This window comes from Miscanthus floridulus, chromosome 1 (genome assembly GCF_019320115.1).
Source record: "Miscanthus floridulus cultivar M001 chromosome 1, ASM1932011v1, whole genome shotgun sequence".
In the NCBI taxonomy this organism is placed as follows: domain Eukaryota; kingdom Viridiplantae; phylum Streptophyta; class Magnoliopsida; order Poales; family Poaceae; genus Miscanthus; species Miscanthus floridulus.
Window position 1 is genome coordinate 188,050,837 of NC_089580.1, and position 70,467 is coordinate 188,121,303.

Genomic DNA, 70,467 nt, shown 5'->3' on the forward strand with positions numbered 1-70,467 from the left:
TTTTTGTAGCAGCGTAAAGGACATCCAAATGCCTCTGCGGTGGACTGCACGGATAGTCACCTTGTCGAGCTGCACGTAAGGGAGGTCAAGCTCATCATCCTCATGAGCGCCAGTCGATGGCGCGAGACACACTGCTGCTGCTCGCCTGATCGCGCTGCCCAATTTGCCCCATTCTCTGACTAACATCTCCCTGCGGGTGCGGGTGCGGGTGCGGGAGCGGAGGAACGCTCAGCGCGTCCTCTGGCTCGGGGAAGCTTCAGCTTCAGCCGCCTTGTTCTCAGACCTCAGGCGCCTCCTTTTCGAGTTCCCTTCTACAGCAGGTATCTGCTGAACGCCTCCAGCATCGTACAGCCGTTGTTGCTTTGCTTCGCCGTCAGTGCACTGACATAGGAAGAATATTAACCCCATGAGAAATCGCTGCAACTTTGAATCGCTGTTTGTTTGAAATCGAAACAGCTCGTCACCTGGCGGCAACAGAGATGCTGAGCATAGGTATCCCCGTGACAATCGCAGTTCCTCTCCATCATCTGCAAGACTGCAACCATCAGAAGGTCCTCGCCGACCAGCGCTCAACCAAGCTGCAGGAAAACAGCATGGAGAATGTAAGCCACGATCCAAACAAGAAAACAAAGGACAAGAAAGCAAGCAGTTATTTGCCATCGCGATATGAGAGTCATGACTCGCGAGGTACTCCGTACGTACGACAAGGCATCAGCGGCCTTACCTGAAACAAGCGGCGGATGAGCACAGTGCTCGCAGCAGGCGGCAGAGGTTGAAGGCAACATAGCAGGCAGCGCCGGAGCAAACGATGGCCGAACCGTCGGAGCCGTTGCGTTTTCAGGAATTCGGCAGACCGTTGGGCATTTAAGGACGGTGGTTGAAGGCCTGCAGGCTGCAGCAGGAGAGGAGAGGCTACCTCCTGCGCTCTACTCCTAGCTTGTTTCTGAAGTTTTACCGGCCATGATTTGTGGCGTGTAACACGGGCGGGCTTGTTCTTGAACTTGTCAGCTGACTTATAGTATTTTCTCTCGTAATAATAATAAACCAGCTTGAGCCGACTTATCAGCCGACTTTAATACCAGCTGAACAGGCATGTGGGAAAGCACGGGTGTTGAGCCTTTGGCTCCGTTCGCTTGTCTTAAAGTTTGGCTTGTTCGGCTTGTTTTTTCAGCCGGAACAGTGTTTTTCTCTCACAACAATTCAGCCGGAACAGTGTTTTTCAGCCAGTTTCAGCCAAAGTTCAGACCAGCGAACGGTTATGTTTACACCGTACCTGTGCATCGATTAAGAGGTCTGCTGCGTGCTCTGCGCTTTGTTTACCTTTACAAAAACCTCTGATTGCCCTGCTGATTTTTACTCCGAGTCTGACCGGAACTTTCAGTTTCTTTTCGTGTGTAGACCATGTGTCTGCTGCATGTGCTTACTGAAGACGTCGCTGTCACGATACCCGCGGTCCTAGGATAACTGATATGGTTCCGTTCGTGTCTTCGGGGGTGATGGCAGCCAGACACATGTAAGAGTCAGCAGATTTTCAAGGTGCCGTGAGTTTTTTTCCCCTTGTTCATGACTTCATGTATGTAATCTTGGAGGGTGAAAGTGACAAATATAATTCTCTGATCGCATCAAAGTTCGAATTTCAAAGTTACCGGAAGAATTTTTAATATCTGTTTGATAAAGAGTTGGATTTTGATAAGGTTTTATGGTACCAAACTGTTACCAAAATCCAACCAAATTCTTTACCTACTATTATCTCAGTGTTTATTCAGATTTTATGATGCTATAAGCAATATGGCATCTAGAAAGAGTAAATTATAGTTCTGCTCTAAGTCAAATCGTCCGAAGTTTAATCAATTTATAAAAAATATCAATATTTATGATACCAAACAAGTATCATTAATATAATTTCATAGTTTACTTATCTGTTGCTATTAATCTTAATACTTTTCTATAAAATTGGTGCGGCTTAATAAGAGAATTATGACAAAACTATATTTTTTTTAAGTCTGGGATAGTACCAAAAAAAAAAAAAGAAGAACATGTTTAGTTGCAAGATCGCATCCTCAATATCTTGCCAGGGAGAATAGCGTTGCAGCCCTTTGCGGAGGCCCAAGCACCAAGCGAGTTACCTAGCGTGAAAAGTAGTCCCTTTTGCCTAAGTATTGTGATTTCTCTTCTCGAACTTTAAAACCGCTTTATTATTTCACTACTGACTTAGAAATGGTTTTCAAGGCGGTTTCATCTTTTATAGTTAAAAAAATAATAAATTCATACTATGGTTTTTAAACCATGAAAAGTGTCTTTAAACTTTACAAATTTTCGAGAAAAAATATAGAGATACTTTGGGACACAAAATCCCCTAATAAAATATTTAGATCTCAAGAAAACGTCTCTAGAAACTTACAAATTTATATTTGTCTCTAAGAAATTGAAAAAAAACCAAAATTATAGAATATTATCAAAATGTTGTAATTGATGTATAAATCATAAATGAATGCTACAAAGATGCAACCATCATGAATGCAGTGCCACTTGTCTGGGCTCCGAGCTTTGCCCCCCCCCCCCCCCCCCCCCCCCCCCCAACCCCCCACACACACACACACAAAAAACTTGCTCGGTAGTGCTAGACTTGCTGATCACCACGCAGTGGTGCTCTATTTTTGCGGGATCAGAACACTAGCCTTTGGGAAACAATTCTTGAAAAAAATTTAGAAAGAGATCCTTGAGCTCCCAAACAATTCTCGTTCATGTAACTTAGTTGCTCATAGTTTGACTAGTTTAGAGTCTAGTCTTGGTCCAGACTTGGTCATGGTTAGGGATGATGTCCCTGCTTGTATTCAAGTTTTGGTCACCAAAGGATTTGGCACCAGTTGATGAGTAATGGAGATCACTTCCATGTTAAAAAAAAGAACACTAGCCTTTGCCATGCTTGGCGATGAGCACTGGGTGTCGCCCAAATTTGTTAAATTGCCCATTCCCACATTTTCATTTGTAGGCCATTTGTATGGCGTCACTATCATGCTGGTGGAGACTAGAGAAAGCCTACTGTGACGGCTGGTGGTGGCCCCTAAGCTGGCTAAGCCGCTAAGGCCTCCTTTGGGACCGCGATTTCCCACCGCGCGGTGCAGTACACGAGTGGCAGTGAGTGAGCCGCGATATGTAAAGTCGGGTTCACAGTTCATTTTCAAGGTGGTTGAGTAGGACGTGGTGAGAAAATCGAGCGTGTCGCACAGGGTTTGGTGAGATTGTGGCTTTCTTCGACTGCCACCGCGACATACGTGGTCCCAAATAGGGTGGCCTAAGCCGTTTTTCAAGATGATGGACACAGTGCGCACCTAGTGGGGAATGTTGGGGAAAGATATCCAAATGATGGTTGCAATGACCAATGGGGGTTTCCAAGCGACCCATCCTATGCAGAAGCCGACTCCATACATATAGAACATATGGTCCTTTAAATTAAATAAACACAAAATTTTCCCTCCCATCTCTCTCTCTCTCCCCCCGTACTCAATGTGTAGCGTGCTGGACCCATCACTCCTTGGTCATGGTGGGGAGGCAGAAGGTGGCCAAGGTTGGCCCCAAGCACGCAGTGCAGTGAGTTCGCCCCAGGTGCAAGACTTGCCCGAGATCAACCCCTAGGTGTAGAGGAGAGGGGAGGAGCCATAGGGGCACTGGCCAACGGGGCGTTGGAGGAGTTGTGGGGCGCCGGTGGGGAGAAAGGGGTGTGGCCTAGGCGATCTCGCCTCTGGACGCGCGAGTCAGGTGATCCCGACCCCCGGCGCGGAGGAGCTTTAGGGCGCAAGAGTGGAGGAGCTAAAAGCTGGAATGACTTATAATTTAGAATGAAGGGAGTAATTAATAAATATAGTTAGTGTTTTGTTTGTTTATTCTCCCTCCGCATTTATCTCAACGACATCTATTTTATTTAGGATTATTCTTCCTTTTATCTTCTTGTCTCATCCAAGAATTAGATTGGCCAGGTGGCGGTTAGAAACCAAGCTGTAATTAAATTTTGTTCACATTTTGTTTGTAATATTTAGTAGCTTGGTTTTTACCCTTCTTTTGTATTGTAAAATAAATGTTTATTTAGTTCTTATCTATGCTCTCAGTTGTATATATATTTGTGTTATGATTGTAATTAGCTTCAACAGCCCCACTATGCTCAAATCCTAGCTCTGCCTCTACTCGTCCGAGCCGACTTGAACCGATCTCGCCCCTTCTTTCTTGCATCCCGGGCTAGCCGCAACCGTTGTTGGAGCTTGTGGACGCACAAGGCAGGCTGAGTGGAGCAGGTGAGGCGGGAAGTAGGCGGCGACGACGTGGTCGCCAACGTGGCACCTAGGCGGCTTCCCCTCCCCCAAGCCGGCCATCATCAACTCTCAGCAGCAACAACCCAGAAGCAGGAGCCCAATCTGCATTCTTCTCCCTCGTTCCCGCCCTCGCCTTCTTAGGCCCTCGCCAGTCGCCACGAGTCCGCCCCGCACTTGGCCTAGCTCCCTCCGGCCGGCTGACCAGGAGCAGGTGTGGCCTCACCCCTGATTGAAATCTTTTTAAATGAGTTTGAGTAGGAATTACCACCGATAAGATTCATGTCTATTTTTTTTATTTTTATAAATCTATCTAATTTTGTTACTACAACTTTTGTTGCCCGCAGCAACATACTGACTTGGACAAATTTCATAGGGAGTACAAATTTGACGTGTCCGTACGTAACGACGCATGGGCCAGGCCAATACACAGCAATACCTGGTCCATAAATTTGGATCCAGCGGCTAAAGTTCAGTAGATGTCACCTCAGGTATTTAGATACTAATTTGAAAGACTTAACATGAGTCTAATTAGACTTAATAGATTCGTCTCGTAAATTAGTCTCAATCTGTGCAATTAGTTTTATAATTAGTCTATTTTTAATATTCTATGTGTCCAAACATGACATGGACTAATTTTTAGTAGGTGAAACCAAACACCCTAGGCATAGCGATTCTCTTCTCCGGTTAGCTCCGTCACCACAATCACAATGGCACACGATATTTCTTGTATAACTAACAAGAAGATGATAATATATGCTACAACACCCACACTTGAAGCGCTGCGTTTCGTGAGAAAGTGATGTATGTTGACTCTGTACTACCGTTGTTATTATTGTAATCACTACTAGAAACGCGTACTTTGCCGAGGGCCTGAGGCTTTGTCGAGGGCCAAATATTGGGCATTCGGCAAAGAGACTCTTTGCCGAGGGCCAGACACAGGAGCCCTCGGCAAAGAACGGCCCTCGGCAAAGAGGCCTTTGCCGAGGGTACGGCCCTCGGCAAAGACAGGCCCACGGCAAATCAAATCCTTGCCGAGGGCCTCGGCCCTCGGCAAAGATGTCCTCGGCAAAGTAGGTCCGTTGGGTCACGGCGGCCATTTCCCGTCAAACTTTGCCGAGGGCCACCCGTTAGGCCCTCGGCAAAGGTTCGGCAAAATTTTTTTTAAGTCTTTGTCGAGGGCCCCAGACCAGGCCCTCGGCAAAGATTTTTTAAAAACCAGTTGTCGGCCAAATTTTTTTTTATAAATCGGCTTTGCCGAGGGCCCGAGGCTAGGCCCTCGGCAAAGAAGACCTTTGCCGAGGGCCAGGATAGGCCCTCGGCAAAGATTTTTTATTTTTATTTTTAAAATTCTTTGCCGAGGGCCACAAGGTCAGGCCCTCGGCAAAGAGCCCTCGGCAATTTTTTTTTTGGTTTTTTTAGCCCAGTTTTTTTGTGGTGCCACAATACATTGTTTTGAACTCAATTTTAAAATTCAGGCCAATTTTGATTTTGTTTTGTATATTTCCTTAATTTATTTCGATTCTTTGTTTTTTTTAATATGTCAAATTTGAACTGCAGGTGCATGGAATATTGCAATGTAGTGTTTCGAAAAATGTTATTCATGTTAATTGGTGCATGTTGAGTCCCTATCCACGAGCTCGCATCAAATTTTCACGCATCTTGTTCGCGTAACATGGCGACCGACTTGCCGGGAAAGTGTTTTAAAATTATATAAAATCCATACGAAGTCCGAAAATCACGAAACTTGGCGCACATGTGGAGATGTCTGGGTTTCAGGCATCCGACGTCGTAACTCGCTCGAAGCCTTCATAATTTTTTACCACAGCCTACACATGCGATAACATGACATCTCGCCAAGTTTCGTGATTTTCGGACTTCGTATGGATTTTATATAATTTTAAAACACTTTCCCGGCAAGTCGGTCGCCATGTTACGCGAACAAGATGCGTGAAAATTTGATGCGAGCTCGTGGATAGGGACTCAACATGCACCAATTAACATGAATAACATTTTTCGAAACACTACATTGCAATATTCCATGCACCTGCAGTTCAAATTTGACATATTCAAAAAAAATCAAAGAATCGAAATAAATTAAGGAAATATACAAAACAAAATCAAAATTGGCCTAAATTTTAAAATTGAGTTCAAAACAATGTATTGTAGCACCACAAAAAAACTGGGCTAAAAAAACCAAAAAAAAATTGCCGAGGGCTCTTTGCCGAGGGCCTGACCCGTGGCCCTCGGCAAAGAATTTTAAAAATAAAAATAAAAAATCTTTGCCGAGGGCCGTGGATCTGGGCCCTCGGCAAAGGACCGAACCCTAAAAAAAATTGCTGAGGGCTCTTTGCCGAGGGCCTTCCCCGTGGCCCTCGGCAAAGAATTTTAAAAATAAAAAATAAAAAATCTTTGCCGAGGGCCGTGCATCTGGGCCCTTGGCAAAGGACCGAACCCTAAATCGGGACGCAGCCCAAATTCCCGATCGGAAATTTAAAAAAAACGTCGACCGTCTCCCTCCCCACGCGCCCGCTCGCGGCCGGCCCCCGCGCGTCCACCACCGCCGCCGCGCGCCCGCTGCTGCGCGCGCCGGCTGCCCCGAGCCTGGCCGCCCCACGCGCGCACCCGGGCTGCCCCACGCCTCCACCACCGCCGCCGCTAGCCCCACCGCCGCGCGGCCGCCGCTGCGCGCCCGGCCGCCCCGAGCCCGGCAGCCCCGCGCGCCCCACCGCCACGCGTGCACGCGGGTCGCCCCGCGCCTCCACCACCGCGCCGCGCGCCCGCCGCCCCGCCCTCGGCCGCCCAGCGCGCCCCGCCGCCCCACCACGCCCAGTGGCGGCCGAGGTTGCGCCCTGCCTCCATTCCCCGTCTCCGTCGAGCAAGGGGAGGTCGACCGCCCCAGCCGGCCCTCCGGTGGCTCCCCCTCACCGGCCTTCCCGCCCCGACCCCAGCCCCCAGGCCACCCCCGTCGCCGGCTGCTGTTGGAGGGGAGGAGGCAGAGGGTGAAGTTGGAGGAAGAAGAGAAGGAGAAGAGGAGAAGGAGGAAGGGGAAGAAAAGGAGAAGAAGAGGAGAAGGAGGAAGGGGAAGAGAAGGAGAAGAAGGGGAAAAGGAGAGAAGAAAGGGAAGAGGGGGAGAGGAGTACTCCAACGCCGCTCGACCTCACCGGAGAAGAAAGTGACCTCCGCACCGCGACGCCCGACTCCACCGCAACCCTAGGTAAAACTCTCGTTGTCGGCCTTCGTGCCGTATGTGGTTGTGTGGGCCTTCGTGCCGTAAGTTGTTATGAGGGCCTTCGTGCTGTTGTGGTTGTCGGCCTTCGTGCTGTTTTGGTTGTGTGGGCCTTTGTGCCGTAAGTTGATATGAGGGCCTTCGTGCCGTTGTGGTTGTCAGCCTTCGTGCCGTTGTGAATGTCGGCCATCGTGTCGTTTTTTTGCAGGTTTTGGAAATCTCCCCGTGCAGGGGAGGTGCTACCGAAATTTTGAACAAAAAATAACCTATTGCCTTTTTATGCAGGAGAAGAGTACGTCGGAGGGGACCCGGAGGACCCCGATCGTCTTCGTCGACGTCGCGGTTCTGCCGTCACTGCGTCGCCTCGCCACTGCGTCGATTCACCACTTCCCCGCTAGCCTTACTTCACCGACACCCTAGGTATAAATAACCTCTTTTTGCGCATGTCTGTCGTAGCCCGCGCGTAACCCAGTTAGGCGTCTCCCGTCCGAAAGAGATACGGTCGTAGGTATGCGGATCTTTGCGTATCTGCGACCGTATCTGTTTCGGATTGTCCACGTTTTTTGGATAGCCCGTGGATGCGTTGATGGGTTAGTTTCCATAGTCCGCTCCGGTCCGGAAAGAAGTTTCGGCAACACCTCCCTGTTGTTCTCCGGATACACACTCTCCCTTGCAGGACGTGTATCGGGAGAACAGCGGGGAGGTGCTGCCGAAATTCTGTCTCGGAGAGGAGCGGAGCATGGAAACTGACCTCATCTACGCATCCGCGGGTGGGATTAGGACCTATCCTCACCTATTAGACAGTAGGAACACCGCGTAGATGCAATTGATGGTCACGATACTCTATGCTGTAAATGTTAAAGGATGGAGGACCGTTAGTGGATGTACACGGGCTGGAGAAGCGGGAGTGACTACGACTATGAATGGGTGAAGGGGACAGATGGTTTCTTGAAACATGCATTTGGCCCAGGAGCAGGAGGACATTCTCTAGTTTGGTGTCCCTGTAGCAAATGTGACAACAGGAGAAAAGTAGACGAGAAGACCATGGGTAGACATCTTGTGTTCAATGGTTATATGCCTAGCTACCAGCAGTGGATCTACCATGGTGAAGCAGATCGTATAAGAGTGGAGGTGGTGAGAGCATGCCTCGAGGCTTTTGATGATGATGCCGGGGTAGCAGACATGCTAGATGACGCCCACCAAGCTCACTTCGCTGAACGACGTGAGAAGGAGGAGATGGAGGAATCCGCAAAGGACTTTTACAAAATGTTGGACTCCGCACAGAAACCCCTTCACGAGCGTACAATGATTTCTCAGCTAGATGCGATTGGACGCGTAATGGGGTTGAAGGCCGAGTTAAACCTGAGTCGAGAAGGCTTCGATAAGATGTTGGCCATGTTTGGCACCATGCTACCGGAGAAGCACACTTTGCCAACGAACTTGTACGAGGCAAAGAAACTCCTTCGTATGCTTAAGATGCCGTATGACAAGATACATGTTTGTCCGAAGGGGTGCGTCCTATTTAGGAAAGAACATAAGGATGCAAATTACTGTCCGAAGTGTAAATCCTCTAGGTACCTAGAGGTAGACTCTGGTGATGGTCAGAAGAAGCAGCTTTCGATCCCCGCGAGAGTGCTACGTCACCTTCCTTTTCTACCGAGGATCCAACGGCTATTCATGACTGAGGAATCCGCGAAACAGATGACATGGCACAAAGATGGCAAACGGTACAATCCTAGGAAGATGGTACATCCGTCTGATGCTGAAGCATGGACGTATTTCAATGACAAACATCGTGACAAAGCAGCTGAGGCTCGTAATGTACGTGTCGCGCTGGCAACAGATGGGTTCAATCCTTATAGAATGATGGCTACCCCATACACATGCTGGCCCATTTTTGTTATCCCCCTCAATCTCCCTCCCGGCATCTCCTTTCAACGGCATAACGTATTCTTGTCGTTGATAATTCCTGGACACCCGGGGAGTAATATGGGTGTGTTCATGGAGCCTGTGATTGATGAATTGATCCACGCTTGGGAGAAGGGGGTATGGACATACGATCGAGCTACAAAGACAAGCTTCAAAATGCATGTTTGGTACCACTACTCCCTGCATGACTTCCTGGCGTATGGGTTATTCGCCGCCTGGTGTGTTCACGGGAAGTTCCCATGCCCAGTATGCAAGGAAGTCGTGAGGTTCATTTGGTTGAAGAAGGGTGGCAAGTATTCATCGTTCGACCAGCATCGTCAGTTCCTCCCTCTAAACCATGAATTTAGAGAAGACATCAACAGCTTTACGAAAGGTGTCAAAGTGACAGACCCTAAACCGCACTTGACGACTGGTGCCAAGGTTCGTATTCAGATAGATGCTCTCGTGCCCAATGAAGAAGGTGGTTTTGTGGGATATGGTGAGGAACATATGTGGACTCATAAATCCGGCTTGACGAGGCTCCCCTATTTCGATGACCTTCTTCTACCACATAACATTGATGTAATGCACACTAAAAAGAATATCGCCGAGGCACTTTGGGGAACTCTCATGGACACTGACAAGTCTAAGGACAACGTTAAGGCTAGAGTGGACCTAGCGACGTTGTGCGATAGACCGAATCAAGCGATGCGGCCTCCTAGTGGCCAAAATAAGAACTGGAAAAGGCCTAAGGTCAATTTTGTCTTATAGATTGATCAAAGGAGGGGGGTACTAAAATGGATGCAGATGTTAATGTTTCCAGATGGATATGCAGCGAATATTAGCAGGGGAGTGAACTTAGGCACTCTGCGAGTCAACGGGATGAAGAGTCATGACTACCACATATGGATTGAGCGGCTTCTTCCGGCGATGGTCCGAGGCTATGTCCCTGAGCATGTCTGGCAAGTGCTGGCAGAGTTGAGCTTTTTCTTCCGCCAGCTTTGTGCCAAGGAGATATCTCGGACCATCGCTCAGGACTTAGAAAAAGCGGCACCTGTGTTGCTCTGTAAGCTGGAGAAGATCTTTCCACCCAGCTTCTTCTTGCCGATGCAACATTTGATTGTGCACCTCCCGTCCGAGGCATGTTTGGGGGGGCCTGTGCAGGCCCGTTGGTGCTATCCGATCGAGAGATGTCTAAAGACTCTTCGCAAAAAATGTACAAATAAAGCTAGAATTGAGGCTTCCATTGCAGAGGCATGCCTTCGGGAGGAGGTGGCAAACTTCACAACGCTATACTACAAGCCGAACCTTCCTAGCAATCATAATCCACCCTCTCGTTACAATACTGGCAAAAATGAATCGACCCTGAGCCTTTTCCAAGGCCAACTCGGCAGCGCAAGTGGATCAACCCCAAAGCTATTGGGAAATGAAGAGTGGCGTAGTATCATGCTATATGTGTTGAATAACCTTACCGAGGTGCAGCAGTTCATCAAGTAAGTTCTCAACGAACTTATTTCAATATGCCATCACTATTCTGCATCCAACCCCATTGATTCTCGTTCGGACAGGGAATTTGTTCGTGAATTCTGGCATCAATCAAGGGATCCTACCTCGCATGAACAAGACACCCTTGTTTCGCGGGGTGTGGGAGCGGAGAGGCCTGATTTCATTTCTTGGTTCAAACAAAAGGTAATGTCCAATTTAGCTCGTACGTTCGATCGTCCAAGGTGATCGTACGTTTGATTAATATAATGATCTATCATGATTCACCTTGCAGGCCCAGACCGATTCGTCCATGAGCGACGAGTTGAAACAGGTTGCAAACAGCTGTGATGTTAGGGTGAAGTCATTTACCGGCTATGATGTGAACGGATATCGCTTCCACACAACAAGTTACGAGCAGATTCGGCCCAAACAAAAAACCACAAATAGCGGAGTTTGTACGTCCGGCACTGATGGCCTCGACTATCATGGTAGAGTTGAGGAAATCTATGAACTCTCATTTTATGGAGACGAACCTCTTAAACCTGTCATGTTCAAATGCCACTGGTTTAATCCTCGATCAACGAGACGAACCCCTCATCTTGGGCTAGTGGAGATTCGAGAAGATTCCATCTATCCTGGAAAAGATGTCTACATTGTGGCTCAACAGGCCGTGGATGTTATCACAACTACTTCATAAGATATGTTGGAAATCTTAAGAGAAACTGATAAATTTTCTTAATCACTTGTGCAGGGCCTGGTTGGTTTTGTCGGGTACTCCAGCACGCACCCCCACGAGCATCCTTGGTGTTTTGTGCAGGAAATGGTACCCCGGCATTGTGCAACTGTCCGAAGAGCCGGTGGTGCGGGAGCCGGCCTCCAACTGGGACAGGTACGCGCTGGTCATGGATGACACTTACCGCAACAAGCAGGAGCGAGTATTGGTGGAGTTTTGGGTAAGTCTCTCTCGCACAACATTGCTTAATACATCGTATTCATTGGTTAAATCTTTTATTGAAATAATGAATGGATACATTGGTTTTGTATGCAGAAATATTTCAAGGCCGAAGAAGGACTTGAGGCCCAGGCAGATCGGGCGGCTGCCGCAGCTTGTAGGAAGTACGTCACCGAGATGCACCACCATGGGCGCGTCCAGGCCCACATAGACTACTACAGGTCGGTACTTAGGCAGTTCCTCCCCAAGCCTCAAGCAAGACGGATTACGCTGACCCGGGACCAGTACCTTGAGGTAGGCGAATAACATTCATAATGATTCGTTCTGATATTAAGTAGGTTCAATTTCTTCTTATATGTCAAATACTCGATGACTTGTAGGTGATTCCCTGGTGGTGCCGATCGTATCCTGAGTGCTGGGCCATGATCGTGGACAAATGGTTATCACAGGACTTTGTTGACACGTACGAGAGGCAGCGGGAACAGCGTCTGATGAGGCAAGGTCCAACTCACCATCAAGGCAGTCGTAGCCTCCCCGGATACAAACAAGCATATGTAAGTGATTTCTTTCATTTATTTTGACGCTCAATTCTATTTGATTTCTCACCATCTTCCCGTCTTTCTCGTAGGAGGCTGCGCACCCGGGCGAAGAGATCTCAGAGTTCTCTGCGTGGGCTATGTCTCACATGGGCAGGGCGTCGTCCTCTGTCTCCTTCGACCCGGCTGCCCCGCCCCAGGTGTACTCCGACCCGAACGTGTACACTAAAGTCTAAGAGTACACGTCAACGGTAAGGGGGATCTATGGGGAAGATTACAATGTGTGCACTGAGCCCATTGATGCAGAGGCGATCATGAGGCTCGGAGGAGGCAAGAAGCACGGGCGGCTGTGGATTGCAGACGGCGCCATCGACTCCACCACTGTTCCCTCCCTCGACGCTATCCGAGCACGGAGCACGAGCTCCAGCCAGCCCATACGTCCACGGCCGTCTCCAGCACTGCAGCAGTTCCAAGCACTCCAGGTAATTCCTGTTTTACTCATCGTACGTACATATTTAAACACCTAAATTAGATTTGCATTACTGATACATTGGAGTGAAATATTGTAGGCCGAGCTGCAAGAAACAAAAAGGCAAAGTCAAGAGCAGAACGCGGAGCTGACCGCACAGCTGCAGGCCCAGAAGGTCGCGTTCGAGGCCGCGCAGAAGCAGATGGCGGAGATGATGGTGATCATGCAAAGTCTTGGGCAAGCATCGGGTGTACCTGTGCAGTTTTCAGCTCCTCCACCTCCTACTCCTGCAGCTACTCCTGTAAGTATGAAAGTTCACTTTTCGCTTGTGCTTTGCATGTATGTCGGCCTTCGTGCCGTTGTGGATGTCGGCGTTCGTGCCGTTGTGGATGTCGGCGTTCGTGCCGTTGTGGATGTCGGCGTTCGTGCCGTCGTTTCTTGCAGGTTTTGGAAACCTCCCCGTGCAGGGGAGGTGCTGCCGAAATTTTCAATTGAGTCTAATCTTTTTGTATTCCTACAATACTAGATGCAATCTCTAAGTTTCAAAACTGTTTTCCCGGATTACTCACACATGCAATCTCTGCTCCTTTGTGCAGCTTCAGTCCGCGGGTTCCAATCAACCCGCTAGTGCGTCACCGGGTGATCCTGCTTTTCCTTCACCATCGTCTCATAGGCTAGCTTGATGAGGACTCGTGCTAGGTGATGTGGTTGGACTTTAGCGTGATTTGTGATTTATGGTTGTGACTTGTGCTTGGATTTTATTAACTTGTCGTAATAAACATGTGAATGATGATGAACATGTGACTTGTCGTTGTAATATATTGTGATTTGTGGTTCACAATTATGGTTGTGATATATTGTGAGAAAATGGGTTCTGTGTGATATATATATGTATATATATGAAATGCTTGTGTCGATGGAATGCAAAAAACAAAAAAAAATTTAAATTTCTGCCTCTTTGCCGAGGGCAATGACCAAGGCCCTCGGCAAAGAAGTGTCATTTGCCGAGGGCCCAAGCAATAGCCCTCGGCAAAGATTTTTTGGAAAAAATCCTGCCAATTTCTTTGCCGAGGGCCAGGGAGTAGGCCCTCGGCAAAGGGTTAAAAAAATTCAAAAAAACCATTTCTTTGCCGAGGGCCGGCCCTCGGCAAAGAATTTTTAAAAAATCCTGCCAATTTCTTTGCCGAGAGCCAGAGAGTAGGCCCTCGGCAAAGGGTTAAAAAAATTCAAAAAAACCATTTCTTTGCCGAGGGCCGGCCCTCGGCAAAGAATTTTTTAAAAATCCTGAAATTTTCTTTGCCGAGGGTCATAGAGGAGGCCCTCGGCAAAGATTTAAAAAAAATAAAAACTTTTATTTGCCGAGGGTCGGCCCTCGGCAAACAAATTCAAAAAAAAAACCATTTCTTTGCCGAGGGTCAGCCCTCGGCAAAGAAACCGCCAACGGCGCCGGCATCGGACGGCGTCTTTTCTTTGCCGAGTGCCCAATAAAGGGCCCTCGGCAAAGACCCCTTCGCCGTCTAAAAATTCCCCGAGGGGTCTTTGCCGAGGGCAGCCCTCGGCAAAGCCTTTGCCGAGGGTTTCTAGTCCTTTGCCAAGGCCCTCGGCAAAACATGCGCCTCCAGTAGTGAATGGACAGGACGTTTTGTCATCTAGATCGGTGAAGACAACACCCACACTTGTCATCACTATGATGTGTTTGTTACCTTCCATTGTTATCATGTACCAGTACATACGGAGTATGCGTGGCACCAAGAAGACCATGAGTAATAATGGGAATAATTAGTGAACCGGATCCCTTCCTAGTGCTGAGCAACAACACCGAAGTACTATTTGTGAATTTATTTTTGTTCTCGTTTGAAGATTGACAAAACCGATCGAGTTGATTGGTGGTGCACGATCGAGCTAGAGGCCCGCACGGGCGAATCCACCTCGTCGTCGCCAACGTGTCTCGGAAAAAGGAATAAGGCGTCGCTTGCAAACACTGCACGCGTGCTGCACGAAGAGCTAGCTGCTGCTGCGATGCGGCCGATGTTCATAGGAGGCCGCGCGGCCGCCATGGAGAGAGCCATCGAGGACGAGGACGAGGACGAGGACGAGGAGCATCGCATCGGATGCACGTCTGCAGGCGCAGGCCCCTTGCGCGCCTCCCATTATCCCATGCAGATATGTGTTGCCGCCTTTCTCGTTGCGTCCATACCAAACGCACGCGTTCTCCCTCGGCGGTAGGCCAACCCAACTCTAAATTATCCTCCCTAGCTACTACTAGGCCAGTAGGCCGATCCAACTCTAACGCGCGCCTCACATGGCGTATACAGCTCAGGCTCTCAGTAGAAATTAAGCACACTTGGGCCGTTTCGCTCAGTCGATCGACAGCAACCGCTCCATAATTCAAATAGGAGTATAATCCACGCTCCCCTCAAAAAAAAAAAAAAACCACGCTTTCCCGTGTGGCTGCGATTGTTAGCGTGCGTGGCATTGACGCTGACAAAGTTATCGCAATTCGCAATCGAAAATCCGTATATATATATGTGGCGCCCACACGGACAACAGCACCACAAATACTGCGGGCCAGGCCGGGCCCCAGCCCAATCGCGTGATAAATCGCACGCTGTGAAATTCAGAACAACATGCCCGCGCCATCCATGTGTGGCATGTGCGGGATTCCTTGCAACAAAACAAACATTTCTTTCTCGGTCAGGACGGGAGCCTTTTCGCGGCCCCGGCCAACTAAAGTAAACTGTGTCCACAAGAACTAATAAAACGTGTATGCCCACAGTACAATTGATGCGCTATATATGAGCGCAGCGCACCCCCGGCAGAAGCTCAAGCACCTCACGAGTGGACATTGCTTGCCTTCGTTTCCTCTTGCAATATCTTCTCTATCTCAGTCGCTCCTAGTACAAGCACAGAGAGTCAGAGACCGCTAAAAGCAAGAGAGAGATATTTGCATCTCGCATAGAATGATCCCAAGAGCGCCAAGTCTCTTCCACCTCGAGGAGGGAGTGGGTGCCTCGACCTCGATGCCAGCAGCAATGGCGGCCTCCGGCGGCGAGCTGCTCGTCGGGCTCCGGCTCATCATCCAGCCGTCGCCGAGGAAGCAGCTGCCCACAGTCCTGAGGAAGTCCGCGGTGAGGATTCCGCCGGCGTCGACGTCGACGAGCGCAGCCAAGTGCCACGACAACGGCGGCCGGGTGTTTGCGGGACTCGAGTTCTTGAAGCGCTGCTCCTGCTGCCACAAGGACCTGGACACCACCATGGACGTCTTCGTGTACAAGTAAGTAAGATCGATATATAGAACTCCTCTCTTAAACCGGCTTCTTCACTACTGCCGCGTGCTGCAATCTGCCGGCAATCAGTTACTCATGTGGGTTTCATTCTGTCTGCAGAGGAGAGCAAGGCTTTTGCAGCGCCGAATGCCGGTGCCGCCACATAGCCAAAGAGGAGCGGCGGGAGATGGAGATGCTAGTCAGGAAGCGCCGCGATGCGTTCCACAGACGGCACGCAGCGGCGCCCAAGATGCAGGGATCAAATCGGCACATCACACTGCTGCAAACCGCTGCACAATAATAGTACGGTGTAATTTTTGTTGCCTCTTCGCTTATACACCACATATTAGGAGGGCCTCGATCTGTGAACTGAAGAAGACTGGCAGCCTGTCACTGACTCCCTGTGTGCAACGCGTAGCTCATGGATATTTGATATTTCAAGTAGTACATGACCAACCAAATGATGCAATCAGCCATGAGAGCAGTATTAGCGACGACCAGAACATGAATTCACAAGTGAAAGCTCGTCAATCTGTTGGCGCAAACGTGATCACACACTAAAACACTAGAACACCAATCCATCCTGAAAGCAAAAACAAAACATTGAACAATTCTACTTAAACAGAACCATAACCCCTAAACCTAAAACTGCATAAACCAGTTCAATGCAATCGAACAAAAAACCTAACACCAAGTAATCCTCAATCCCCAGGGTTACACCAAATAACACCTCTAGAACAGCTAAAATCGCAACTTCATTTATTGTCGCCCCTAATGAACAAGAACAGAAAACCCCAATTGCCCCCTAAAGTCAGCCCAATCAAATCTGTCATCGCGTAAATCAAACCAACAGAGCCAACGGCTAAGGAAGACACACCTGATCGGACTGTAGGAAGCCATCACCAGAAGATTCGGCCGATCATCCGCCCATCCTCCGCGACGTGCGAGCGAGAGAAGGGTTGCGGAGAGAGCGAGGTTGAGGAGTGGGAGCGATTTGGTCGAGGGGCTGCACGGAACAGATGGTTCTGTTCCTTCTCTTATGCGCCATAGGTACCCGACGAGCGGGCCCAAGGGCCACCGTGTCCAACTGAGCCACGTTGGCTGTCCATGTAAGCCAAACCACCCTGTAAAACCACCACAAGGTGTATTTTAACCGGTTTGCAAAACTTTAATGTGTCCAACAGATGGTTTTGTAGTTCAGTGAATTAACATGACACCCTGTTAGAGGTAAAGGGGTTATCTAGACTTTTTCCGATTGCAGAACAAAACCTTGTAGTGTAGTCAGTCAAAACTAGGTGATATGGTTTCTGAAACCAGATAGGGTGGTTTTCTAGGGTTGTTCCCAAGAAGGGGTAAATCTCACCGTTTTCATTGTGGTGGATAGCTAAGTTTATGAACAAACCAACAAAGGTAACTATCTCGCTTAGGGTGTGTTTGGTTCTAGAACAAGAGGGATGGGATGAATCCATTCCCATTTGCTGTGATGGAATAGTTCCATCTCTATGATTGGTAGGGGGATGGGGATGGGGACGTCCTTGTTCTTTATTTGGTTGGAGGAATGAGGATGAAACAGGATATGTCGCCGTTGGTGATATGTTCGACATCCATTTAGGTGGGGCCTATGTTTCATCCTCTCTAGCTCACCATCTTCCTCCTTCCACCACCCTGACCGCGCCATGGAGTCCGTCCCAAGCTTCGCATCTCCCTCAACCGTCGATCGCCTCTCCCGCCCCCGCCCTGAGCTCTACCCCTCCTAGCCCTAGCCACAACGTGGACTTCGCGCTCGTGCGGATCTCACCCGGCGCTCGTGGATCTCGCTCACCGCTCACACGACCCCGCCTCGAGCGGGCGCTGTCGGAGCTCCACCGGCGGTGATCGAGTGGCGAAGGGGGCAGGCGGCCTGGTGGCGTGGCCAACCAACGGCGTGCGAGCGGGTTCGAAGAAGAAAAGTAGAGATGTCATGAGTTTGAAGAGACGGAGAAGAAACAATAGCTGAAGAGGAACGCCCGGTACCTCAATTTTTGAGGGACAACAGGGGACAACTTCTTAGAGGTAGATTCCCTCCTAGGGACAGACCGTTCCCCTATGTCCTAGATCCAAACACCATGATAAGGTATGATATCCCTCCTTGTCCTTGTCCTGTCCCAGAACCAAACACATCCTTACTTTACGAGCAACGACTAGTTTACAAGCAAACTAGTAAAGGTCATCGAGGCTCCCACCCGAGAGGGATCCATCAGGGTGTTAGGTCACCTAGCAATAATCCTATAGCGCCATTTATGGTCATGGAGATCAATAAATCAACACATCATGAGGTTAGAATAGATTATGCCAAAAGTACGTAAGATAGGTGAAGTAGATTGATTTTGATTCGATTGGGTGTGCTTATACCATCCATGACCATTATATTTATGGAGTGTGGAGGTCTTACCCTCGTGGGTTATACAAGATCATGCCCAAAATGGAGTAAAATCCATGGTGACATTTAGTCTATGCAGCTTTGCATGAACTTTACAATGGCATAGTGGAAGATTAGCAACACGACGCAATAACAGTCTTATCCTCTTATAATATTTTTACTGGGTTTGCTGGAGTGGACACCCCTCATAATAGGGGAATACCCAATTTTGTGTGTGCAAGGGTGGGTGGGGTTGAAACATGTCCTATCTTGCGCTGAGCAACTGCTGTTACGATAGCTATACCCTTTATTTTTCATTTCACACTTCTCCAAGGATACAAAAAAACAACACAAACATTAGTTAACGAGTGAGATTAAACAAAATATTGTACACTACTCCACTGTTGCAGTTTAAGGAGATATCACATTATGAAAATTAAAATCCATCCTATAATAAAGTTGTGCTAAATCAGAAACTTCCACTGAAGAGCTAAATAGATATGTTTTTTACCATAATTGTAGCATTTCAACTTAGGCTAAATCACAACAGATCCAAACTCAAGCCACAAATAGGTACTATCTCCGACGTTTTAGATACAAATAATGACACGCTTCTAGATCATTTTAAATGTTTGAAACGATAGCTTCTTTTGCTGATTGGATATAGTACCGACAATATGGGGTGGGATGGAAGATAACCACATACCCTTTTTCTCGCTATGAGTATCAGTACTGTTCTTCTTCACATTACAATTACTTGCAAAACTCTCTAATTCGATATGCAATTGGGAAACAAGCCTCCCAGAACGGCGTAGGCTTCCAACCACCAAGCTTAATCCCAATCGTAATTGTTTTATCCACTTAGTTGTCGTTTGCAACATATTCTTAGTGCAATAAAAAGCATATCACTAGTATTAGATGGGTAGAGGATTTCACACAACTCTACTATGCTAACATGTTAAAAACTTTGATCTTTAAAATGTGTTTTACAACATCAAAGAGAAAAAATAATATGTCAAAGTTACATTATGTTTAAGACTCAACTAGAGCAGTATGTATTCCTCCCAAGTGGGAAAGACCTATCATTTTCAAAAGCTCTCCTATCTATATAAAGGCATTTGTTGATAGGAGGTGTCGGTGTTTTGTAAACTGGACTAGTAAATTTATACGATTGCCGCGTTGATCTAGGAAGACGATGGTAGCATCCAAAAGACATGAGGATTTATACTGGTTCAGGCTGGAGCCCTACGTCCAGTCTCGGAGAAGATCAAGTGCATGTTCCTCATTTGAATGCTCTGAAGTTCTTACAACGAGGGATGCAAGAATGGTGGAAGAGGTAGAAGAACATAAGCTAGGTGGTGGGCTGCCCGAAGGGAAGCTCCAGGAGCCCTACTACTATGGGGAATGAATGAAATGGTAGAGGATGAATCCCTAGAAAGGGTGCCCTAGCTGCCCTTATATAGAGTTCGGGGCCAGGACGCATACAAAGCAATAGGTTCTCCCGACCGAAGGGTCGTGAGCTTGAGGAAGGTCCTAGCTATGTTGGCTTGCAAGCTACGCCATCTTGCGGTGCGCGTCCGTGCGTGGCTGTTGTCATGGTCTTGTGTCCATGTCGCGGCATGGTGTGGCGTGGTGCCACTGTGCCGGCGGTGGTGGCACTGTAGACACGATGGTGGTTTGCCAACCGTCCTGTGCGATGTGGTCTCCGCCGCGGTCTTCGTCATCATCTCCTGGTTTCCTAGGGCGTCGTACAGGAGTTGGTGGTCGCCCTAGATCGTGGATTGCCTTGTTGTCTTGAAGAGCAAGGGGCCACGATCCCTATCGTTGGGATCGTGGTTCCCGCCAGCCTGGATGGCCTCTGAGTCAAGGACCTCGTCGTGGATCCCATCCTATAGTGGACAGGATTGTACTCTTGTTTTGTCGGGCCGTATCTGGCTAATGGTCATCGTACCTGTTGTCACCGCTTTGGGTGGTATTGTCTTGTCTGTGCGGCGTGGCACAGGGATGGCGTCTGACCGGACCAAGATGACTGTTGTCCCCTTGGTCCTTGCAGGGTCAGTGCGGCGTGCTTGTTCTTGTTAGAGGAGGCACGCTTGCTGGCGCTCGACCTCTCCCCGTTCCTTCCAGGGGTAGTGATGGGGGAGAGGTGCGCCTTTCTAGCGCCATGCGGCTAAGGCAGGAAAGAGGGGGTCATGGCTGGCTGTGGCCTTATCGTTCGGCCTGGCTTGCTTGGCTTAGTTGGGCCTCGGTCGTTTGGGCTTCCGCTAACTGGTGTATTGCGGGCCACATGACCTGCTAACTAATCGGTGCCTTGAGACACCCCGGGGTTACGACCCCGACAGGAGGGTGAAGATATTTTCTAAAGAAGACAAAGTTTCTACATAGATGTGTTTGGAGTGCAACTAATCTACACTCATACCAACTACTACAACTACAACACTTACTGGAGGCTTGTAATAGACACACTTACTGGGCTTCTTGTACCGAGCAACTATTGGTACTCTCTTTTATATCCACAATTGCTATACCCTATATTTTCTGTTTTACATTTTGAACCCTAACTGAACCAACAGCAACCCTTCCAATAGTTTATGCCTATTCTAATGTTTAACTAGACACGTGTTGCCTCTCATTCTTAGTTACAAAATTTGCTTTTAAAGAAGCAGTCAAATACATTGTTATCACTAGACCAATGAGTGGTTCACACAGTTCTGCTACTGCTAATAAAACACTTTTTATTTTCAAAATGTAATTTACAAGAACAAAGAAAGGGGATTAATGATGACAAAGTTCGATATGATCTGAGCTTATGCCTTAAAACGTACCAAACCTTGTGTTTTTCACCTCAGCGGTAAAGACCTTGGTTTCCACACAAGAGTTACACTCTTTGCCCTCTCTATAAAAGCCTCCTCTAAGGAAAAACAACACAACATTAGTTAAGGAGTGAGATCGAAGAAAGAATTATATGCTACTCTATCATTGCAGTTAAAAATATCACATTATTAAAATACATCATATCATAATTTATAGCAACCTTTGCTAGGATGTATGATGAACTTTCACTGAAGAATCAAATAGATATCTTTCGACCATGATTGTGGCATTCAAATTCTTATCCTTCTCAAGCTAAATCACATCATATCAACAATCAAGTCATAAATATGTACAACCTGCGATCAATTAAGATCAACACTCAAGCCATAAATAGGTTGTTTCCACTCAAAATTGGTCAAAGGAGGATCATGTTGAATATTATTGGAAAAACTGGCTAAGCCAGGTTTGCAACCTGGCTGGCTATCTCGAGTGCGTAGCTTGTGGAGTAGCTAAGGACTGTTTCTCTATGATAGTGAGTTAGAGTAACCCCATACAGATCACATGTCATGTATGGGTATGGCAAGCTGAGTACTTAGTGGTGCCAGATCACATGGATTAAGCTCGAGGTGTGGCGTGGGGTAGCTAAAAGAGAAAGTACCTCGGCTCAATCGTCGCACCGTTCATAGGTTAGTTGGCCACACTGGAGAAAGGTTGGAGACTTGAGGCAACCCTTATCTAGGCACTAATATGGAGGTTCATTCTTGCGTGGTCTCCATGTGGGTACAATTGTACACCTCTGCAAAGTTTCTTCTGAAAGCATAAAAGTTCTTAGACGATAACGTGGCTGCTCTTACTACTAATTTCAGAGTAGTGAGAGTAAGTGGTAACTTATATCCAAGTTGCTCATATGTTACTTGTTCCACTCAATTGAATAGCAACTTGAGCATAGCATTTGATATGTTAATCAACACCATACTTTTTCGCAACCTTACAAATGCCTATTAATTACTTGTTCTATCCACCAAATATCTTATGTTGGAATAAGTCCTCTGAGTATAATTATACTCACGGTACTGCCGTTAAGTTGTTATAGGTGTCAAAGACTTGGTGATTGCTCAAGCCAAGCTCGAGTGAAGTCAATGGCCCCCCGAAGGTGTAGTTACTCTGATGAAATGATTATACGAGAGTATGCCTTAGAAATCAGGATAATAGATGAAATTTTTAACTCATTAACTTGTAAAGTTTTTCTGAATTATAGTTGGGTATGATGTTTGTGCTAAATGTCTCTTGATGACTAGAACGTGGTGTGTACCTCTACAATTTAACTTGATCCTGCGGTTAGCTGAGCTAAGGGAGATCGTGGATGGCGACTTTGGGGAGCCTTCCTATGTCCCTCTAGTTAGTGCTACGTCAGTCGAGAGGACAACACATGGCACTAGCTAGACAGCCAGTGTGGAGTCCCCACACATAATCTGATGATTTAAGGGTTGTGAGTTTGACCAACGGCAAAAAGTTAGTTTCCACCTACACGTGAGATTCTATGCACAATTGTTACTTGTAAACCTACAAGACAAGCTTCCGCCTCATCGTGTACTGGTGGTGATTACCAGCTCCTGCAATGAGGCCAGTTCCTTCATTATTCCGAATTATTACAAAACCCCGACGACCACACTTGTTCTAGCTTCAAAAGCACCATCAAACATTCATTTTCAAACTTCCATGCTGGGGAGGGATCCAATATTATTTTATTAAAGCTTGGAACCTTCACTGTAATGTGCAGGTACCAAAGCCTCAATTTCAATAGTCATATGCTTCATCCTGTAAATTACTTGGCCACAAGTACTTAAACCATCTCAGCGGCATTATTTATCTTTATTTCTCGCATCCCACTAGCCCCTAAAAGTAAGACAATTAGCAGTTTGGTTTTATTTTCCATTGACATAATGGACATGATCAAATCCTTGGGACAATTAGACTAAGGGCCCGTTTGGATCGTTGGAATTGAATTCATTCTGACTGTTGCAATTTAGACATAGATTAATTAAGCTAATATAGTTATATATGGAATATATTTGTATATTTGTTGTTAGGTATACAAGGGACATACTTATATGTTGCATTTCTATTGTATGGAAGTGAGTTGAAGAGTGTGTTATAAGTTGGAGAGTAGAATTATAGCATAATAGTGATCTATAGAATCCATTTTTATCTCGCACCCTATGAATTTAAGATAGACTTATTTGTGAGCTTGGGAAAGATATGAAATGTCAAATTTCTAAGCCAAATATCCTAATCTATTAAGTAGATTTCAATTCCTCAAAAACGAAGAGATCCAAACGGCCCTAAAGGAGTTTTGTATACACCTCTTCCATATTCATAGCCCTTCAACAATGTTTCACAATTTTGCATTTTAGAAAGCAAATGAGTCCCATCTTCGTACAGTTGCAAACAAACTTTCATAGCCCTTCAACGATGTTTCACAAATTTGCATTTTAGGAAGCAAAATAGCAAATGAGCCCCATCTCCGTACAGCTGCGAACAAACTGGACATCTTTGTAGTCCTGTAATCTGTCCTGACTCCTGCTGTCGTGGCCCATAAACGCGTTTCACCAAACTCAGTCCAGTTGGCTTAGGATAGAGAAAAAGGCTTGACAGACCCATGGAAGAGCCCAACAATTACACAGAAAAATGATGAAAATGTCAAGTCGTCATCAATAGTAATACAACTAGATAATTCCCCGCACGTTGCCGCGAGAATTGTGGTGTGGTTTACGATGATTGGTAATCAAAGATCTGTAGTTGGTAGGAGCTAAAAGATTCGAGTAGCATTCATTATTCATTCTTGAATGACTGCAAACAACATGTTGGAGTTGGAATAAAAAAATTCAGGAGGAGTTGAATAACTCCTCTATTGACTTTAGAAGATAGATAATATGAAAAATGTCAAAGGAAAACATAATGTTACTTATATGAGCTGAATAGACGATCTTGAGATCTAGAAAAACATGCAGCCATTTAGTAGAATAAAATGATGACTCACTGACGTGCATCTGGACTGCAGCTATTGGAGATAAGAATAAGAAACAAATAAAATCTAATCAATGCTGCAAACCAAGTTCTAGAAACAGAAGTAATGTATATGAGAAATAATAATGTGTACAGAAACACTGCAGGTGCCAAGAAGCATGACACTATCCCTGCTAGCTTCGGCGACTCTGTTCGGCTGATACATAAACCGGCTGATAAGCCGGTTGAAACTGTTTTGTTATGAGAGAAAAATATTGTAGATTGTAGCTGATAAGCCGGCTGATAAGTTTAAGCGAACAGAGATACCTCATGGAGTCATAGGCAAGAAGGAAGAAGCACCCTGGTTCAGGATTTGCAGATCGAGATAGTTACGGCAATGATCATTGTGATTAAGAAGCTTCCATGGATGAGGATTCACTCGTGAGGAGGGAGGGTTGTTCAAGGTAGCTGCTGATGGCCTGTCATGTTATGGACTATGGAGGGAGGCTCATCCTTTATTGTCACGATACAACGGCATGTTCGCTTGGTCGTAAACGATCGTGGATTATAAGCCAGAACAGTGCTTTTTCTTATACCAAACCAGCCAGCAGTAATAATCCATGATCGTTTCAGCCGAAACGAACAGGCTGCAGGAAATGGGTGGAGCAGGGAGAGGAATCGGAAGAGGAGTGGTGTCGTTGGCATTAGAAAAAAAAGCTGCTGATGGCCTAGTGATTGCCCATTATTATTATTTTTCATTTGTAGCAATGATGATCAGTTACCTTTTATCAATGGCTTGGAAGCTAAAGGGGAGGCTCAAACAATCAACAGTGAGGATAGAGTTGACTACTTAAGATCTGACGGCTGGACCAATGTTGATGATGTGGCACAACGTGGAAGCAGAGAAATAGGTTAATGGAGTTTTGCTTTATAAGAGTTTAAGATTCCTAGGCCTGTCATGTTTCTAAAAAAAAAAATCGTAGGCCTGTCATGTTATGGAGAACATCTCCTGTTTTCTCGCGGTGTCGACGCGCAGGCGTAGAGAGGGGGGAAAAGATCTTGGAATTTTTTGCGTTCAATTTTCTAGCTCTAGTGTTGACAAGCTTGGAGTTTGCGTGGAGCTCTCGAGCTTGCCGATCGTTGAGCTTGGCGAGACCTTAGCTAAGCGCAGCAACGACTGTCCATGTCCTGCACTCCCAATTACTAAACGATCTCACCGGCATTAGCTTTTCTCGCGTCCCACCAACCCCATAAAAGTAAGACAATTAGCAGTTTGGTTTAATTCTACATTGACATAATTGACACGATCATATCCTTAGGGCAATCAAACCGAATGAGTTCTGTACGTACCTCTTCCATACCCCATCCTCATCGAGTCTGCAAACAAATTGGACATCTTGTAGTCCTGTGCTGACTCCTGTGGTCGTGGACTCGTGGCCCATAAACGCATTTCATCAAAACTCAGTCCAGTTGGCTTTAGAACAGAGAAAAAGGCTTCAAAGGCCCATGGAACGGCCCAACAATACATACAGAAAAAATGATGAAGATGTCAGGTCGTCATAATAAAAAAGGGATTTGCTCAAATTGAGGTACTTGAATTTGAGTTTTCTTTCAGACGACAGTTATTACATATATTTTTATAATAAAATTGTAGATTTTGTTTGTTGCTATTTCTGTAAACGCAATCTACAACTTTGGAACCGAGAATAAAAACCCGTTACACAAAACCATAAACCTGATAAAATCTGATTTGTGTTGGCACAAAGATAATTAACAATTCATAATTATTTTCTATAGGAAGACAAAGACAAAATTGATATGTTATGACACAAAAACATAACAAATCACAAAAGTAACAATTTACTTGTACTAGTTAGAGGTATAAGAGTGTTGGCTGAAATCATCTTAATATTCAGACACCTAAAATATAGGAAAAGTTAATAAAAAAATAATAAATTCATAGACCCCTCGTGTTATCGAGAACATCTCCCGTTTTCTCGCCGTGTCAACGCGCAGAGAGGGGAAAATATCTTGTTGCAAGTGGAGTTTTTCCGTTCAATTTTGTATAGCTCCAGTGTTGATAAGCTTGGAGTTTGTCAGTTTGCGTGGAGCTCTCGACCTTGCCGATCGTTGAGCTTGGCGAGACCTCAGCTAAGCGCAGCAAGCACGTGAGCTCTGTCCATGTCCAGCCCTCCCACTACTACCATTACCTATACCACTTTGCGAGAAACTTGGGCGAGCCTCCTGGTTTTGGGTCTCAGATCATTAGAGCACATGACCGAAGACGATGTATCGAAACACCGCTCGCCGCGATTTGTCTACTTCTAGACTATTTGTGTAGCCCGAAAAAAGGACTGCGTTACGCTATTGGTGTTTCGTCGTCTCTTATGTGGGGGCCACTTGGAAAAGGCCCGAAGCCTCTCCCTCCACTTGCTAAAACTTTGTCAAATCATCATTAGCGCTAACCCTTCGGTCTTATCACACCACACTTGCTTTACTGGTGGAGTGGAGCAGCTAACGACACTTGCTTAGAAGAAATCCCCAGTTTTTTTAGACTGGACTCCGAACGTACAAGTTGTAGTATCTGTACTCTACACAACACACTCACATCACCACACACACCTCTAAAAGCTACAACCTATACACTTCAAACGTACTTCTGGAGATCACTGAAACCACACGAGCCTCATAGACAACAGACACATCGTAGTTCCAATGTAGCGTCACGTAAATATCCAGAACCTGCACGAAAACAAATACGGAGAAAAACCCCTACGACACCAGTTCGTCGAATCAAACCTGGGCGGGCACGCTCCATCACCGGAGTCGTAGCCACCGCGCTACGAGCGCGTTCGCGAAGAAATCCCCAGTTGCGCCACTTGCCAATACAGCCTTCCCACAAACTGGGGGACGGGAGGAGGTTTTTGGTTTGGCGGACAGCCGGACACCGTCGCGCGCGACGCTGGCAACCATCTCTGCGGCAGACCCTGTGGCCGCCTCGCGACGCGCTCCAAGGGCTCCAGCGCGTGGCGGGCACGCGCTCTCGGCGTCGGGTCTCCACTCCCCTCGGTGCGTTCAGCGGCAACAACGATGGCCGCAGAGTAGGACCGCTGCCCCGGATCGGCGAAAAGCTCAAAAACCGCGGACCAGCCCGGCCGCCCGGGTCTACACGGGTGTTGCCGTCGCTGTCTGTCCTCCGTCCTCACCGAGCGTGGCCGGGACGCCAGACGCAACTGGCTGGGCGGGGGGCAGATGCATTGCACCACCCGACCTCTCCCGGGGTCCAACCGCCGAATAGCGACGAGGTGGCCCGTGCTGGCGTGTCCGCGGCGGCCTTATCCCCTCACACGCTGTCATGAAGCTGCCTTCCCGCGAATTTTGGAGCCCCCACGCCACCACCACCACACCCACTTGTCTGTTGTCACCGCCGCCTTCGCTAGCGCCTTCTCCTCCTCTTCTTCTCCTTCCCTATTTAAGAGCGCCTCGTCGGCCCGAGACCTCAATTCATTCCCAAGCAAGCACAAAAAGGCTAGCTAGCGAACGACTCGCTTCCAGAGCCAACCAAACCAACCAGGAAGTAGAGAGACAGGCAGAGCAAAGATGTGTGGTGGTGCGATCCTCGCCGAGCTCATCCCGAGCACGCCGGCGCGCCGCGGCGGCGGCGGCGGCGCGGCGTGGCCCGCCGGCAAGGGCAAGCAGCGGAAGGCCGACGACTTCGAGGCAGCGTTCCGGGAGTTCGACGAGGACTCCGAGGAGGACGAGGAGATGATGGAGGCGGGGGAGGAGGTGGAGGTGGAGAGCAAGCCCGCCTTCGTCTTCCGCGCCTCGTCGTCCCCGGCGACGCCGACGAAGCCCAGGGCGCGCCAGGAGCAGCCGAGCCGGCGCCGGAAGCCCGCGCAGCAGTACAGGGGCGTCCGGCGCCGCCCGTGGGGCAAGTGGGCCGCCGAGATCCGCGACCCCGTCAAGGGCGTCCGCGTCTGGCTCGGCACCTTCCCCTCCGCCGAGGCCGCCGCGCTCGCCTACGACCACGCCGCGCGCGACGTCCGCGGGCCCAGGGCCAAGCTCAACTTCCCCTCCGCCGCCGCCGCCGGGGCTCCAGCTAGCCGCAAGCGCGCCCGCGCCGCTGACGCCGCCATCATCGACCTCGTCGACCAAGAGGAGGAAGAGCAGCGTGCGGCGGCGGCGTTCTTCAAGCACGAGGCCGCCGAAGAAGCAGCCGGCGCGCTCCCGGACTTCCCGTGGCGGGGCGTGTTCTCGGCGTACGACGAGGCTCCAGCCCTCGACGTCGAGGCCGGCCAGAGCGGCGACAAGAAGCGGCCGAGGACCGAGCCGGAGAGCACCGAAGACGAGGCGTCGCCCCGGGCCTCCTCCGGCTCCGAGCCGGACGAGCTGTTCGACGCGCTCCTCTTCGGCGACCAGTTCGCCTTCTTCGACGCCGGAGCGTACGAGTCACTGGACAGCCTGTTCAGCGCGGACGCCGTGCAGAGCAACGCCATGCCGCTGTGGAGCTTCGACGACGGCTGCCTCGTCGAGGACAACCTGTCGTTTTGAAGAGTTTCGACTGTTGCTGTGTCAGTTTTGTAAATTAGGACCGTTTTGTGGAGTTTCTGCTGTAGCAGTACTTGGCAGCCTGTATATGAGGAGTTGAATGAAATCATCGTTCTCAGAAGAAAAAAAAATCTGTCTATCCATGAACACACTAATTTCGTAACTGGCCAACATAAACAGATTAACCCGACTAGAAGATTCATCTTTTATACCATGTTGATTCGGCCCCGTTCGGCCACAACAGTGTTTGGATCAGCTAGTTTTAGCCAAAATTTAGCCGGCCGAACAGAGCCTCGTCTGCTCAATGGAGGCACGTGTGTCCATGTATGGGTTGATGATGTACCAATTTTACAAACTCAGGATAATTCAGTGTTGACAAATCCGGTTTGGTATATACAACTACAAAAACAGAAACAATTCAGCGGTGACAAATCAGGATTGATTCAGTAGGAGATAAGTAGTCAGGGACCAGGATCTTGCCGCTTTCCCTTTGGATGCGAGATCTGACTGTAGTTAGACACAAAATGGTATCACACATACTCCTATTCGTCTTGTCAACTGGTTTAATCAGAGTTTGTCCATGGTAAGAATTGGTTGGGTCGAACTAAGACCAGCAGGGAAGGCCGATGAGCCTACCGTGTTGCGACGATGACGGACGATGCGGTGAAAGAGTTCAGGAAAATAAGACGGTGAACTGGGATGTCTGTCCCAGTCTCCCTGGGGCAAATACAATTGAAACACACAAATATGTTGTCTTTTTGGTTCATTTTTAGAGGGTAAAATTTGTTTTTTATCCTCTAACTCGCGCGGCAGTGTGTTTTCAGCTGTTTGGTAGAGTTCCACTTCTTGATTTTTAGCTTCAGCTCCTTAATTCTTTGATAAAGTATTTCTAGTTGATTGTTAAAGGGAGTGGAGTTGTGTGGGGAGCAAATGAGAATTCGTTCTAACTCATTCTGGCAGGTTTTGAATACAGAGCAATAAGAAACATGTTTTTTTTAGCTCCCACCTCACGGTGTAATTTGTGCAAGATTTTACTGTTTGGGTGACGAGGAGTGATTCTCGTGGAGAATCTGCTCCAAGGAGCTTTATCCAATGGTCTCAAGATAATGAACTATGAAACCGGTTACTCAATGCTCTCCAACGTTTAAAACAAGACAAATTTATCCATTCAAGTGGTTTCAAATGTGGTAAATGTAGTTTGATCTCTAAAAGTCCCTGTTCAAAATGGCGGGACATGACATTTCACGCTAATTTGCTCAAACCGCTATGAAAGCTATAGCGGCCGCTAAACTATTTGGCGTTTCAAGAAAATAAATTAATTTATAGGCTAGATAACTAATATTTTTAGAAAAAATAGTACTTTAATCTTATGATTTATTTAAAATAAATTAGTTATGGGTTTTTAGAGATTAAACTATAGTTTTTATTATTTTTAGAAAATAGAAAATCATCTTTGAAATGAGCTAAAGGACTGAATTTGTCCGGTTTAGGCAATTGAACGGTGTCCGATACTTTGTTTCAAAATTTAGGATTGAAAATTAGACTATTGTCTAACTTGGAGAATGAAAAAAAAAATTTGCCACTTTGTTTTCCGATCACCGTTGCACGGTTCATTAGAAACTTATTAAGGCCTCGTTTGGTTATATTGAATTGATTTCCGGCCTCAGCGTTTCTTTGTTAATTTCTACTAGGCCGAAACCGTTCCTGGCCAGGAACGACCGGGAATGCCGTAACCGAACCGCCCCTAAGGCAGACATCGCCGTAGCCTTACCCAACCTTCGTCGCTCCATCATGCGGGACTCGAGACCACACCGATAACGTGGAGTGGAGGTCGAGGCCACACGGCCACACCGTGCTACTGAGGCATATGCTGCACCACACCACTGTGCTACAGAAGTGACGCAGTGGGCAAAGTTTGACATCTTGTATTTTGCTAAGTCAGGGATTCATTCGATGATGACAAGGGCTATTGTTGAAAAATCATGAACCCTATTTGCTTGAGCTTATTAGCTAAATTCAGCACTATTTTCAGTTATGTAATAGTATTTTCTTCTCACAATAAATCAATAGTAGCTGAAAATCAGCCAGCCGAACAGCACCATGACTCAGGAAGAGAAGAGAGAGAGAGAGAAAAAGAGAGTGATAAGATAAACTTTGCCAGCTGCAAGTATGAGCCCCAAACGATAGGGAGGACTTTTTTATTCTCTTATTATTAATCAGTGATATTGTTTTGTTGGCAACCCCTAGAGAAGGAGAGACACTGAACTTGGCTTTCCTTGCTCCCAAGGAGTTGCTCAAATAGTCAAATTGCAAATTATCAATCCGGCTACCAGTCGCATTCTCACCATCGTCAGAGCCAGCCCAGCTCAAAAAAGGTGTCGACATCCGGGTTCCATTCCATAGTCTACAGTCTACACGCACAGCAACTCCATGATCTCTTAATAAACAAACAAATCAAGATGTTGCCATCTTCACCTCTATCACCAGGGATCCAGGGCACGCCTGGTTCGCTATGTGTACGTGTACATTTATAGAACTATTTTGATATACAGAAAAATACTTATCCGGCCATGCTCCAGTTTTTGTCATGCATGATGCCTAATGGAGTAGGATTCTGAAATTGACGGAGTCAACACAAGACGTCTCGATATAGGTATATCACCACCATGATAATAATGAATGCTAAATACCGCTCCCTCCACTCCAATCGACAGGATGTTTTGGCTTTTCTAAGTAAATACTTTCTTCTATACACCTAGATATATATATACTATGTCTAGATAAAAGCAATTGATATAAAAAATCAAAACATTTTATAATTTGAAATAGAGAGTAGAAAAATTGTGGGGAAAATACTTGAATAATTTTTTAATCATAATACTAGAATAAATTTAAGAAAAAGTGAACACCCATACAAAATTAAACATTTAACTAAGTTACACTCATTTCACCTATGATCATCATCTTTGATGAGGTGTGAACTTGTATTTTCCATATCTAAGGGGAGACTGGCCTTTTGATTTGGATATTGTTTTCTCTAAAGGGACTAAATCTTTGCTGTAAGTTTTATTAGAAGAAAAAAAATGTAAAAGGGCAATATCTGGATATTGCCGTGAAGAAATTCAAGGGAGAAGAAGAAATGCTTGTCGCAGCTTAACATGTAGAGTTTATTAATACACCAAAAGGACCAAAAGGATAATCATCCCAGGCTGAAATGTCCCCACCCCAAATTCCAAGTCCCGGCCGGCTACACGTTTGTCCAGCGTGAGATACCGCTCTCCCTTGATACCTGGGGCTGGGAGTGATCCGTGGTTTTGTGTTGCTCGCTATGTAGTATATGTACCGCGGCTCTTAGCGGAGAGAAGCTTGTTATTACTACTAACATACTACGTAGGTGATTACTAATTGGATGGTCCATTCAAATAGGCACGACTCCGTAACATACTAGCATGTACAGTATGCAGCAGTCCAGAGTCTAGACACACGAGCTAGTAAGCCCAGTAGGTAGCACGACGACTTGGTGCAATTGTGCGAAGGGTTGATATTTGCTATCGGCAAAGGCAAATGATGGTATCACATCTCATCCAATTGATGATAAATACTGTATGTTGGTACCAAGTAGCAACATATAAGTAAGTAGCATGGTCCATCCAATCGCATAAACCAACTTAAAGCGCCACGAAAGTAATTTAGTTAGCATCAGCTTGGTTAGGGTTAGACAATACATTACAGCACATATAATGGGCGTGCTGGCCGTCGTCACCGGATAGAAGTTTTGCAAACCCCGCCCCCCCCCCCCCCCCGGTTCGCAGGAGATAGAGCGAAGCCATCGCGTCGTGAGACGACGGTGAGCGCTCGTGCTCCTAGAGTAAGTCGACGGCTCGCTTCGCGTTGTACAGTTCCGTCGTCTATAGCCGACTCCGCGCGGATCCAGCTGCAGGCGCGCGAGAGGGAAAAAATCGCGCCAAAAATCTTCACCGACGCCGTCTTCTCAGTTCCTACATCCTCACCGGCGCGCACGCGCAGAGGATGAGCAACGAGCAAGCGGCACCGGCACCAGGGCAGGGCAGGGCGAGCACGGCATCGGCACCGGGGCGGGGCGGGGCGGAGCTGAGCCGCACCAGGGGGAAGCGCGGGGCCGTGACGACGAGGACAAGAGCGTGGCGGATCATAGCCGAGCCAGCAAGGAAGAGCAGGGCCACGCCGGTGGGACAGAGCGCATCCCGACGAGGCAAGCACATGTCGACTCCAGAATCCTCTCTCCTACTTTACCGATCAAGATTGCTCACGGCCTCGCCGAAATCCGACCAAGAAGACGTCGTCGCAGTGTGCACCCTGGTGTCGCCCTCAGCGTAACTCTGTATGTCTCCGTCGTAATGATGTACTGCTCCATGGCATCTATGAGTATCATATGAAGAACACCAAAACGGATGAGAAGATCGAATGGTTACGAGAGCTTATTATGTAAAACCTCACATCACCATATTCCAGATGCATCCAATAAATAATGTAATTCATTTTGCTTGAAACCAGTATGCTTTGGTGTTGGCTGTGTTTAGGTAATCAGAGGGAATATGAAAACTGAATGTTTCTGTTCAGTTACTTGTCGGGGACCAATACTAGGGTACCCGAAGAGGAAGAGCTAATGGTCATCAACATTGATTCATCCGAGCAGTCAAGAGCGCGACTACAGCTCCAACAAACCCCCAGGTGCGTGGGCTCCACCTCGCCCGGCCTCTGGGGGTGGGCTCCGCCTCACCCGATCGTTGGGTGGGGCTCCTCTTCGCCCGACCTCTGGGTCAGGGGCTCTGCCTCGCTCAGCCTCTGGGTCGGGGGCTCCGTCTCGACCGACCCCTCAAGCGTGGCTCCTGACAAAAGACCGTACCGCCGTCAACCACTCCAGGTCCAGGCGCATGGGTCTGGGTAAAAACTCTGACACTAGGGAAGAGACGGGCATGACTCGATGTAACCCGAGGCCATGATGGGCCATACCTGAGGATTCACATCAAGAACAACGTCGGGTGTACCGGTGTTGTTCTGCCTAACCCTCGTACGAACGCTGACAGGCGCATCAGTTCACCATGACGTTCGCCGGGACGGGATGGAACGCCATGAGCGGCAGATGACGCCCGCGCATGGCGCCAGTGACAGACAGGGCCACGACGTGGAGCCGTCCCTGTTGACATCAATAGGATTGGTGGGACCCGCATGAAGGAGAAGAAGGACCCGGCGATCCTGCAAGCCTTCCTCTCTCTGGTTCTTCTCCTTTTCCTCTGATGTAACCCGCGCTTTCCCTTGGCCTATAAAAGGGAAGGCAAGGTGCCCCATGAGGGGGATCCAGGTCCACACAAGACCGAACCACGAGATAAAAACACAAGAGCACGACATGAGCACATGGCCGAGCAGCGATCGAGCTCTCAGCACCCATTCATTTCTTTCACTAGAGACTTGGGATCATTTCCCTCTCTCGCATGTTTATAACCCCTACTGCAAACCAAGTGCCGGTAACACGAGCAACAGCAAACTAGACATAGGGATATTCTAATGTAGACTAGGCCCGATCTTCTGAAAGGTATGATAGAGTCGATTGGTGGAGACTCGACATTCATGATCTAGGCTTCAAACCAAGACCGATTCAGACCCCCACAACCATTACACCACTGCTCCGTTGGTTATCAATCACACGAACGCAATTGACCTCGCCAAGAAGGCTTTCCTGCAAGCGAATCGAGAACACAAGCAAGAACGGGATGAACGCAATCTGAAATTGCAAATAAATATGAGGCTTATGATAACAAGAAGGATTTCAAGTCTTTATTTGAAAGTACTAATCGCCATAGGCGAACAAGATCAAGAACTGGGGCTCTGGTTCACAGCAAGCAGCCTTGGCGGCACAGTTGCAGCAAAACGATGTCTATTTCACGAGGAAATCAAGAACTAAACAAAACTCAAACCCTAAGGAGAGCGACGACTACTATTTATAGAGTCTTGGGCGTCACCCCCCTATACGTGCTCCCTAATGGGCCCAAACATGATACACGGTCCAACGGACCAAAAGACGGTGTCGCAGCACCCTGGCAGATTCTGGATGCTGACTTGTTTTGATGATTCCCGTTGACTTCGAAGGTCTTTCAACGTGAGACCACTTGGATTGGCTTCCTTATCAAATTAGCTTTCCAACCATATATGGATCGTCAAAAACGAAGTCCGGATACATCCTGGGTGACCAGTTTAAGGCAGACTGATCCTGAAGGCCGAGGCAGACTCGAACTTGAGTTGCTTTGGGCCTCCACCTAGGGGACTCGAACCGAATTAGCCTCGGACCTCCTTCTTGACTTGAACACCCTTGCTGGCCTCCTACCCCTCCATACCATGCACCAAACATGGTCATATGCATGGGTGTCATGTCCTCATCATGTTCCGCTTGAACTAGTATAAACCATTGTGTCATCTGAGCACACCATCCGAGCCAGACGCGTAAATGCAAATTTACTCGTCGGTGGTCCAAAAACACTGACAGTTGCCGCACCAGGTAGGAGATTTTTTGCACATCTCAAAGTCCACATTAGGCCTCAGATGGCTAGTCACGGCATCAGCTAGGTACCAGGCACGCACGTGCGCTTCGGGAACCTAGACTTCATTGTCACGATGGGGGAGAGTTGGTGTAGGCTCCCGTCGCCGTCCAACCTCTCCACTCCATCGGCCTCAACGCGATCGCTGAGGCACTTGAGGAGCTGTAGCTACACACACCGGAGGCCCGTGCCACCGGAAGCGACCAGCTCCTCGACTTTGAATATGGGAGGCTAGAGCGCTAGCTCGGTGCCTTCCTGGGACCCCGACCATCCTAGAAGGACCTGGGTCGCCTCACCTTCTCCTTCACCAATGTCATGATGCGGCTGGCTAGGGGAGAGACGCACTTCTCAAAATATCTTATCCAGAGCGTCTCGATAGCGCTCCTGTCCGGTCTCCACAACACCACAGAGACCATTGGCCACCTTGTGGCGCAACGCATGCCTCCATCCCCCATGAACGACGAGTTCATGGGGATGACCGAATATGTTGTGGAATCTTTCCATGACCTCACCGGAGAATCGGGGTCGCCCTCCGACTCTGACTCCAGCAGGGAGAGCCATCACCCTTCTCATAAATGTTTTATGGTAGGTACCCCCGAGGGATACGTCGAAAGCATCCACGAGAAGGAGGCTACCCCAATGAATGACCTCGACAATGAGGTCGAGGGGGATGCAGGGGCCCTATCTCACCTGCAGGTAGAGCAGCTGAAGGCCTATCACCAAGAGATCGAGGAAGCATAGCTCTAGCTCGAGCAGGAACACGCGAAGCTCGAGCGCCATAGAGACGGTGGGCGTACACGTGCCGTGGCCCACGACGTGAACCAGAGAATCATCGAGGATGACGAAGCCCTCTCACACTTCACCCAGGCAAGCCAGAACATAGCTGCTGTGATGGCCTTGCTCCAAGGGCTTTGAGGGCTCATGATGCCCGAGGATCATCGGGCCTATCACGAGATTCACATGTTACTCGAGCGTGCGGCGGCAGAGCAGGCTGAGAGCTCGTTGTCCCGATGACGTGAGCTCGATGCCAGCCAGTGTGCGCCATCAGAGTGACCCGACAAGGATGTGCCGGTCCACTAGGCGCAGTAAGGCGGCAGGCCGCGTGCCGTGGTCCCGGTGCATGAATGTCCCGGCCTCCACCGTGACGTGCGCGACACCCTCGATGCCCATAGGCATACTCGTGGAGATGCGAGGGAGGAGGCTAGCCACGGCTACCACCCTCATCGTGGTGGACACTATGATAGTGGTGAAGACCGAAGCCTGAGACCCAACTTGCTGGGGCCTCAGGCCTTTGGCCGACACATCCCCAACGTCGTCTTCCCACCACGGTTCCGACCGCTGACAAACATCCTGAAATACTCCAAGGAAACAAACCTAGGACTGTGGCTCGAGGATTATCGGCTTGCTTGCTAAGCCAGTGGAGCGGATAATGACGATTTCATTATCCGCAACCTTCCATTGTCCCTGGCCAATTCGGCACAAACATGGTTGGAACACCTTCCGCCCAACCGAATCCAAAGTTGGGCGGACCTAAAAGAGATCTTAGTTAGAAACTTCCAAGGCACATACGTACGTCTTGGGAACCCATGGGATCTCAAAAACTACCAATAGAAGTCTAGAGAAACTCTTCGTGGGTACATCCGGTGCTTCTATCGGCAGTGCAACGAGCTGCTCAACGTAGCTGACACCGATGTCATAGGAGCCTTCTTGTCTGGGACCACCTGCGAGTCCCTGGTCCATAAGTTGGGACGTAAGGGCCCGCAAACCACCAAGGAACTCCTCGACATCGCCACTAGCCATGCCTTGGGCATGGAGGCGGTCGGAGCGATTTTCGACCACCTTAAAGGCAAGGTGAAGCGGGACGAGGATGTTGGCGAAGGTGCTTCCAACCGTCCCAACAAGAAGAACAAGCAGCGGTGTGAGAGCTCGCGCGTGGCCACTGCCGACCGCAACAGGGGTCAGAAGCCAGTCGAGGGTACCCCAGATCACTTTGAGAAGCTGCTCAAAGGGCCATGCCTGAACAATGGTTTCCCCATCAAGCACCTATATAAGGACTGCATCATGAAGCAGTTCTTGTCCAGAGTCTCTAACAAGGGGGGCATAGGAAGGAGCCCAAGCTGACCGCGGACGACACCGAGGGGAAGGACGGTGACTTTTCGATGTTGGATGGCTGCCTCATGATCTTCGGAGGGTCAGTAGCCTATAGGGGGAGCGTGACGCCTAAGAGGGGGGTGAATTAGGCAACTTAAAATTCAACTTCTAAACTATGGCCTCTTTTTCTAACCCTAGCAAAACATATGCAAAAGATAAACTATATAAATGTGTAACTATGGTTTTGCTAGTGTATTGCTATCTCTACCACAAAAGGAGTAATGTAATCAATGTAAATGCGGAAGCTAAAGAGCAAAGTAGAGATTTGCAAACTCCCATCGACGACTCCGATATTTTTACTGAGGTGTCGAGAAGCGCGCAAGCTTCCCCCTAGTCCTCGTTGGAGCCCCTCGCAAGGAATCCCTCGCAAGGGCCAAGCTCCTGGTCGGGTAACTCCATAGATAGCCTTGGGCCTTCTCTACGTGCAAGTGGGTCTCTACGTGCCTTCCGGCAAGCCTCTCCCGAATGCTCCCTGTCGTCTTCACTATCAAGCTTCCAACCGAAACACCGCGGGCCTTGTTCCCTCCGGTACACGGTGGCGGCCACACCACAAAAGCGGTTGGTGTGATCTCGCAAGACTACAAGCCCCTTCGATGTACAACAATGGTGCGCGAAGCACCGAGTGGTAAGAGGTATGCAAACCTCACTAAACACTAGGCCTGAGCCTTGAGCAAGCACAAAAGCGGTGGTCTAATCAACCTAAGCACTTTGCAAAGCACCTACACTAATCACCTAATGAAACACTAAGCACTATGCAAGTGGAGATCACTAAAATGGTGTATCAACACCCTTGGTATATTTCCTCAGCTCCACACCTGCCATTTGGCCGGTTGGGGTTGTATTTATAAGCCCAACCGAGAAAGTAGCCGTTGGGGACGAAATCCCACTTTTCTGCTACTGACCGGACGCTGGAGTCGTCCTGATTGGACGCGTCTAGTCGTCTTGACCATTGGAGCCACAAACAACTAATCGGACACTGCCAGCGTCCGGTCACTTGCCACCAGACACGTCCGGTCGCAAGTTCGCCGCTCTAGATCCTCTTTGTACTTGATCAGACGCTATTGTCCTACGTCTGGTAGGTTTGCCGAAAGCGTCTGGTCACTTGCTCAGTGTGTTGCCGGACTAATGAATAGTGCCATCAGTGCGTCCGGTTGATTCACTTGTTCAGCATTCGGTCGCTGCTGCTGACGCCTGTTGTTGCCAAGCAACTGATCGGAGCATCCAGTCACTTTCTTTCAGCGTCTGGTCCAGCGTCCGGTCGCTTCTGTGAGCTCATTTCTTTGTGATCTTGCGTGCGGCTTGGTTTCTATCTTCATGCTTGGACTTTGCTTGATATCTTGGGTCTTCTCTTGTGCTCCTAAGGGCTTGCTTGAGGTGTTGATCATCGGATCATCATGTCACCTTTGTCCATGTCACGTCTTGCATCCTATTGAACTACAAAACAATCACTTGCAAATTCATTAGTCCAATTTGGTTGTGTTCATCATCAAACACCAAATTCCAAAGTAAATGGGCCTAGGGTCCATTTTACTTACAATCTCCCTCTTTTGGTGATTGATGACAACACGACCAAAACAAGCAAATAAAAAAAATTGAATTAAAAACCTATCTACTTGCTAGGATGCAATGCAAGAGGCAAGATTATATGATGCTAAAAGATACTACTTGTAAGTTTACATAAAAACTCATCTTGCCCTTGCAAATGTCCCCATGTGGTATTATGGATTTAAGCCTTGCTTCCTATAAATTCTCCCCATTACATAGGCTAATCCATAATCCACTATCCTCCCTTTCTTGGACCATTACTACAAATTAATGCTTGCTTTTGGTCCTCTAAATTCTCCCCCTTTAGAAACAAACACCAAAAAGGAAGACATTAGTAGCACAAGGGAGGGTCAAACTTTGTGATCCTTTGTGTGTAGAGTGAAATAGATCACAAAATTTGACTCTCACATTATATAGACTAAGCTCCCCCTAAATATATGCATACATATGATAGAAGGCAAAGCATATGCATAATTGACAAAGTATTGCACAAGGGAATTAAATCTATATAATGCACGGAGAAAGCATATAAATATCAAAATGAAATAAACATGATGATATTGGTTTAGAAATACCACATTGCAATCGGTGGTGGATATTTGAAGTATGATGCTAGACTACTACACACATGATAAGCTTGAAAAGGTGTTAGTCTTAAAGCATCCAACTTGTAGAGTAACCTCCCCCTAAATTTATGCACACAAGTATAGAATACTTGTAGGAAACATGCACATTGGACTTCTTACTTCTCTTTCGAGATCCAAACCTTCTTGGTGTTCTTCATGCTGGAGATGATTTCCTTTGGCACCCAAAAGCGTTTGACCCCATTGTTGGCTTGCTTGTTTACCTTGATAGCCACCACCTTGTTATTTTTCTTCTTCTTCAAGAGATAAGGTGTTGATGCCTTCTTGTCCACCTTGTTGGTGTAGGTGTTGGAGAGCTTGCTTCTTTGTGTCTTCTCTTTCTTCTTTGCTCCTCCCACATTCTTCACCTTGCACTCATAGGACTTGTGGTCTTCCTTATGGCACACGTAGCAAACCATGGTTTGTCCTTCATCAAGCTTCTTCACTCCCTTGACGATGTTATCTTGATGAAGTTGGGCTTGCTTCGCCTTGCCTTTCACTTGAGTCAAGTCCTTGGTGAGGCGAGCTACTTCTTGCTTGAGTTGCTCATTCTCCTTTGCAACCTCTTGTGTGCATGTATCTATAACAACTTTCTCAACACAAACTTGGTTGCACAAAGGTGAGTCTAAACATAAATCATTACAAGAAGTAGAGGCATTCTTTTTAGACATGTTAGAACTTTTTCTTTTAGATGCCTTAGTAGGAGTTATACTAACGGCTTCAAGATTAGCAACTTTATTAGTTAGCTCATCACCATGTTTGCACATGGCTTCCATTTTAGCAAGCAAACTTTTATAAGCATCTTGTGAGCTAGCTAATTTTTCTTTTAATTTTTCATTTTTCTTTACAAGTTGCTCATCATTGATTGTGCAAGCATTTCTTGTTGCACTAGACTCAAGTTGCTCAATTTTAGTAGATAGTTGAACATTAAGATTAGCAAAATTCTCATATTGTTCAAGCAAAGTTTTGTATGCTTCTTGTGAACTATCTAGCTTTTCTTTTATTTTTCCTGAGCTTCTTTTATTGACTAGTGCAAACTTTAGCATAATTAAGGTTTTGTTGCACAATTTCTTCATAAGAAGACATTTCATCATCACTATCACTCTCACTAGAGGACGAGCTTTCGTTACCTCGTGCCATAAGGCACACACAAGAAGAGCTTGATGATGGGTGCTTGCGCCCTCGCCTCTTGTGATGGTCTTCTTCTTCACTTGAAGAATCATCCCATGTCCTTATTGATATGAGGGCTTATTTCTTGCATGCCTTCTTCTTTGTCTTGGGTGTGAGCTTATTTGGACAAACTTCCACAAAGTGTCCTATCTCGCCGCGTCCATAGCATCCTCTCTTTCTTTGCTCATTTCTTTGATTGGTGAAAATGAGATCTTGAATTTGGATGGGCACACCCTTGACGTTGAGCTTTTGGATCATCTTCTCCACTGTGTTGATTAGTTTGATTGATTCTTCATCAAGGTCGGAGGTGGAGGAGGAAGATTGATCATCACTTGAATCATCATCATCATCATCCTCATCTTCTTCTTCATCTTCACTTGAGGAGCTTGAGCTTAAGCTTGTCTAAACTTGCTTGCCCTTCATCTTTTTTTTCTTGCCACATGCAAGAGCTTTGCCTTTGCTTGATGAAGAGACTTCATCTTGACCCATCTTGCGTGACATTTCAAATGCCACTATCTTGCCAATGACTATGGTCGAGGTCATGGTACTCAAGTCCTCCATATTATGAAGGATGGTGATGATACTTGCATATTTATTTAATGGTAGCACAGAGATGATCTTCCTCACGATGTCTGTATCATCTAGCTTTGTTAATCCTATAGAATAGAGCTCATTGATAATTAGATTCAAATGAGAATACATATCACGAACAAGCTCATCATCTTTTATTTCGAAGGAATCATAATTTTGTTTAGCTAGATAATGTTTTTGCTCATGGATATTACTTGTGCCATCATAGAGCTCTTGAAGTTTTAACCAAATTTCATGTGCCATATTTAAAGTGAACACTTGGTTAAACACATCTATGCTAAAAGAATCAAACAAGCAATTTTTTGCTTTAGCATTGAAATGAATTTCCTTTTCATCACTCTTCGTGGGTTTATCGGGATTCTTAATGGGTTTTATCCCATCACGAGTGACTCTCCAAACTCCCAAATCAACCGCCTCAAGGTAGCAAGCCATTCTAGCTCTATAGTATGGGAAGTTAGTGCCATCAAAGTGCGGAGGCCTAGAGGTATCCATCCCAACCACTCTAAATAGCGTCGGCTCAACAACAGTTAAGCCAAAGGTCCAAATTGAGCCAACTGGCTTTGATACCAATTATAGGGAGACCGTGACGCCTAAGAGGGAGGGGGTGAATTAGGCAACTTAAAATTCAACTTCTAAACTATGGCCTCTTTTGCTAACCCTAGCAAAACCTATGCAAAAGATAAACTATCTAAATGTGCAACTACGATTTTGCTAGTGTATTGCTATCTCTACCGCAAAAAGAGTAATGTAATTAATGTAAATGCGGAAGCTAAAGAGCAAGGTAGAGATTTGCAAACTCTCATCGACGACTCCAGAATTTTTATCGAGGTATCAAGAAGCACGCAAACTTCCCCCTAGTCCTCGTTGTAGTCCCTCACAAGGAATCCCTCGCAAGGGCCAAGCTCTCGGTCAGCTCCTGGTCGGGTAACTCCGTGAATAGCCTTAGGCCTTCCCCATGCGCAAGTGGGTCTCCGACGTGCCTTCTGGCAAGCCTCTTCCAGATGCTCCCCGCCGTCTTCACTATCAAGCTTCCGGCCGAAACGCCATGGGCCTTGTTCCCTCCGGTACACGGTGGCGGCCACACCACAAACGTGGTTGGTGTGATCTCGCAAGACTACAAGCCCCTCTAATGTACAACAATAGTGCGCGCAAGCACCAAGTGGTAAGAGGTATGCAAACCTCACTAAACAATAGGCCTAAGCCTAGAGCAAGCGCATAAGTTGTGGTCTAATCAACCTAAGCACTTCGCAAAGCACCTACGCTAATCACCTAATAAAACACTAAGCACTATGCAAGTGGAGATCACTAAAATGGTGTATCAACACCCTTGGTATGTTTCCTCAGCTCCACACCTGCCATTTGGCCGGTTGGGGTTGTATTTATAAGCCCAATTGAGAAAGTAGCCGTTGGGGATGAAATCCTACTTTTTTGCTACTGACCGGACGCTGGAGTCGTCCTGGTCGGACGCGTCTGGTCGTTCTAACCATTGGAGCCACAAACAACTGAATTAACACTGCCAGCGTCCGGTCACTTGCCACTAGACGCGTCCAATCGAAAGTTCGCCGCTCTAGAACCTCTCTGTACTCGATCAGACGCTGTTGTCCTACGTCCGGTAGGTTTGCTAAAAGCGTCTGGTCACTTGCTTAGTGTGTTGCTAGACTGATGAACAGTGCCATCGGTGCGTCTGGATGGTTCACTTGTTCAGCATCCGGTCGCTGCTGCTGACACCTGCTGTTGCCGAGCCACTGATCAAAGCGTCCGGCCACTTTCTTCTAGTGTTCGGTCCAGCGTCCGGTCGCTTCTACAAGCTTGTTTCTTCATGATCTTGCGTGCGGCTTGGTTCCTATCTTCATGCTTGGATTTTGCTTGATATCTTGGGTCTTCTCTTGTGCTCCTAAGGTCTTGCTTGAGGTATTGATCATCGGATCATCACGTCACCTTTGTCTAAGTCACGTCTTGCATCCTATTGAACTACAAAATAATCACTTGCAAAATCATTAGTCCAATTTGGTTGTGTTGGTCATCAAACACCAAAATCCAAAGTAAATGGACCTAGGGTCCATTTTCCTTACATGGCCTATGACTCCAAGTGCCACCAGAAGCTTGCGCGCCGCAAGGTCAATACGGCTGAGCCGGATGAACCTACTTTCCTCTGATGGTTCGAGTCCACCATAACCTTTGATCGGACCAATCATCCGGAAAGCATCCCACAGCCGAGAAGATATCCGCTCATGGTCGACCCAATCATCAGCACAAAGCGGCTCACTAAGGTGCTGATGGATGGCGGTAGTGGCCTCAACATCATGTACGCCAAAATGCTTGACGCCATGGGCATCGACCGATCACGCATCTGACCGACCGGGGCGCCTTTCCACGACATCGTGCTAGGAAAGCAGGTCGTGCCACTTGGGCAGATCAATCTGCCCATCATCTTCGGAGATCCGACCAATTACAGGATGAAGACCCTTACCTTCAAGGTGGTCGGGTTCCATGGAACCTACCACGCCATCCTGGGACGTCCATGCTACGCGAAATTCATGACCGTCCCCAATGACACCTATCTAAAGTTGAAGATGTTGGGTCCGTGTGGTGTCATCACCGTCGGTGCCTCCTTCCAGCGCGCCTACGAGTGCGAGGTCAAGTGCTGTGAACACGTCGCGGCAATTGTCACCTCCAGAGAGCTAGCGGGCATCAGGGAGGAGGTCGTCGAAGAAGCACCCGACCCCAAGCGGTCGACCAGGTCATTCAAGCCTGTAGAGGGCGCCAAGGAGGTCCTCATAGACCCCAACGGCTCCAAAGGCAAAGTGGTGCGCATTGGCACCATGCTTTCCTCTGAATAAGAAAGCGCGCTCATCGACTTTCTCCGCACCAACAGAGACATCTTTGCGTGGAGACCCTCAGACATGCTAGGCATTCCAAGAGAAGTCATCGAGCATGGCTTGAAGATCAGGCCAGGCTCCAAGCCGATGAAGCAGCGCCTGTGTCGCTTCGACGAGGAGAAACGCAGGGCCATCAGCGAGGAGATTGCGAAGCTTTTGGCAGCCAGGTTCATCATGGAAGTATACCACCCTGAGTGGTTAGCCAATCCCATTCTTGTACGAAAAAGAGTCAAAATGGAGAATGTGTGTTGACTACATTGGTCTCAACAAAGCGTGTCCAAAGGATCTGTTTTCTTTGCCACGCATAGACCAAGTAGTCGACTCGACCTTAGGGTACGAAACCCTTTGCTTCCTTCATGTGTACTCTAGGTACCATCAAATCGCGATGAAAGAGTCTGACCATCTTGCGACATCTTTCATCACCCCGTTCAGATCATTATGCTACATCACAATGTCGTTCGGTCTAAAAAATATGGGGGCTACGTACCAACGCTGCAAGCTTAAGTGTTTCAAGGATCTCATCGGGCGAACCATTGAGGCCTATGTGGATGACATTGTGGTCAAATCCAAATGGGCTGACCAGGTCATAACCGACCTAGAGCAGACCTTCGTGAAACTCTGAGCGAACGGCATCAAGCTCAACCCCGAGAAGTGTGTTTTGGGGTCCCAAGGGGTATGCTGCTAGGTTTTATCGTCTTCGAGCATGGCATCGAAGCCAACCCAGAGAAGATCTCGACCATCATGAGTTATGGGGTGCCTTGCCATGCTCAACCGCTTTATCTCATGCCTCGTCGAACAGCAGGTGTCAGCATCGGGCTAGTAGTAGAGCGAGGCACAGGAGGCGCTTGACAGCAGGTGTCAGCATCGAGCTAGGGGTATGCTGTTGGAGAGCTGTTCACCGAGGTCTCCCCCTGCTGACCATTTCGAATGGATGCCCAAGGCCCAGGAGGCGCTTGACAAGGTCAAGCAGCTCCTGACAAAGGCCCTGATCCTGGTCCCCCTGATCGACGGGGAACCGCTTCTACTCTACATTACGGCCACCACGCAAGTGGTCAGCATTGTCCTAGTGGTAGAGCGAGAAGAAGAGGGACACGCCCTCAAAGTGTAGTGTCCCATGTAGTTCATTAGCGAGGTCTTGTCCTATTCGAAGACCTGCTACCCCCAAATCCAGAAGCTTCTGTACGTCGTCCTCATCGCTAGGAGGAAGTTGCGTCACTACTTCAAGTCGCATCCTGTGACGGTCGTGACGTCCTTCCCTCTCGGCGAGGACGTCCAAAACAGGGATGCCACGGGAAGAATCGCCAAGTGGGCACTCAAGCTAATGGGTCAAGGCATTTCATATGCCCCCTTGGATGGCCATCAAGTCCCAAGTGTTGGCTGATTTCTTTGCACAATGGACCAAGATCCAAATGTCGCCAGCAGCCATCAACCAAGAGTACTGGATGATATACTTTGATGGATCACTGATGAAGAAAGGCGTCGGTGCGTGGCTGATCTTCGTTTCGCCCCTCGGGGTACGCATGAGGTACATGGTTCACATCCATTTCCCCTTCTCCAACAATGTGGCCGAATATGAGGCACTCATCAATGGCCTATGCATCGCCATCGAGTTGGGTATCCGATGGCTCGACGTCTGGGGCGACTCTCAGCTAGTCATCGACCAAGTCATGAATGGAATCAAGCTGCCACAATGCCAAGATGGCTACATATTGCCGACAAGTCCGCCAGCTGGAGGAAAAGTTTACAAAGTGGATAGAGGCTCGACCGATCTCCGTGATCAAGTCCAAGCAAGCCATGCCATTCTTCCTTGACATCGTCCATCGCTTTGGAGTCCCAAACTCCATTATCACGGATAATGGCACACAGTTCACCAGGAAGAAGTTCCTCCGATTCTACGATGAATACCACATCCACGTCGATTGGGCCACCGTGGTGTGCCCCCGCATGAACAGGTAGGTTGAGCATGCAAACGGCATGGTCCTACAAGGCCTTAAGCCTAGGATCTTCAACCAGTTGAACAAGTTTGGTGGTCGATGGGTCGTGGAACTTCCCACGGTGCTCTAGATTTTGAGGACGCCTAGCTGGGCCATCAGCTACATGCCATTCTTCATGGTCTACGGTTCTGAGGCTATCCTCCCGACTGACCTCGACTATGGAGCGCCAAGGGTCAGGGCGTACGACGAACAAGGAGCCGAGGCACCCCTCGAGAATGCCATGGACCAGCTAGATGAAGTGCGTGACGTTGCCCTCCTCCGCTTGGCCAAGTACCACCATGCGTTATGCCGGTACCACAGAAAGGGTCAGAACGCATTAACCTTTTTATATGAAAAGGGGAGAAGGGCTAAAAATCTGTTTGGCCATAACAAAATTTAAGAGCTTGTCTACTTATTACGAGTTCACCGCTAGGCTTATCTGCCTAACTAATTTCTTTGGGGGATGATCTCATCCTTTATCTCCATAGATAAGTTATGTGCCAGCGGGTCACCCAAGTCGATCGGACAGCTCGGGCCACTACCGAGAGATAGGTAAGGAGCAGTAGGATGCCCCATGAGGGTTATGTCGACTCCGTCATGAACGACAGACCCGGATTCCACTCGAACATATCTGGTAAGAGCTCCCCAAACCCGTCACTCGAGCCATCAAGGTAAGTCATGTGCCAGCGGGTCACCCAAGTCAATCGGACAGCTTGGGCCACTGCTGAGAGATGAGTCACCCTTAATTTACGCATGTTTTCTCTTATTAGTTTCACTATCGACTCCATGATCTTTAAGTGATGCCCGACCCAGCAACGATAAGGGGTCGAGCCTCACTTAGGGGTTGGTAAGAGTATGTCTATTCGGTAGACATTCTCTATGCTCGACCTGTTATCATGTTAAAAACATAAAGGCAAGGTTTGCGGAAACAAACGCTGAGTAAAATTGGTCGGGCCATAAGAAACCTACGTCCCAGTGGCTACGACGTTTTTGCTCACCAGCATGATCAAAGTTTTTTTGCTCACACCCCATGCTTTAGCCTCCGCCTTCCTAGGAAGGGTTTGGAGGGGCCCACCGGTGGAATCTTCATCTAGGAGAGGCCAACGGGTCACCCAAGTCGATCGGATAGCTCAGGCCACTACCGAGAGACGGGTAAGGAGCAGTGGAATGTCCCATGCGGGTTATGCTGACTCAATCATGAACGATGGACCCAGATTTCACTCGAACATAGTCGGTAAGAGCTCCCCGAACTTTACCAACCCCCACTTTACTTTTCCAGTACATGAGCATTCATTCATCCATTCTCATACATCCAAGCATCGCATATGCAATTAATGCATCACGACGCTTCACGTCGCGACACGAGGGTTCAAAGGCCGGCCTGAGAAGGGCTCGAGGCTGCCTCGCGTCAACATGAGTGACAACCGACCGGGGTTCGAAGGCCAGCCCATGAAGGGCTCGAGGTCACCTCGCGTCAAACAGAGCCAGGGGAGAAAACACAGATGAGCCCCAGCGGCCTTCGCCTGACCCGCTCAGAAGCGGATAGGGTCATCTCAACCTTCTCGTTCGATCCTAACCTCGAGCCATGTCCACAGAATCTCCATCGAGGGGAGACCAGCAGGCCACCTGAGTCGGTCTCTGGAATGACTCGGTCATCTACCGGGAGGCGGGTTAAGGAGCAGTGGAATGCCATATGAGGGCTATGCCGACCCCGTTACGAATGACGGACCTAGATTCCACTTGGACATGCCCGTTAGCGAGCTCTTCGAGCGCGACACTCGAGCCATTGAGGCAAGTGACGTTAGCTCAACCCCTCCGATTGCGGAAACCGCGGACGGGGTGACGATCACAAAGATGAGCCGATCCTCGACCGGACCCCCGCTAAGGGCGGGGGCTTGAGGAAAGTTGAACTCGCAAGGAGACCGAACGCGCGGTCGTAGAACGATAGATCCCCGTAGGGGTCGAAATCAGGAAAGACCTTTTTTGACCCACAAAATCTCACGGCTATACCCTCGAGGGGTCCGATCATGACGAAAGGGAACCGTCGTCCTACCGGGACACGTCGTGGGTGACAAAAGAAGGCCAAGGCCATCAGAGTCCTCCCGTTCGGAAAAGCCTCCGAAGGAGTATTCTACTCCTCCGTAGGCTTGAGGGCTACTATCGAGGACCAATACTAGGGTACCCGAAGAGGAGGAGCTAATGGTCATCAATATTGATTCATCCGAGCAGTCAAGAACGCGACTATAGCTCCAACCGACCCCCAGGTGCGCGGGCTCTGCCTCGCCCGACCTCTAGGTCGGGGGCTCCACCTCGCCCGGCCTCTAGGTCGGGGGCTTCGTCTCGCCTGACCCTTCAGGCACGGCTCCTGACAGAAGCCCGTACCGCCGCCAACCACTCTAGGCCCAGGCGCATGGGCCTAGGTCAAAACTCTGACACCAGTGAAGAGACGGGCATGACTCGATGTAACCCAAAGCCATGATGGGCCATACCTAAGGATTCACATCAAGAACGGCGTCAGGCATACCGGTGTTGTTCTGCCTAACCCTTGTACGAACGCTGATAGGCGTGTCAGTTCACCACGATATCCACCGAGACGGGATGGAACACCATAACCGATAGATGACGCCTACACATGTTGCTAGTGACGGACAGGGCCGCGACGTGGAGCCGTCCCTGTTAACATCCACAGGATCGGCGGGACCCGCATGAAGGAGAAGGACCCAACGATCCTAGAAGTCTTCCTCTCTCTGGTCCTTCTCCTTTTCCTCCGCTGTAACCCGCGCTTTCCCTTAGCCTATTAAAGGGAAAGCAGGGCGCCCTACGAGGGGGATCCAGATCTGCACAAGACCGAACCACGAGATAAAAACACAAGAGCACGGCACGAGCACACGGCTGAGCAGCGATCGAGCTCTCAGCACCCGTTCATTCCTTTCATCAGAGACTTGTGATCCTTTCCCTGTCTCGTCTATTTGTAATCCTTACTGCAAACCAAGTGTCGGTAACACGAGCAGCAGCAAACTGGACGTAGGGACGTTCTGCCCGAACCAGTATAAACAATCATGTACTCCGAGCACACCATCCGAGTCAGACGCGCAAATATAAATTTACTCGTCGGTGGTCCGAAAACACCGAAACTATTGAAAACTGATAACCCAATGCACACATTGTGTAATTCTATTTTCAGTTACTTGTATGTTCACTTAATTTTGATTGTGGTCAGTTACCTGGTAACTGAATGCTTGTCATCAGGCTAATTTTCAGTTACTTGCATATCCCCATAGTGTCACCTGTCTGCATGTCATCAGGCTCATTTTAAGTTAGCTGAATGCTTGATTGCTTGCCATCACGCTCATTTTCAGTTACCTGATAACAGTATGTTATATTTGATCTATGAAATATATTATATTACATTATATATGTAATATATGATTTACTTTGAAGGATTTGTTTTGCATCCATTAGAAACACAATGGCATATAGAAATGATATTCATGATTGATTATGACTACATGCAAGCATTAAACGATTTGTAGACAGCAAAACAAACTGTGGGTTGTATGAGCTGTCTTTTTAGCCGTATGTTGTAAATTCCAAGAACTTACAGACAACATGCAGATCTAGTGATTCACACTAAGATCCATGGAATTAATAATTTTTCACTACGTATTGCCAAAATGATGAAAGATGAATCTAGTGATTCACACTAGATGCAGATGAGGAGCAGGCAAAGGCAGAGATATCATACCTGTAGGACGACGAGCACCTGCAGGCGCACCCCTTCCTCCTCCAAGTGCCGCGACAAGGCCAACTGTGGAAGGGCAGGGCTCCTGCCACCAATCCTGTCCCCACCTCTCTGCTGCAGCCGCCGGTTTGTTGCAGCAGGCAGCCGGCGGTGGCGGACCTAGGGAGCCGTGGAGTGGTGGTGAGGGCGGCAGCGACACGATTGTTGACGATGCGGTCAGAGAGGTGGCGAGGCGGGCGGCGACCCTAGGGAGACGCGTCGTGGTGGTGAGGGCGGTGCCGACTCGATTGGCGGCGAGGCGGTGGGCTAGGAGGCGGCGAACCGGCGACATGGGAGGCGGCGAGGCGGGCGGCAAGGCAGCAAACTGGGAGGCGACACAAATCTCGCGGGCACGGAGCAGTTCGTGAGAATTGTGTTACGGAGTTAGAGAATCTGTAGAGTAGAAAAATTACTAAACTGCCTTTAATTACAATTCTTAATTAAAATCTGCCATAAAATTTTTTAATGCGGTTCCTCCCAAGCACCATAAAAAATCTCAAATATTTAACCCAGTTCACAGGCGATCTCGTCAACGATCATTATCCTTAATAAATGAGCTTTGAACTTGTATATTTTCCATGTAATAAAGGACGGCATCTTTGCTGTAAGTTTTATTAGATATTAAAAAAAAGACAAGATTTGGATATAGCCGTGAAGAAACTCAAGGGCGAGAAGTACATATTTTCTTTCGGTTGACATCTAGAATTGTATCCATCAGTAACGAACGATCATGCTCCTGTTCGCTGGCTCGTAAATGATTGTAAATTTCCAGCTGGGAACAGTGTTTTTCTCTCACACCAAACTAGTCAACAATAAATAATCCACGATCGTTTACGGCCTCCCGAACAGGCTGCATACAGGCTGCATATTCTTCCAGGACCAAAAGGGTCATCATCGTAGGCTGACGATGTCCCCAAATTCCAAGTCCCGGCTACACGTTTGTCCAGTGCAAGAGAGAGATACCGCTCTCCCTTCTAGGACTGGGACTGGGAGTGATCCGTGGTTTTGTGTTGCTCGATCCGTGGTTTTGTGTTGCTCGGTACGTACTGCGCCTCTTAAGTCCTAACGGAGAAGCTGGTTGTTGACAGCAGTGTTAACATACTACTAGATGGCTACAGATTTTTTGAAAACAGGTGATTACTGATTGGATTGGATGGTCCATTCAAACAACTAGGTACTGGCATGGTATAGGTGTAGAGCTACGACTCTGTAATCTACTAATCTGTATGCAGCAGTCGAGAGTCGTCCAGAGAAACGAGCTTAGGTAGGTGTAGCCCTGTATAGTAGGTAGCACGACGACTTGGTGGAAAGCGTCAGGACTCAGGATTGCTACTTGCTATCGGCGAAGGCACGAGGACGAGTTCCGATTGATGGTATGTCTGATGGTATCCCATCCAGTTGATGATAAATATGTTCGTAGCAAGTACCAATATATAAGTAGCATGGTCCATCCATCGCACGAACTAACTTTTAAAAGCGCCACGAAAGTAATTTTAGCAATCCACTTGGTTGGGGTTAGACGATACATTACCGCCTTAACCCGAAACTGGCAAACCGTACCAGGTTTCAGCACTTCAGGATGTGATACCGCTTTCAAGCTATCATCAGCACTTCAGCAGGGAAAAAAGAAAAAAAGAAAACTACCACTGTCTTACTGAACTCCATAAGACGATGCACCACTACATCCATATGATGATTTGGTAAATCTGTGCAAAATTTCCGTTCTCTTCCAGATCCCGCTCACCCGTTGGCTCAACCTGACGTTCGAGATCACCCCAACTGCACTGCACGTCCGGCAAAGGCAGCAGAACGATGAGCTGTTACCACCGTGTCAGTAGGGGCGCCGGCGGCAAGCCCGGCCAAGCGGACTTCCAGACCGGCGTGTGCTGTAAGCCTGCAGGGAGACGCGCGAATTCGGGAAGAGGCCATTGCCGTGCCGTGCTTGATCCGATCGGAAATCGGAATGAATCGGGTGCCCTTACTCGCCTGTCGTCTGGTGGGAGTGCAAAGCCCCTGGCTTCTGCATCGCCCGCCTCTTGAGCGAGCCTTCCTTGCCGTCGTCTGGTCTGTCTCCATCAGTTTACGAGTCACGCGCCCTTGTAACTGCTGACTTGCAGGGTCTCGCCGTCGCAGTCGCAATCGCGGACTTTTGTACCCTTCTCCCGTTTTGCTTGGTGGCCTTCCTTGTTGCCCTCTCGCCCCCTCCAAGCGCCTCCTATATAGTCGCCACCTCGGCACTGCCGACGATCACAACCAACACGACACTACACCCGTTTCACAGTTCACTCAGTCTCAGGCTCTCATCTTCAAGAAAAGCACGCTAAGCAGCTGACCTTCCGACGAGCGAGCTAGCATTAGCAAGATGTGCGGCGGCGCGATCCTCGCCGAGCTCATACCCAGCGCACCGGCGCGGCGCGTCGCCACGCCGGGCCACGACAGCGGCAATGGTCGGACCGCGGCCGACGATGACTTCGAGGCCGCGTTCCGGGACTTCGACGAGGACTCCGAGGAAGACGCGGTTATGAAGGAGCGGCAAAAGCGTAAGGCGTTCGCGTTCGCCGCCCCCGCGACCGCGACCGCGACCCTGCGCAGGAGGCGGCCCAGCAGCCAGTACCACGGCGTCCGGCGCCGGCCGTGCGGCAAGTGGGCGGCCGAGGTGCGCGACCCCGTCAGGGGCGTCCGCGTCTGGCTCGGCACCTTCGCCACCGCCGAGGCCGCGGCACGCGCCTACGACCACGCCGCGCGCGACCTCCGCGGCGCCACCGCCAAGCTCAACTTCCCGTCATCCGCTGCCACGCCGCGCACCGGCAAGCGCCGCTCCGCCGCCGCTGCCGATGCCAGGGCGGCGCCGTCCGTCATGAACGAGACCGAAGGCAGCGATACTGTCTCCGAAGGCAGCAGCAGCTGCGGCGCCGTGCCGGACTTCTCGTGGCAGGGCATGTCCGCGACCGACGACGGCGCGGCGGTCGACTTCCAAGTCGAGCTCGACGGCGCCAAGAAGCGCGCCCGGACAGAGCAACGGGAAGAAGAAGCCGAGGGCAAGGAGGAGGTGGCGCAGGCGGCGCCGTCCGGTGATCCCGCCGACATGCTGTTCGACGCTTTCATGTTCGGCGACCAGTTCAGCTTCTTCAACGGCGTCGGCGTGTACGAGCATGCCGCGATGGACGGCCTGTTGGGCGGCGACGCCGTGCTGTGCAACGACAGCGTGGGGCTCTGGAGCTTCGACGACAGCGTGTGCTATTACTAGGCCGGCCGGCTTTCCTTCTTCCTTGCCCCTGTAAAAAAATGTTGTAGTTTACTGTCCCTCATGCTGCACACCTGGCACCTGCACTGTAGAAATGCTCTCTTTGCCGTAATAGCAACCGTTTGCGTACGAGGTTTCTACACCATTTGTAAAAAAAAAGAGCGAGGTTTTTTACTTTTAGACATAGTGTTTGACTGTTCATTTTATTTAAAAATTTTATATAAATTATAAAATAAATAAATTATTATTAAAGTATCTCTAATGATAAAATAAATCACAACAAAATATATAATATTTATATAAAAATTTTAAATAAGACGGATAGTCAAATAAAATGTCTGAAAATAAAAAACGATACTCTTTTTGAAAAGAGGGAGGACGTCTACCTGCCATGCGTTTAATCGACCAATCTCAGAGTTGTTAACATCTGAATCTACTTCTCGATCCTTAATCACTTGATGTCCATCCCCTTGCGCTTGCACTGTCAGTCAGCACTTAGCAGCCCGCGTCCGACGCAGCTGCGAATAGGGCACTGGCCTTGGCTTGTGATGCCCTGATGCCTGAAGGCCGGGAGGACGACCTCCTCGAGACCTCGAGTCCTCGTCGAGTGGCGTTCGTCGGCAGATGCGCAACGCGTGCGATGTGCCGGTCTTGTTTGCAAGTTGCAACCCAGGAACAGAAACTAGTTTAATTTCACGTAAAACCCAACTACAGAAATAGAAAAAAATCCCATATTCTAAACAGGACCGTACATACATACGGATGACATATTTGTGAGATTTTCATACTGATTTCTCTTATAAACTGGATCATCAAATATATTTCTTCTCGGTTGAAAGGCACTGTTCCTGTCATTACATAAACAAAAACCGTCTATTTTTGTAACGCAAGCTGTTATAAGATTACATACAAGTTCGTGCAACCACAAACAAATGCCACGTTCGCTTGGTTGATAAGCCATGACTAAAAGCACTGTTGACTAATTTGTTGTGAGAGAAAAATAATATTCATTAACTAAAAAAATATGACTTATAAGCCAAGCGAACCTAACGAAAGTTGATCTGTCACTGTGAACTCACGGGGATGGATATTGCAAATGCTTTTCAGCCGTCCGCCCTCGCACCTGTGATCCCGCCGACATGCTGTTGGACGCTTTCATGTTCGGCGACCAGTTCAGCTTCTTCAACGGCGTCGGCGTGTACGAGCCTGCCGCGATGGACGGCCTGTTTGGCGGCGACGCCGTGCTGTGCAACGACAGCGTGGGGCTCTGGAGCTTCGACGACAGCGTGTGCTATTACTAGGCCGGCCGGCTTTCCTTCTTCCTTGCCCCTGTAAAAAAATGTTGTAGTTTATTGTCCCTCATGCTGCACACCTGACACCTGCACTGTAGAAATGCTCTCTTTGCCGTAATAGCAAGTGTTTGCGTACGAGGTTTCTACACCCTCCGTAAAATAAAAGAGTGACGTTTTTTCTTTTAGACATCGTTTTATTCAAAAATTTAATATAAATTATAAAATAAATAAATCATTATTAAAGTATCTCTAATCATAAAATAAGTCACAACAAAATATATTATATTTATATAAAAATTTTAAAAAAACGATACTTTTTAGAACAGAGGGAGTACGTCTGTATGATATCTTCACCTGCCATGCGTTTAATGGACCAATCTTAGAGTTGTTAACATCTGAATCTACTTCTAGATCCTTAATCACTTGTTGTCCATCCCCATGCGCTTGCACGGTCAGTCATCACTTAGCAGCCTGCGTCCGACGTGATAGGATTACAAGACCTTAGCCTGAGACCCTTCTATGGGTAGGGAATCAGATCTTCTGTGTCTTAACATGAGACCCTTTGTACCTTACAGGTAACATAAAACTTTCTTTACTAATTTCCAGTGTTTTATTCTTGGATTACTTTAATATCTACTAAGTAACCCGGTAATAAATGCTAAGTCAGAGCGAGTACACACTTGAGCATACTGTAAACTTTCGATAGCTGAACTATATGAAACCGCTTTCATTTGATCAATCTCATATTGGTTCCTGGGACATTGAAATTCCCCATATCTATCGCCCTTGACTATGGGAGCAGATGAAGACTTAGAATTTTGTATACTATATTTCTTTAGAACTTAATTTGTTGCACACATAATAAGTGCTCTTTCCTTTTCATTATGAGACAATTAGGATATGTGAAAGTCTTTTACCGTTGATTTCACTTTCACCTATACTCTCTTCATGCAGACAACCCTTGATGATTTTGAACTTCGTTCGCAAAGTAAGCGTCTTTGATAGGCCAGCCCTTTTTAATGTGCCGCTTGACCCGGTTGTGAAATTGATCTTTGCTCTTGTGGGTATGGGGAAATTGAGCTTTGCTTTTGTGGGCGTTGGGTGCTCCCATGGTTTGCGAGAAAGAAAAAAGACTAATCTTTTGTTACATCTTGCACAAAATGAAAAGAGAGAGAACTTTTTTTTGAGGGAAACAAAGAGAGAGAAAGCTTCGTGATGAACAACATATACAAAATATTTATTATCTACTACAATCCAACATCTTACAAAACACATATTTTGTGATTAGGGAAAATCACACAAAATAAATTTTACATTTAATCTCTTCTAATTTCTTCTACGACAGATTGGTATTTACTAGTGAATCGATACCACCTCAAAAGTACTTTAAATACAATTTTTTATACACGTTTATGTCATAAGATCTTAGGTAAGTAAAAAAATTGTTCTATTCAAAATGTGCTTGCCATTCTGGGATAGATGCATCTTTATGCACTAGACATACACATGGTTTGGTTACTTGGGGTCTTTTTAGAATGCATGATATTTTTAGGAATAGAAAAAACACATGATTAGAGTTACATGTCACTTGTAATTTTATAGGAATTGAAAATGTAGAAAAGTTTTAGATGGAGCATTTGAATACGCTCAAGAGAAACATAGGAACAGAAGAGAGAGACAGGCATAAAAGAAAGTTTCCAAGAGGTTGACCCTTATATTAGATTTTCTCCAACATCCCTATGGATTGAGCCATTCCAAAGGAATTCTATAGGATTTCATCAATCCTTTGTCGCAGAGGACTACATAGCAAAAAAAAAAGTTATATAGACTTATAATCCTATAAAATTCCTTCGTGAAACCAATGTTCCAAATTTACGTATTGATAATCAAATTTTACAATGTTGTCTTTACCAAATTTAAAACACCTTGCATTCTTTTTAATGGATGGAGTAGTTGACTTTAAAGTCTTCTCACTAATTCTCTCCGACACCTAAGGAAAAACTGATGTGATTATAGTTAGCTGACTTGCCCTATTAGAGATGTCCAAATATATGACAAACCAGTTAAAATTTTCGTCGGTGTAAAACAAATTAAACCACTCGACGCAGCTGCAAAGGTTGAAGAAGCCTGCCAAATTAGTACCTCACTACCTCCAAGCAGCATACCAATATAAATCTATGACGCAGAGGAGAGATCCTCGTGTTCTAAGCCAGTCAGTAGACGCGTCAAGCGACGATGTGCTACGGATAGCTTGGACAAATGAACAAGTTGGCTTTGCAACACAAGTTGGACTTCAGTTGCAAGTTGGATCGCACTGTGAACTCACGACGCCCTGGAATTTTTTGTCCAGCCATGCACCGTATGCCTATTCGTCGTGGATCCAGTTCCGCTACACAGTGAGGTTAATTGACACTAGCACTTCAGCTATACTTTTTAGCTGAGTAGATCATTTTTATCTTGAAAATCTTGAGCCACCACATTAATAGTATTCAATTAGATCTTTCTAAATGGATGGCTCTTACTTTGTCCAAACAATGTAAAAGTTCTCATGTAATTAAACTATTTTTTTTATTTTACATAGGAAAAGCTCCAAGTCCTTTACAAATTTTGGAGTTGGAGTATTATGCTAAACCTTTATATAAGAAATGGGAAAGAAATAGAAGGTGAAGATGTGTAAGAAACAAAAAGTGTGCGATGTACTCACAAATTAAAAAAAAAAAGCAAAACAAGTGTGGACATAGTTGGTTTTAGCTGTGGTTTTGTGATGCTTGCATCAGGCGGCTGTTACACTATAACATAGCAAACGACAAAAAGGTAACCTTCGTGAGTATAAAGTATTGTTATAAATTATGCTTTCGCATTCAAAGTTAAATAAATTTTAATGAGTGACCATTTCACTTCCCACCTCACTCTATCTCGCTCTATATAGTACCAACGACATTTCCTAAAGCAGGACAGCGCCATGCTGTCATCAATGGGAATGCCAGGAACAAAATAGATAGCAACAGTGGTGGTTTTGATATAAAACATTTATGCATAGTACTAGTATAGAGATTAGAGAGGCATGTTCCCTTAGAAAATAATAAAATACGCAACAAGCTTTATCTACTATTTAATGAAGACAAATAATTAACAAGATTAGACTAAAGCCACATAACAGTGTTTCCAAACAGCAACGATGCGATACAAGTTTCTAGTAGCCAAGTATGTGGCGGCGGCTATGACGGTTTCAGTAAATCATATGACTCATCTAGATAAGGGGTTGATCGAACTTTTTGACAAAAAAATTAAGTAAAAATAAAGTAGCCGTAGAAGGCTTCTCCTATAGTATCCCGATGGAATCATGCATGGATCCTAACAATATTCATTCAGTTTCTCATGTCCTGAATTTATTAATGCCCGTGGTTTATAACTTTGATGACACAACTTCAGAAACACCACTCATCGTGAGAAGAGCAAATATGTACCTACACTACTTTTTAATACTCGAAAACCAGTCTATTACTTGAGTCTTGATGCTGTACTGTTATCTCCCTTTGGATATATAGGGCTTATTGGCCCGTTCGCTTCGCTGAAAAAACAAGCCGAAACACTGTTCTGGTTGATTTGTTGTGAGAAAAAACACTATTTTGGCTGAAAAAACAAGTTGAAAAGTACGGATTATAAGAGAAGTGAACAGGGCCAAAAATAACAAACTTTTCAGGTTTTGAACAACAACTAGTCAAATAAATGATATGCGTGTTTAGTGTCTAAAAGTGGTATCTATATATTTATTTGCATTTCACATGTCTTTTAATATGATATTGATCTGGTAACAAATAATCATGTATGTTAGAAGAAACCAACGGTCAAAACTCACTTCTTGAAGATCTTTCTTAATCATTAATACCCACTATATATTTTTTTAAAAAAGGAGGAAGTATATTTCGTGCTTTGGCCAGGTAAGTGGAACGTGGTGACCACAAGCCTACCCAAACCTAGGAACACTAAACTTGTCATTCGAGATGAATAAAGTAGTCAAAGCAACAACTGCGTTATGATGGAGACGCGCTTAATAAAGGTGTTAGGCAGATAAGATTTCTGTTTGGCTGATGTGGCCGTTCCAATCCCTTTGCTGTTTGTTGATCTGTTTGCTCTACCTTAAAACCAGCGTGACGACTGACGACAGTTGGTGTTATGTCAGCGGCCGGTTCGTATCGTTGCTGGTTCGTAAAGAAGTACTACTGGCTGATTTGTGTGAGAGAAAAATATTGTTTCGACTGAAAATTTACGATCATTTACGACAAGCCATAGCCAATTGCTCGAGTAATCAACGCAGTGAAACAAAAATACAGTACTACAAGGTTGGTTGGCTCGCCGTCGTCCTTTCCATAGTTTAATGGCCAAGTGGGGCGGAAGGTGGCCGTCACAAGTTGCTCTGGATAAACTCGGCAGGCTCGATCTGGTCTGAAGAGACGAAGAGTGACGGGGAGGGATGAACCGGCAGCAGAACAAGTGGCACTAACTGACAAACAGCACAAGATGCTTCTCCAATTGCAGGAGCGTGCGCAGCAGGACGATTCTCCATTAGCACTTTTAAAGTAACCGTCAACAGTGCGTAATTCATGCTTAGCCCAATCATCGGCCAGAGCTCTGAAACGAGGCCGATCTGAAATTCAAGGAGCATTTTTTTTGGAACTTTGAAAGAGAAATCGAAGGAGCATTGAACGAAGGGCCTGTTCGGCTGGTATTAAAGTCGGCTGAAGCTGTTTTGTTGTGAGAGAAAAATACTGTAGATTCTGGCTGATAAACCGGCCGATAAATTCAAACGAACAGGCCTAAAGTTGCATTAGGAAGCATATATTAGTAGTATTTTATAAAGGAATCGTCGTTTTCAGATGGTTTATGACCGGCCATTTACTTTGTGGCGTTGCTTTCTGATATTTTTTTTTAAATGATTGTAGCAAATAGCACAAATAAAAAGAAAGAAAGAGAACTTGGTCAGCATACAAGAACTTGGTGGTGTTGCTCCTTCGGTCAAGTGGGGACACAGTTCTGTCAAGAGGAACCATTATTACGTCAATGCTCGAGTTAGGGCCTCTTTGGTACGGCTTATGCTGGCTTCGGTTTAATCTATTTTGCGCAAATCGAGACACTGTAGCGTGAAGCCGTTTTGTAAGCCGGGGTTAAAATGAACTGGAAGCCGGGAAAAACCAGTTTTTCTGGCTTCACCGGCTTTGGCTTCACCGGTGAAGCCGTTTTGGATGAGCCGTGCCAAAGGGGGCTTTAGTCTTTCGAAGATACTCAGAGAGGTAAGAAGTATGTGTGTGTTTGTAAGTGTAAGTATGTATGCATGTTTGAGTATATGTATTTAATATTATGATTAAAAAAGATATTGCTCATATTGTTGCTAATGCTGATAAATAGTTATAAAAAAATTCTGCTGAGATGTGTCTATCTTCATCGTTAAATTGGCCAATAAATACGAATGATCCTAGTCACATGATACTATTTCAGAAATGTTTGGCAGGGGCTTCTTTTAGATTATCTACTATACTGATTTTAGGAGTAGTTTTGTCAAACAATATTTTACAGAGGACTGATTCCAGACTAATTATGAAAGTTATTCTTTGAAATATAATCAACTAGCGCGATAGAAGCTGGAAAAAAACTAGCTTGGCTTGATTCATTTTCAACTGTGGATGAATAGCGACTTGAGTCTAGGAATCGGGAGGAGCACCGTGTAACTACAGTGCCCTCACCAAAAACAAAGAATCTCCATCTCTCTGTAGATACCCCATCTCTCCCTAAAGAAATCTATTCTGGTTTTTTGCTAAGTCAAACCATCTTAAGTTTAGCTAAAGTTTTATATGTAAAATTAATTTATGATACCCCTCCGTTTTTATTTACATGTCATATTAATTTTGTCCTAAGTCAAATATTATTATCTTTGACCATCAATTTTAAAAAAATTATTATAGTTTCACAACATATGAATTATACATTATGGAAGTATTTCTTGTAGGAATCCAAAAATATAACATAAATTTTTCGGATTTTTTTTGCTTTGAATTTTTCCCTGATGAAATACAACAGTAAGAAAGGGAACGTAACGTAGCTCACGACGTGGCATAAAAAATGCACCGTGCCATCCATTAAGCTGCGCTAGGCGCGCGTCATGTGGCATATCTCGCTAGTCATCATGCCAAAGTCATCCACCAACGGTCCTAGCTGGTTTATAAATCTCCTCTCTCCGTCGGCAACCTTCTTGGTTCTATATAAACACCACGACCAGAACACGTAAACTAACCCAAGAAAAAACTTTCTCGGAACAATGTGCGGAGGCGCCATCCTCGCGGAGCTGATCCCGCCGACGCGGCGCGTGGCGTCGAAGCCGGTGACCGAGGGCCACCTCTGGCCGGCGAGCTCCAAGAAAGCCGGCATCGGCAGCGGCAGCAACAAGAGGCACCACCACGAATACGCCGACGCCGACGACTTTGAGGCCGCCTTCGAGGATTTCGACGACGACTTTGACGCGCACGAAGACGACGAGGACCACCCCGACCACTCAGTGTTCTCCTCCAAATACGCCTTCTCCCCAGGTATGTAATCCGTCCATTCGAGGGCGCAAGTGCAATAATCTGTATGGACAGAATGTTATTCACGCGCGTCCTTAATTGGGTTTATTTGGGCATGACGTTAGCAAGAACTTCATGCTAGTGTAATCTCAAGGGAAAGAACTCTTGTGTATAGCCCACGACGGGCGCGCCGCGCGGGCGGCGGCGACCCAGAGGACGAAGCGCGGCCACCGCCACTTCCGCGGCATCCGGCAGCGGCCCTGGGGCAAGTGGGCGGCGGAGATCCGCGACCCGCACAAGGGCATCCGCGTCTGGCTCGGCACCTTCAACACCGCCGAGGACGCCGCCCGGGCCTACGACGTCGAGGCCCGCCGTCTCCGCGGCAGCAAGGCCAAGGTCAACTTCCCCGCATCCGGCGCGCGCGCACGCCGCGGCAAGGGCAACCCAAGAACCGCGCCGAAACCGCAGCAACACCATGCTGCTGCAGCACAGGCACAGCCTGCTCTGCTTCTTCGAGGAGAGAAGGGGCAGGAAGGGGTTGCCGTGAAGCCTGAAACTATGGACACGTTCGACGTGGGCAGCTTCTTCGACATGACCTTCCCCACCTTCCCAGCCGCACCGCCGGCCATGGAGAGCACCTTCGCCGGCAGCAGCGCCACGTCGGAGACCGGGAGCCCCGCGAAGAAGCTGCGATGCGAGGACGACTCGTCCGAGGGGAGCGTGGTGGGTGGCTCCGCGCTGGAGCTCGCTGACGAGCTGGCGTTCGATCCGTTTATGCTGCTGCAGATGCCCTACTCGGGCGGGTACGTTTCCCTGGACGGCCTTTTCGCAGCAGAGGCCGTGCAGGTGCAGCAGGATGTGAACAACGACATGAACGGCGTCAGCCTGTGGAGCTTCGACGAGTTCCCCGTCGACGGCTCTGTCTTCTGACGTACCCTATCTATCAGCTGTACTTCTACTTGGTTGTAAGCATCTGAATTCATCACCACGCTTTCTGCTCCTTATTGCGTTCGTCTACTCGATCTCCCTTTGTCAGACTCTGTTTTCTTGGTTCAGGAAGGACGTTGGTGTTCAACCAATCAACCGGACGATCGATGCGGCTGATGGCGACTTGGAGACTATTGCTTACTACTAGTTCTATTTGCTGCCTTGTGTAATCATATGTGATGGTACTGCTTGTGTGTTTGCTCGTTAGATTCAGCATCTGTACCGCTGCCGGCCTACTGGTCATCCGATCGTACTCCACTCTGAATATTTGTACTACATACTCGTTAGGTATTTCCTACTGTTGGTCAATAGTCCTATGAATTTGACCATGTCGGCTATGTTTCTCTATATTGTACGGTTGTGATTGTTATGCCAAATAAGCTTGTGAACCTGGTTCTATATATGGTATCTTGTTTACGAGTCACCCAGCCTTCCCCTGCCATGTTTGAGCTGCAGTACTATATAAGGGGATCATAGAGCAGCTCCAGTGTGTGTCAAAACCGAACCGTGGAGGCAGTATGGTTCGATTCGTACACTGGAGCACTCGAACCATACAGAATCTTTGCTCGGTTCGCATGCTACGGATGGTTCGAACCATACTGAATAAAAAATGGGAAAAGCAAGTGGAATCCACGCATGGAGGCCTGAGGCCGGTAGTTTGCTCTGGCAACAGATAAGAGAAAGTTGACGCCTTTATTTTTCTAATCTAAAACAGAGGCCCACCAACCGAACCGAACACTACAGCTAGCGAACCATGTCTATGGCCTCGTTCGGCTGGTACGAAGTTTCGTTGTTCGGTTTTTTTTATTTGGAATAGTATTTTTTTTTCCGCAACATTTTAGTTAGAACAGTCTTTTTAGTCAAGTTTTAGACCAACAAACGGACCTGAGCAAAATCGCTGAGACACTGGAGGTGCCCTGTCAGAAGGTGGCTACACTGCCAATCGGTTGCGGCAATTGCATCGCAAATTTCCCTATTCCTTCCGCTTAATGAAATATGTACCTCGTGTACCGTGTGGAAAAAACAAAATTCCCTATTCGTAAACATGGGAAAAAAGCATCACAAGCAGTATCTGACATGCCAATTAGCACTCCTAATTCCTGACGAAGTTCAGAGAACAAAGTGTTTTTTTCCTTTTCATCAGACGAACAGACATACAGTATTCCAATGCACTCGCAACTGTTCTTTGCCATTTCGTTTAATTCCATGACACATATGTCATGTTCGTTTCACTTATAATCCGTAGTTTTCAACTTATTTTTTCAGCCGAAACAGTGTTTTTCTTTCGTAATAAATCAGCCGGAACAGTGTTTCGACTTGTTTTTTCAGCGAAACGAACGAGACGACTTCCTGCAAATGAACGCACCATTTTCCTATATATTTTCCCAGAAATAGTCTTGCGACGGTTGCAAAAACCGCCTCGCAATCCGGTGGGCACCTAATCGGCACAGCTGGTTTTGGACTCCTGCATGGGTATAATTTAGGCTGCAAAGTTGCTGCAAAGAAAAATAATTTAGGCTGCAATTTGCACATATCTTGCTTGCCTCGGTGTGGTTGCGACAGCGACCTGGTTCAACTACGCTCCAAATTAAGTTGAGTTGCAGAATTCTCAAGCAAAACATTGAAATATCCACAAGTGGTGGCGAAAAGGCAAACGCCTCACGGTCATGGGCTCATGGCCTCATGTGGGGGCAGCTCGCCGAAGTCTTCTTCAGGCCTGCGTTTGTTTGGCTGCCACTGCCAGTTGAGCGCCACGCCATTATCAGTCGGCAGCAGTGTACGCTAAAAACTGCCAGTTGCGCCAGGCCGGCCATCTGCATAATGGAATCTGCCCGTGATGATGGCCTGATTTTGCGGCCCATGATTCTTCACAACGATTGGATCCTCATGCATGCTTGCTGGTAAAATAAATACTAGCTGTCTAGGTCCTGAATAATTCGCTTGGCTACTTCCACCTGTAACATTAGCTAGAGGATGAGGATTCTCCCAAGTCCCAACACATCCTAATCCTATGAAAAGAACAGAATTTGGCCCTCATAATTCCAACTTGTAATAATTTTCCCCTGTGAAAAGTTCCTGACATGCTTGTCCTTTCCTTGGCAAATAACTTGCAAGATCAATAGAACCATGCAGCAATGATTAAGCATCTCCTAGCTTCTTCAGACTACTGCTACTTGTCCATGCATGTGGAGAAAGAAAAATGCGGTTGACGGTTAACAAGTTTGCCTCTAGGCAAGGATTGTAGCCTCTGCAAGATACTTATTTTGGATGGTTCCGTAATTGCACACCCGGAAACGCTTCTGATTGATCGACCATTCCTTGGAAGTAAAGCCTGGAAGAGGCAGGACAGGAGCATGGCTTTCGTGAAGAATTTGTTGCGTCGTAATCTGAACTGGCTGAACATAACAACATTCACCTGTTCATGTCGAGACGACAAAAAAAGAGACAAAGTGCAAGTGATCCATCACTTACATGTAAAAGAAGGGCTCAGGGGCCTCGCTAAAATCGCCTCTTTCTGCCGAAACCAATACAGTCGATGCAGCCAGTTCTTCAGAGTTGAGGCATCATCAGCTTGGACAGGGTTTCACCTGACAACTGACAAGAGCAAAATGAGTAAATGTACATGGCCCTGGATGCTATAAGTAGTAATGCCACGCCATGTGTGTACGCATCAAACCAGCACTTTCTGCAAAATGTGGAAATGACATGGTCTTATACAAGTGATGTGGGGATGATGCACCTCGTGATTCCGTTCTTTCTGCAAATAGCTGTAGGTGATGCAAGTGTGCAAGTGGCAAGTCTGTGGGAGGAGAAAAAACTCAGGGAACTCTCGGGACGCCTATGGCCCGTGGGCCGAAAAGTGGGTGCCCATGGTATTGCCAGCAACGATCCAACCAAACCACCAGACAGTGCCACAGTGGCATTGCTTACTCCCAGTCCCATCCCATGATTCCCCTCCCCTAGTTGTTCAGCTCGTGACTCTGCTAGAGCGTCTGTGAGAGCATTTCTAAATTTTGTTCTCTAAATTATTATTTAGACAGTCATTTGTATAAAAATCGTTCTCTATCTTTTCACTCTCTAACATTTTTTCTATATCTCATGTGCACTCTAGAGAGTTATTCTCGTCTTCTATATTTGGCTAAAAAATTTGGAATAGAAAATGGCTATATTCCTAAAATATAGGAAGAATATGGGAGAGCTCTTGAAGATGCTCAAATAGCTGCAAATGATGCAGCTAAAGCATGCAAAGTAAACGGAAAAGGTCTTGCTTCGGTACCTCCATTACTTTGTTGGAGGTAATAGCTCAAATAAATCACAACTTGACATGATTGGAGCACACTACCCCACACTTGACACGCAGGTAGGCCGCGGCCTGTTCACGTTCGGAACGGTTGTGCATGACGTCGGGTGCGCTACCAGTAGCACCCTAAAAATTTGCAGTACGACGTACACATTCACGCTATACACGATTACACTCATCTTTACAAACACACGTACGCATATTTTATCTATATAAACACCTCTAAAGGACTGAGCCGGAAGATCTCGATATACACGTACACTGATCTCGATGAACACACTACCCCATTTGTAGTTTTGCTGTACATTGTGATCGGATATGGCCTAGCACTCAATGACACGGGGTTTACACTAGTTCAGACAACATGTCCTACGTCCAGTTTGAGTCGGTCGGTGAATTTATTCCTGAGCCCAGGTGTTCAAAGTTTGCTGTGGGGTTACAAACGTAAGGAAGAAAGATGGGGGTGCAAGAGGCCCGGTCAGACTCTGATCTGAAGGGCCGAGAGTGACGGGAGCTTCTACGTGCGCTGAGTGTTTGAGCGTGTGCTCGAGGTTTAAACCTAGTGGTTCTGCTGTTGTACGTGAGTAAACTCTGAGGGGGCTTTTTTTGGGGAGAGAGCGCATCCCCTTTTATAGATAAAGGGGATGACCTTACAAGTGAGAGAGGAAGAGTGTACGTATGCTAAGTCTTGTTGCCCACGCCGTCGGGTACAAGATGATTGTAGGCGCCCATAACACTGTTTAATGTCAGATGCATATGGGAGGTTACGTCGTCCTCTTCTGGTATGGCAGATGTCGGTGCCTGCCATATTATTGATGCCCAGAGGCATGTAGGGGGTTTTACCATATTCACCTGGTATGATAAATACCAGCACCCACAACACTGTTGATGCCCAGAGGCATGTGGGGGGAGCCTTACCGTGTTTGTCTGGTATGGGAGTTGATGGCGCCCACAACACTGTAGGGTAAATGTCGACGCCCACAACATTGCTTGGGTTCTGACATGCTAGGAAGGTCGTAGGGTACTGTCCTACAGGTATACAGAGTACGGTCCTCGGTATTACGGTTGACTTGAGTGCCCTGCCTTACATTCTTCGTCCGTTTCCTGGTCCCCACAGAGAGGGCGTCCCCGGTTGGTTGATCCCAGTCGGCTCCAACTGCGCCAGTCGGAAAAGAGCTATAAGCAGGGTTCGATGCATCCCCGGTCGAAGACACGGATCGGAGTCGAAAGTGGTGTTTGGCCAGGCCTTCCGGTCGGAGAGACGGGCCGAAGGCGGGCCAGAGTTGGAAGCAAGCATTGTTCACCTTCTGGTCGGAGAGGCGGGCCAGAGTCAAAAATGGGCGTCGTTCTTCTTTGGCCAGGCCTTCCGCTCAGAGATTGGATCGTTCTTCAGGCCTGTCGTTTAGGTGTTTTGGGCCGGCCTAGTAGTTTGTGCAACGTCGTGTGCTGGACCAAGCCTTTGCTGGGAAGCCGATCCATGAGGGACTCCGGGTTTATGAACCCGATAGGAGCCCCCAAGCCCTTAGGCGATTCGGGTAGAATCGTCTGTGGGATTTTTTTTGTCTTGACGGCGGGTGCGCGCGAGCGCACCCACGGGTGTAGCCCTCGAGCCTCCGGGTGATTCAGGTAGAATCGTTTGGTGGGTATTTCGTCTTGTCAACGGGGGAACTTTTTGTTTGTTTGACAGCGGGTGCGCGTGAGCGCACCCGCGGGTGTAGCCCCGAGCCCCCGGGTGATTTAGGTAGAGTCGCCTGGGGGGGTTTGTCAGCGGGATGTGTGCATGCACCTTGGTCGAGATAGAGTTATCAACCAAGGCATCGGGCGCAGCCGAGGCAGTTTTAGGGATCTGGCGAGACGGGCTCGCAGACCTAGGCATCAGGAGCAGTCGAGGCAGTTTTAGGGATCAGACGAGACAGGCTTGTGGACTCAGGCATCGGGCATAGCCGAGGGATCAGGCGAGACGAAATCACGGACCCATTGTGCGCAGCCGAGGTAGTTTTTAGGGATCAAGCGAGACAGGCGCGTGGACCCAGGTGTCAAGCGCAGCCGAGGGATCGGGCGAGACGGACTCACAGACCCATCATGCGCAGTCGAGGCCGTTTTAGGGATCGGGCGAGACGAGCTCGCGGACCCAGGCGTCACACGTAGCCGAGGGATTGGGTGAGGTAGACTCATGGACCCACCATGCGCAGCCATGGCCGTTTTACGGATCGGGCGAGATGGGCTCGTAGACCTAGGCGTCGAGCGCAGCCGAGGGATCGGACAAGGCGGACTCATGGACCGTCGTGCGTAGCTGAGGCAGTTTTTAGAGATCGGACGAGATGGGCTCGCGGACCTAGGTGTCAGGCGCGCCGTGGGATCAGACGAGTCGGAGTCGTGTACCCAGGCGCAGCCGAGGCATTTGGGTGTCTTAATCCCCTAAGCCCCATTAGGCTTTAGTAGGGGTCAGTTGAGTTTTGTGCGTTACCCCGTTCGTGGTTTCTCGCAACCGGAGGGGCTGAGCTAACGTCGCTTGCCTCGATGGCTCGAGTGACGCGCTCGATAAGCTCGCTAACGGGCACATTCGAGTAAAGTTCGGGTTTGTCGTTCATGACAGGGTCGGCATAACCCTCATATGGCACTCCACTGCTCCTTAACCTGCAACCCGACAGTTGCCTGGGTCATTCTAGAGACTGATCCGGGTGGCCCGCTGGCCTCCCCTCGATGGAGATTCTATGGGTTTAGCTCGAGGTTAGGATCGAACGGAAGGTTGAGATGACCCTGTCTGCTTTGGGGCAAACTGGGCGAGGGCCGCTCGGGGCTCATCTGCGTTTTTTCTCCTGGCTCTGTTTGACGTGTGGCGGCCTTGAGCCCTTCGTGGGCCAGCCTTCGAACCCCGGTCGATTGTTGCACATGTTGAATGGGGCAACTACCGCTTTGTGACGTAACACAAAGCGTTGTGATGTATTTAACTGCATATGCGATGCTTTTGGATGTATGGAATGAATGAATGCGTGCATGGATGAATGAATGTTCATATAAAGAAATAGAGGGGGTTGGTAATGTTACCTTGATGACTCGAGTGACGGAGTTTAAGGAGCTCCTATCGAATATGTCCGACCGGGATCCATGCTTGTCGTTCGTGACGGAGTCAGCATGGCCCACATGGGGCGTTCGTCTGCTCCTTACCTATCTCTCGGCGTTCACCTGAGCCGTCTGATTGACTCGGTAGGAGGAAAGACTTTCCAGCCTCGAGAACACTCACCTTGGTATGTACCTATTCTGCTTGTGCTCGATGTCTTGGTTTTTTCCTTTCCCTTACCTCTGAGCTTGTCGCCCTTCTTCTAGAGCTAGGCGGAAGGGTAGAGTCATTGGAGCGGGGCCTAGAGACGGCCAAGGCGACGATTGGTCGGAATGCGGAGGCGCTAGCCAAGTCCCTTGAAGAGCGACGTGCTCTTGATGGGGATCTTGACTAGATACGTAGTGTTGCCCAACTCGTCGTCTCAGAGGTTCCAGATGAGGTTCGGGCCCTCATCACTGATAGGCTATTCTATGGGATGTCGGGGGTGTTGACTTCGGTGGTGACGTACCACCTGGACCTAGATTTCACCGCCATCTACAGCAGGTATGCCAACGGCTGGAGCACGGAGGACATCCACTTGCTCGGGGAGAGCCTGCTGCCACATGCAAAGTTGGTGGCCAAGCAGATTTCCGCATAGTAGGTGATGGATTCTTGTCGTGCAAACATGGCCTAAGGCGCATGTCAGGAGGATGTCGCCCAGCCTATGGATGGCGTGGAGCCTAGGTCAGAAGCGAACATAGCCCTGCCTCTGACCGAGCCAAACGTTGCCCAGTCGGAGGACGAGCAACCCCTACCCTCGCCGGTCGAGCCGGTAGCCGATGCCGCCGGGGAGCCGTAGTAGAAGTTTTAGAGTAGAAATATTTTAGCAGATGTAAAAGATAATGTCATGGGGGAGCCCCTGTGTAAAGTGTTTTTGTGTATTCATGAATACAACAACTTTATTTTTGTGATGAAACTACTTCATTTGGGGAAGCTTGTCCCATTCGTTCCTTATTTTTACCTTAGCATAACTTTGTTTTTTATTCTTTCTTTTTTGCACCTGCCCGTTCGTCCCATAGGCTACAACATTAAGAGCCCAGCCATGGCCCACAAGGCTTAGCTGCTCATAACTGTAGGTAGAGGCGGGGTGCGATCGGTCAGAATATTTAAAGCAAAATTATGTAAGGTAATTAAAGGAACGGACTACCCTTTCGTTTGGGTAAAAAAGGTATTTATCATATGATAGTAAAAATGAGAGGTGGTATTGCACCCCCGTGGAGCCCCCTGAGCGACCCGGGCCGAAAGCGTTCGGGTCGGGGCGCTTTATAGGAGTGAACATCAAGTAAAAAATGGTAATACTGAATTTTAGGGGAAGAAACGATGTAGCTGTTCGCTGTTTCAAGTGTTGGTGAGAACATTATCGTTGTCATCCTCTAGTCGGTAGGCGCCCAGTCGGATCACCTCGGTCGCCGTATAGGGACCTTCAGTCGTCCGGATCCTTGCCCACCACGCCCCCTTTCTTGGCTGCTACCTCCTTGCCTTTTCCTTCCTTCGGTCCGCCGGCAGTGGGGTTTGAACAGAGTGTTTGCTCGGAATCAAGCGCAAGCGCCTCATCGTTGAAGTCGTCAGGTATCCCAGAGCCGATGGAGGGCGCCCCTTCGACGGGCGCCAAAACAAGTGCCTCATCGCTGAGGTGTAGTACGCCAAGCCGATCGGCGATGAAGTCCAAGCTTCCAAAGAGGAAGGCCTAGGATAGCTCAGAGACGAGAGGCCCCCGCATCCCAACAGGTGGGAGTGTGGGGAACCCTAGTGAGACAAAGCGAGTCATATCGTTTGAGCCCACCAT

The 70,467-nt window shown here is 47.8% G+C and overlaps 6 protein-coding genes across 8 annotated transcripts; all 6 read left to right on the forward strand.

Annotated features, from left to right (window-relative positions):
* Positions 1–12,728: 12,728 nt before the first annotated feature.
* On the forward strand, positions 12,729–13,724 carry LOC136505857 (uncharacterized). Of its 2 annotated transcripts, none has more exons than XM_066501003.1 (3): positions 12,729–12,896; positions 12,984–13,188; positions 13,480–13,724. In XM_066501003.1, exons 1-3 carry the CDS (start codon positions 12,729–12,731, stop codon positions 13,509–13,511), a joined length of 405 nt encoding a protein of 134 aa, XP_066357100.1. In that variant the 3' UTR covers positions 13,512–13,724. The 2 variants fall into 2 exon arrangements, with proteins under 2 accessions (XP_066357100.1, XP_066357093.1); XM_066500996.1 differs by having other exon boundaries at positions 12,984–13,184.
* Positions 13,725–15,709: 1,985 nt separating this feature from the next.
* LOC136505874 (FCS-Like Zinc finger 17-like) lies at positions 15,710–17,368 on the forward strand. Its single transcript, XM_066501011.1, has 2 exons — positions 15,710–16,157; positions 16,270–17,368. Exons 1-2 carry the CDS (start codon positions 15,844–15,846, stop codon positions 16,448–16,450), a joined length of 495 nt encoding a protein of 164 aa, XP_066357108.1. The 5' UTR covers positions 15,710–15,843; the 3' UTR covers positions 16,451–17,368.
* Positions 17,369–27,861: 10,493 nt separating this feature from the next.
* On the forward strand, positions 27,862–29,021 carry LOC136505885 (ethylene-responsive transcription factor 1-like). The gene has a single exon (XM_066501019.1). It carries the CDS (start codon positions 27,968–27,970, stop codon positions 28,916–28,918), a length of 951 nt encoding a protein of 316 aa, XP_066357116.1. The 5' UTR covers positions 27,862–27,967; the 3' UTR covers positions 28,919–29,021.
* A 15,002-nt stretch (positions 29,022–44,023) lies between these two features.
* On the forward strand, positions 44,024–44,407 carry LOC136468540 (uncharacterized). The gene has a single exon (XM_066467074.1). It carries the CDS (start codon positions 44,024–44,026, stop codon positions 44,405–44,407), a length of 384 nt encoding a protein of 127 aa, XP_066323171.1.
* Positions 44,408–52,464: 8,057 nt separating this feature from the next.
* Positions 52,465–53,605, forward strand: LOC136505913 (ethylene-responsive transcription factor ERF071-like). Its single transcript, XM_066501042.1, has one exon. It carries the CDS (start codon positions 52,563–52,565, stop codon positions 53,445–53,447), a length of 885 nt encoding a protein of 294 aa, XP_066357139.1. The 5' UTR covers positions 52,465–52,562; the 3' UTR covers positions 53,448–53,605.
* Positions 53,606–60,978: 7,373 nt separating this feature from the next.
* On the forward strand, positions 60,979–62,681 carry LOC136505896 (ethylene-responsive transcription factor 1-like). Of its 2 annotated transcripts, none has more exons than XM_066501033.1 (3): positions 60,979–61,317; positions 61,469–62,258; positions 62,354–62,681. In XM_066501033.1, the coding sequence occupies exons 1-2, from the start codon at positions 61,050–61,052 to the stop codon at positions 62,221–62,223; spliced, it is 1,023 nt and encodes a 340-aa protein (XP_066357130.1). In that variant the 5' UTR covers positions 60,979–61,049; the 3' UTR covers positions 62,224–62,258; positions 62,354–62,681. The 2 variants fall into 2 exon arrangements, with proteins under 2 accessions (XP_066357130.1, XP_066357123.1); XM_066501026.1 differs by having other exon boundaries at positions 60,980–61,317; positions 62,350–62,681.
* The last annotated feature ends 7,786 nt before the right edge of the window (positions 62,682–70,467 follow it).

Coding starts and splice junctions, on each gene's coding strand:
- LOC136505874 (XM_066501011.1), top strand. CDS start 15,844: ATGATCCCAAGAGCGCCAAGTCTCTTCCACCTCGAGGAGGGAGTGGGT. Junction 16,158..16,269: donor ATGGACGTCTTCGTGTACAA/GTAAGTAAGATC, acceptor TTCTGTCTGCAG/AGGAGAGCAAGGCTTTTGCA.
- LOC136505896 (XM_066501033.1), top strand. CDS start 61,050: ATGTGCGGAGGCGCCATCCTCGCGGAGCTGATCCCGCCGACGCGGCGC. Junction 61,318..61,468: donor CAAATACGCCTTCTCCCCAG/GTATGTAATCCG, acceptor TCTTGTGTATAG/CCCACGACGGGCGCGCCGCG.
- LOC136468540 (XM_066467074.1), top strand. CDS start 44,024: ATGAAGACCCTTACCTTCAAGGTGGTCGGGTTCCATGGAACCTACCAC.
- LOC136505913 (XM_066501042.1), top strand. CDS start 52,563: ATGTGCGGCGGCGCGATCCTCGCCGAGCTCATACCCAGCGCACCGGCG.
- LOC136505857 (XM_066500996.1), top strand. CDS start 12,729: ATGAGGCTCGGAGGAGGCAAGAAGCACGGGCGGCTGTGGATTGCAGAC. Junction 12,897..12,983: donor AGCAGTTCCAAGCACTCCAG/GTAATTCCTGTT, acceptor GAAATATTGTAG/GCCGAGCTGCAAGAAACAAA. Junction 13,185..13,479: donor CTACTCCTGCAGCTACTCCT/GTAAGTATGAAA, acceptor TCCTTTGTGCAG/CTTCAGTCCGCGGGTTCCAA.
- LOC136505885 (XM_066501019.1), top strand. CDS start 27,968: ATGTGTGGTGGTGCGATCCTCGCCGAGCTCATCCCGAGCACGCCGGCG.